Below are 72,089 nucleotides of genomic sequence, written 5' to 3'. Positions count from 1 at the left end.
TTTGAAACTTCTTCACATGGAGTATTTGTCCATAAAGAATGTTACAAAACGGCATCGTCTGTCTTCAAACCGCCAACTCGTATGACATGTTGTCATGTTTCCCCAAACAATCGTATCTTTAACACTAAAGAGTTAGCAAAGGGAGATAAAGTAATTGGGGTGTTAGTGACCCAGTAATCCCGTGAGTTACCCACAGACTTACCTATGCATTACGCTGAAAGTGCCTTTCTATATCTATGTATCGCTCTTCGTATATATACGTCTGTCTTCTTCAAGCTTTCGTATAAAGATACCTCTTGGCGGGAACTGTCATCCGGGTTCCGGAAGCTGTCTGCCAAACAGGTCGTACTGGGGACGACTCCCCAGATACTACACTCCCCCCCGTTTTCTCTGAAGGACGGAGAAATGGGTCTAACCAGTAATCAAGGTGGGCGCGCCACGCCCCCTCGGAGAGACTTATCCGAGGACGCCGGAAAACTCCGGCAAAGAGAGGACCCGGGCATACTCCCGGAAGAATTTAACTGAGACCTCTAAGGTCCCTACCCGGTGTGGAACAGGGATACCCTGTGACCCACACCCCCTAAACTTCTGACGGAGAAACCCCCCGAATTAGTCCCCAGTGCAAACCAGGACAGCCTGTCCTGGGCCATGCACCCCTGCCCGGTGGTAAAGGGAAACCCCCCATAAAATCCACCCCCCATGTGGACCAGGGTCACCCCTGGCTCTCACACTAAAACTGTGACCTTCCCCCAAAACCAGGGAAAAACATCCAGGAGCGACTTACCACTCCTGGATCACCGCCAGGGTCACCCTGCGGGCACCATGCCACCCCCGAGGCATCTCCGCAGTCATGTACTGGGAGGTAACGAACCCAGGGGGTGGCCTAGGGAACTCCTCCCCACCGACCGGAGGGCCCCCTATATCCCCGTCCAAAGGGCTCTCCCCAAACTCGAGCATGGGGGACGAATCCCCCCCACCCTGATGCTGGTCGGTGGCACCCCCTTCGATCATCTCTGGTCCAAGAGGGCACCACTCGACCGGCTCCTCCTCCTCAAAGTCCAACTCCCACCCCTCTGGCTGAATCGGTTCAAGGGGGGGAGGCCCATCGTCTGAGAAGGGGGAGGCATCTCTCGGCTCCTGGCGGATGAACGGGGCCTCCTCAGGAGCTACCGGCGGCGCCGTGGGAGCAGCGGTCCCCGGAGCCGGAGCCCCCGAGGAGGGCCTCGTTCTGGCGCGTGAGGGACCCCCCGACGAGTTGGGCTTCATAGAGAAGTCCCTCAAGCGCCTACGACCTATCCTCTCGCTGGCGGCCAACCTCTTGTAGGCCGCCCTCGAGCAGGGGTCTATCTTGATAAGCAAGACAGCCTGTGCCCTCCAATGGAGGAGGAGCGCGGGGTGGACGTCCCCGCGCAACTCGTAAACTGGGGGAGGGGCTTCCCCCACACTACGACACAGACTGTCCATGGCCTCCACCAGGTCTGGTGTGAGGCCACCGTGGGGGTCCGGGAACACCTCGGCCCGTAAGGAAGATGCCAACTCGGACAGAGTGGCACCTGGGCCGAGGAGGGTCCTGGCCAACCACTTCAGGACCCTCTCCCGGATGGACGAGACCTCCCGGGAGGGGGGGACGCCACGCCGGAAGACCGGCGGCAAATGGGTCAGCGTGACATGCTGCCGGAGCTTCCGGGTAGCTACCCCGCACAGCAGGGGGCACTCCGAGTCCCGACTGCTGTGGGGGCTAGGGCGATTGGGAGCCCCCGCATCCCTGGGGTCCCCAAAGTCCTCCCGGATCTTTACTGGGCTGGGCCTGCGGGGTGGCGGAGTGGCCCTCCGCCTCCTCCCGCTCTGGGACGAGGAGTCGTCCCTCTGGAAGCGTGCCCGCTCCCTCCTCCAGCTCCTGGGGGGGAACCCCCCTCTGACTCAGCGTCACGTTGTTTTCTGCAAAGAGAAAGAAGAAGGTGTGAGCCACCCGTACCCTTACAGGAGCAAGGGGAGCACACATAATTATCTAACCTCTCTGCATCTTCCAGAGTCACTCCCACACACTTCCCATGAAACCACTCCTCACACCTATCACACTGTATCATAAGTTTGCCATCGTCCGCCTGGCGGCAGAGGCAATAGCGCGTTTTCCCCGAGGGGGCCCTCGGGGGAGCCGGTGATGGCGCGCGATGTTTACGCGGTCTTCCCCGTCTGCGCTTCGGTGTAGGGGTTGGTTCCTCCGGGGGAACCTGTGCAACCTCTGGATCCTGGAGACTTGCCGGGTCCTGTGTCCTCGGGATGCCTTCCGGTTCTGACACAGCCCCGGTAGGGGTTCTGGCATGAACCCCTTCGTCTATGGCTTGACATGAGCCCTTCTCAGCTAAGTACCTCTCCCGGGCATTGGCAAGCCAGCGAGGTAAGTCACGGTCCTCGCACTTTTTCATGCGGTCATGGTTGACCAGCATAACCGTCGTCTTGGTCCTTACTCGGTAGAGGTGGGCACTGAGCTTCTGGACCACCAGCCCTGGACCCTTCCATGAGGGGCTGAGCTTACGGCATTTCCCCTTCACGGTGGCTGTGTCCAGGACATAGACTGTATCCCCCTCCTGATAGGCTCGAAACCTGATCCTAAGGTCGTAATCACGCTTCATGCGCTCCTCGGTAGTCCGAAGTCGGGCTCGGGCGATCTCGTGGGCGGCCTGGATGGACTTCTCCAGGTTCACCACATAGTCCTCTAAGTCTAGGTCCTCGCCTCGTATGGGGGGAGCATACATCAGGTCTGCTGGGGTGTTGGTCTCCCGACCTAACATCAACTTGTTAGCCGTAAACCCTGTGCTACGATTCACAGACGACCTCAGGGCGCCTGCTATCTGGGCCAAGTGTATGTCCCAGCTGTTCTGAGCCTTGTCGATGTAGCACCTGACAGCATCCATTAACGTCCGATTGTACCGCTCTACTTGGCCATTGGCCGAGGGCCGGTAAGGGGTTGTTCGTGCCTTATGGATTTTCAGTAGCTCACAGACTGCTGCAAAGAGCTTGCTCTCGAAGTTGCGCCCTTGGTCAGTAAATACCTGGAACGGGCAGCCAAACCTGGCAAAGAACTGGTTCACTGCTGCTGAGGCGGTCACTTCAGCTGTCTGGGAGGGAAGTGGTACACACTCGACCCACTTAGTGAATTGATCCACCATAACAAGCACGTACTCGTTGCCACTGTCAGTCCGGGGCAGTGGGCCCAGGAAGTCCAAGTGCACTCTCTCCATGGGAGCTCCTGCATGATACTTTATCATCTCTGCTCGCGCGTGTCGCTGGGGATGCTTGTTCCTGCTGCAGGGCCCACAAGTGCTTACAAAGCCCTCTACTTCCCTCATCATGCCATACCAGAAAAAGCGCTCCCTAAGGCGGGCTTTAGTCCTGCTGATTCCCTGATGGCCTGAGGCAGGGACGTCGTGGCACAGCCTGAGAACTTCCTCCCTCAATTCCCGGGGGACTACCAATAGCCGACTCCTCGACTCTCCCTCCCCCACCAACTTCCAAAGGACTTGGTCCTCATCCTTCATGAAAAATTCCCTGTCAATCCAGTAATTTTTCAAAGCCGGGCTTGCTAGGAACAGCTCTCCCTCCGCCGGCTCTCCATCAGTTGACAGCCATTGGCCAAAGAGCTTCAAGTCCGCATCCTGCTGTTGGCTCTGCATCATCTCGTCTGCGGTCATGCCTACGAGGGACAGGGAACCACTGCCGGTATCTGTAAGTGTCCTAACAACAGCTGGTATCTGAGGACTGGTGAGCAGCCGTACCTGGGTTCTGAACGGACCAGATGCCGTGTCGTCGCTCTCAAGGTCCACTATCTGGCTGGGTGGCCCGAGAATTTCTCGGGAGACATAGTTCCAAGCCGCCTCACTGATCTCAGGGCTGTGGCCCTCCGGAACGACTCCGGGCTTGCACTGGGCCAAGTTGATAGCCGAGTCCTCAGCCAAGTCAATTTCCTCGTCCGACGAAGGCTCTTCTAAGTAAGTCCAAGTACCCGGGCGGGCGAGTGGAGCCACGTCATCCACTTCCTCCACAAAGGTGTTCCATGACTGGTGAGCCTTCGTGCACTTCAGGCAACCTCCGCAGGGCAGGTCGCTGGGATGAATAGCAAAAGCGGCGCCAGAGGCACAAGATGAGTGTGGCAATCTGGATAGGGCATCAGCGTTGATGTGGCGCCGGCCTGGGCGGTGCTGTATCCCCATATTATACTGGCTAAGTTCCTCTAGCCAGCGGGCCAGCTGGTCCTGAGGGGATTTGAAGTTCAGCAGCCAAATGAGACTATGGTGGTCTGTCCGGACCCTGAATCTCCTTCCCAGGAGGTAATGGCGGTACATGCGAGTGAACCTCACAACCGCCAGTAGCTCCCGCCGAGTAGTGCAATACTTCCTCTGGTCTCTATTCAGGCCAAGGCTCCCATAAGCTATAGGTTTCTCAACCCCGTCCTGAATCTGGCTGAGCTCAGCCCCTATGGCCTCCCCTGACGCGTCCGTATCCAATACAAACATCCCCTCTGCTATAGGCATGGCCAGTGTAGGCGGACTAGTGAGTGCTGTCTTCAAAGCGTCGAATGCTGACCGCTGCTCGTGACCCCATTCAAAGGGTTTTTTCCCTGTCACCTGATAAAGCGGGCACGCTAACTGGGCATACCCAGCTATGAAGGTCCGATGGTAGTTCGCAAACCCCAGGAACCTTTCTACCTCCTTGACATTGGTTGGGGGAGCCCACTCCCTCACTGCTGCGATGTAAGTGTCCCCCATCTCAATACCTTTTCCGCTCACTTGGCGCCCCAAGAATTCAACCTTAGTCTGGAACAGCTCACACTTCTTGGGCTTGAATTTAAGGTCGAACTCCCGGAATCTCCGGAATACCGCTTTCAAGTTGTCCAAATGACCTTGAAAGTCTTTACCGAGGACTAAGGCGTCATCCAGGAAGGCCAGGACTATACTCCATGTGAGTCCCCTTAACACCAGGCTCATGGCACGGGAAAAAGTCGCCGGCGCATTGCACAATCCGAATCCCATACGAACAAACTCGAAGAGCCCGTACTTCGTGACAAAGGCGGTCTTCTTCCTGTCCTTAGGGCTGATCTTGATTTGGTGAAAAGCTGAGTTGGCATCGAGCTTCGAGAACCACACATTGCCAGTTAAAGTGTCTAGACACTCGTCAATGAGGGGCAATGGGAATACGTCCTTCCGGGTCACGTCGTTGAGTTTACGGTAGTCTAGGCACCACCGAACTTGCCCGTCCTTCTTCCTGATCAACACAGGGGCGGAGGCCCACTCTGACACCGAGGGCTGGATCACACCTGCATCCAACATCTTCTTAAGATGTGCTTCCTCTTCGTCCACGAAGAACAGCGGGGTGCGCCTCATCCTCTCCTTAACTGGACGAGCCTCGCCTGTGTCGATCTCATGCTCCAGAGCCGTGAAATTGCCAAAGTCGAATTCCCCCGTAGCAAATACGTCCTGAAATTCGTTGAGCAGGTCTGCGAGCATCCGTCGCTCCTCCGGGGTCAGTTCCTTGGACGAGCGATCAAGGAGGTCCTTCAAGTGTTCGGGGACCTCAGCCCCCGAATCAGTGTGGGGATTAGCCACACTGCAAACATTCCGGACTATGTCCGGAGTCTGCGTCCGAAATCCGGCCTCCGAGGCTGAACCTATCACACTGCCCTCTGGGATGGACACATCCTCGTCCGAGGCGTTGATAATGCAGGTCACTGCTGACCTCCCCCCAGTGTGATAAGTGTGCGGCACCAGTAGTAGGTTCGAGAGTCGTGTGATCTGAGGGCTGACTACGAAGTCTTCCAACTCCTTATCCAAATGACAAGGGCATAAGACGACTGAGGCAGCTGGGACCCTGATAGACTTTGTTACCGAAACCTGAGCCTCCTGTCCCCCTCCTGGGCGTCCGAACGTCATAGGGACCTTCTCCTTCCCCAAGGTCATGGTGCCATGCTCCAGGTCTAAGTGAGCCTTCTGCTGATGCAAAAACTCCATACCTAGCAGCATTTGGTCCTGCAGGGGAGCCACATACAGGTCGACGTTGTGTTCTGTGTCTCCCAGGCAAACTGCCACAGGGCCAATGACGAAGCCCCTCATCCGAGCGTTTTCCCCTGCCTGAACCAAGGTCACATGCTGCTTGATGGGAGGCTTGGGGTCGAGCTCCTCGTAGACCCGGGTGGACAGCACACTCACCTCCGCCCCAGTGTCTACCACTGCCTGTAGTCTGACTCCCTGGACTACCATTTCGACCATGAATCCGGTGGTTGGGCGTATCTGCCCTATAGGCACAGGCAACTCTTCATGGGCTTCTCCCGCATGCCGGCATGGCATATCCACGGTCCCGTCCTCCGCCTGACCACTGACCACCCCCAGCCCACATTCCTCCTTGGGCTGAACCTGCGCCTTAACTGGCTCCGGGCACTCACTAGGCCTGGGCGCGAGATACGCGCCGGCCTGCTCCTCCTGAATGAGCGAGGGCTCCTGATCCGGCAAGTCCTCCGAATCCTCCGGAAATTCCTCCCCATCCCCCTGGTTCTCTGCCCCAAACCTGGGCAGTTCCGGCACCACGATATCCTCAGGGAGCCTGAATCCCGACAACATATCCTTGGGAGAGGGCTCGTATTTGTCCTCCTCCCACCCTATGACCCAGTCATCGGATTCCTCCTCCTCCTCCTCGGATGCCTCCTTGAACCGCACTTGGAGTGTGCCCTTCCTGGAGCGGCGCATGCAGGAGGGCGCCTGCCTGTGTCCTCCTGCAAACCGACTTGTCCCCGTGCGAGCGTCGCACGGCCCTGGCCTAACTGGGGAGCGCTCTGGAGTCAGCACCCTGACTTCCCGCTGCGTAGGCCCTCCACTAAATTGTGACTGGCGGGTCTTGGCTCCCCGCCCTCGTGGTTCTGACGAACGTTGCTGCGTCTCGTGGCCGTCCTTAGGCTTGGCCTTGGCCCCTTGACCCTGGTTCGCCTCAGTTTTCCCCTTCAGCTCCGGGCATTCCCTCTTGAAGTGCCCCATGGCCCCGCATTTGTAGCAACCTACTGACTTCCGATTTCCGCTCAAAGGTGGCGATGAAGGTCTCCGAGGAGAGGGGGTCCGCCCTCGGAGTTCCTTCTCTATCTCCTGAAGGCGCTGGCGCATCTCCCTGAGTTCCTTGTCAGAATCGGGGGCCTCCTCCTGGGCTACCTGCCTCACATCCCGCCTAGGCTTTGACGACTTAGTCTGCCTCGAATGCTGGTAATACTGCATCCGATCAACAGCTTCCTCGACCGTCTTGGGCTGGCCATCCAGGGCATAGAGTCCTGCGTCCCGGTCCTCGGCGCCATAACACAGCCGCGGAATGGCGTGAGTATGAACATCTGGCACGGATGGGAAGGCTTGTGTGGCCAGGGTGAGCACCCTGTCTGCCCAATGTCTCAAAGACTCGCCTGCATTCTGGGACGCTGACTGGAAGTTCAGCTGGTGTGACAGGTCTGGCGCTGAGGATCCAAAACGTTTCTCAAATCTCCTCAGGATGTCGGTCAATGAGAGGTTGCGATCAGTGTCCAGCAACAGGGTGTAGTAATCACTGGCGGTCCCTTCCAGGGAGAAGCAGAATTGGTCATGCTGTTCAGGCTCGGTCCACTGTTGGCTACGGGCCAAGCGAGCGAATTTGTGCAGGAAGGACTTCCAGCTACTTTTCCCATCGTACCGCAAATCCTTGTACTTAGGCGCGTGTCTTCCAGTGCCCGTCGCGTATCCCCCAGACCTAGGGTACTGAGGGGCGGGCGTGGGGAGGTGGGGCACCGGAGCGGGCCCCTGGGCCAACGGTCCAAGGAAAGGGGTATGTGTGTCGGGAACACCTAACTGGGGCCTAACATGAGCTACTCTACCCCCCTCGTCCCCTAACCCACAGGCCGTGGTGCCAGGATAAGCGGAGGGTCCCTGTTGATAGGGTGGAGTCATCATGGTAGGGTAGGGCATAGGTGTGCTAGCGTAACCGCCAAGCCTAGGGGGTACCGAATGCTGGGGATGGGGGGTATTCCCCCCAGCCCAAGGGTCTTGCACATGTGAAGGATGGGCATGTGGGGGTGGGGACCCTGTGAGTAGGTCATAGCTTTGGCTGGCCTGTGGGGGTTGATAATTCCCATAGGAAATCCCTGGCTCCGAAAAAGGGGCGACTGGGGGATCCTGTCTGGGAGTGGGACGCTGTGAGCGTGAACCTAAGCCCCCCAGGGGTAAACTCTGACTAAGCTGGCCTACTGCCTGATCATCGGCCCCAGAGCGAGGGAGTGGGGCCGAAAACCTCCGTGACCCTGGAGCATAGGGATGCAGGGAGGGGGTATGATGTTCCGGGAAAGTCCCTGAACTAAATCCATAGTCGAAACCATCCCCCCTACCCGGTGTGGGCCTTGCCGAGACATTAGGAATAACTGACCCCCCCATGGGGGACAAGAAATCCTCCTCCCACCTATTCCTATCCCTAGACCACGAAGTGTCGAGTCCAGAACCTTTTCTGGGTGAATCTAAGCCAATTAGATTCTCTGCTGAATTCCACCTACGCCGTATACCCCATTCTGGGCTGTCCCCCTCCCTAGAACCAAGTAGAGTGTCCGAGAACCTCACTCCCCCTCCTGGGGCACCCCTCAACCTACCACCCCCCTCCCTCAAACAGGAAGGCAAGGACGGCGTGACAAAGGGATCGCCGCCAACCAAGGATCCACCTTGGGAATATGGCTCTAACCCGGGACCTGACATACTGTCATAAGCCCCCCCATAACCCCATGGGTTATCAACTCTACCTGAAGCTAGCTGCGACAGCGTAGGGCCACGACGCGTGAACGCGGGGGTGTCTGGGTGGGCTCGTAAGCCCAATCCAGACAGCGCTTCATCAAAAGATGTATCCATAATACACAACAATGCACAAATATACAAAAATGCAAATGTCAATAATCTAAATTGATTCTGTAATTAAATATTAAATCCTAAAATAATCACAAAAATCTTAATTTAATTCAAAGTGAAAAAAAAAATTTCCAAGTCAAACTGAGACTTCCCGCCAATATGGCGGCTGACCAGCGTGGTGTGAAAAAACAACAAACTGTCAAATCACCGATAAGCCTGTGGCCTCGAGTTGGGCGCCAATAAAGTAATTGGGGTGTTAGTGACCCAGTAATCCCGTGAGTTACCCACAGACTTACCTATGCATTACGCTGAAAGTGCCTTTCTATATCTATGTATCGCTCTTCGTATATATACGTCTGTCTTCTTCAAGCTTTCGTATAAAGATACCTCTTGGCGGGAACTGTCATCCGGGTTCCGGAAGCTGTCTGCCAAACAGGTCGTACTGGGGACGACTCCCCAGATACTACAGAGATAATAAAATCGTCAATCTGCTAGATCGTACGTAGTTTTTAAAAATCTGTAACTAATTTGTAAACATGTTTCCAAATGATGTTTGTTATTTCTTTTACTGTCCATACTATTGACTTTATGTATCTATTAATCTTTAATGACAGAGTGTCCGATAATTAATTTTTATGACCATTTTCATTAGTGCTCTTTATAAAGAAAACAACGGGAAAATATTTTTGAAACCGAATATCCTTTCAGCCGATTAAAAATCTTAAGAAGGATTCAAGGTGAATTTTTTTATTGGATCATGTTCAAAACATGATTTTTTTCAAAATTAGCCATTTTCCAAGAGATTTTAAATTTATAGCTGTGCCACTTTTTTTTCATTCTGCATGATTCTTACGTGGACTGCTACTTAACAGCAAAGACTTGAGATGTCTGAATGAATTTTGATATACCATTACACGACTTGAATAATTTCCTTTAAAAAAAGATAAGATGATGATTGTGATACACAAGACCCTGCTCAAAATTAAAAAGAAATTATAAGAATTCCTGGGTCTAGATAAGCAAGAGAATTCTAGTAATAGAACTGGAAACGGAAACATAGCTAAAATGTAAGAAAGGGAGGGGGGGCGTACTGTCATTTAGGGAGAAATTCTATACTGGGACGGTTTTTCCTAGGGGGAAAAATTGGGTCTGGGTTAATTCTTCCTAGGGGGAATTCTATGCCAGGCCCATCTTTCCGGGGGAAATGTCTATCCCGGGCCCGTTTTTCGTGGGGAAAGTCTAAGCGGGGTAAATTCTATGCTAGTACACCGGCACCGACCGAGGTTTTTCCCCGGGACATATGGGTAGCTAATCTCGGTTGAGATTCGGCTCGGCTGAATATTTGGACTGACGCCTTCACCGAATCTCAGAGCAGTCCTTCATCATTCATGTCTGGAAATTTACTTTCAGCTTCGGCCATTTCTAGCAATTAAAGTGTACTTAGGTGACACTGCTGTTCGCTTCAAATAAGTGATTTGACTGTTAAACTAACTCTCTATCACTATTAATGCTGTTTTACTTACCGTTTATGTATAAAAATCCCAAAATGAAAACAGGCATTACATTTTCCGTTCAAATGAAGATTTCCAAGGCTCAATATTTTATCTCCTGGAATTGAAGAGTTCCTATAGTCTGCTTCATCTAGTTGATACATTGTATCTCTGCATACCTACTTGCATTTCGTTATTTAAAAAAAAAAACTATAGGAACTCTTCAATTTTGGGAGATAAAATATTGCGCCATAGAAGTCTTCATTTGAACGGAAAAATTAGTGATGGTTTATTTTATGGAATTTACATATTTAGACGGTAAGTAATACAGCATTAAAAGTGATAGAGAGTTAGTTTAACTGTCAAATCACTTATTTGAAGCGAACAGTAGTGTCACCTAAGTGCACAGCTGAAAATAAATTTCCAGACATGAATTATGAAGGACTGCTCCGAGATTCGGTGAAGGCGTCAGTTCAAATATTCAGCCGAGCCGAATCTCAGCCGAGATTAAAGGGTAGCTACCGTGCTTATCCGTAGAGAAACCGGCGTGTTCCGTGTCTACATCGTGATAAAACCGTGCTGACACCGGCATTTTGCATCCGGGGTCGACCGGTGTAGAGGCAAATTTTGACTCCCATAGAATAATGACCGAGTTTCATTTTTCGACGTCGAAAAATTACCCCCTAGCCGTAGAAAAATTGGATAATTTTGTAGAAAGAAGACCCAGGGGTTATTATTTTGCGTGTCATACCTGAAAAATAATTACCCCTGTAGAAAAATGACCCCTCCCTTTCTTAGCAGATTGGTCTATTTTAAAGGAGTTGATAGGGTTTTCAGGTCATTATTTACCCAGAGTAATCGTTCCTGCTGCTCCTCTTATCAAATTTATTCCATGTGTAATTATTTTTTTCACGGTTAATAAAATAAAAGTAAGAACTAGCTTATTAAATTTGAGGAAAACCCACTGTAGGTTCCATGACCAATTACAACTGGAAAAAAACCCGCATATTTAAGGGACGGATCCAGGGAATTTTCAAAAAGGGGTTCTACCATAAATTTTAGTTTTCAAAAGGGGAGTTCCATTCTCAAAATGTGTTATTTTTACCTCATTAAGCAACATTTTATAACGATAGGCAAAGGTACAACCTATAAAACCTCCACACCTCCCTCTGAATCTACCAATGTATTTATGCTATCTATTTACATGTATAGATCTTGTGTAATTCAAAGACACACATAAAATGAGCTGCGTCTAAATACAATGCTTCTTGTGTCACAGAGAGGCATGAAATCTTCTTAAAACTGATGAATTGACATATATTTTTTGCAACGGAAGTCAATAGCTTATTTCATTTACTCATCATTATCGTTTTTCAAGAATTTTGAAAAATGAGTAAGTGTTGATACAGGTATTAGTGAGTATGCGAACGATAACTTTGGGTAGACTATAGCATTTCGCTGGATAATTTATGTCTATCAGGGGTGTAGGACAAGGGGACGGGGGCACGTGCCCCCTCACTTTTGGAAGAGGGGGGGGGCACAAGTGGGTTTGTGCTCCCTCACTTTTTTAACACAAAATTAACATAGATTGATCAAATGAGAATATACCACGATTAAAAAATACTTTATTCTAATATGCAGGTTCTCAGCACGCAAAGCATTATTTCTTGCATGTACATAACCTATTCTCTCCGTACTACATTTTTTGTTGACCGAGTTACGTTTTAAACCGTCATAAAATTGTTAGTTACAAGAAAAATGTTCTCACGGTGAAAATAGTTATATCTCATTTATGTTAGAAGGGGATCCCCCATTGCAATGTTCAAAAGTGCAGTATGTCGTACACAGTACAGGGGAGTAGGGGGAGGTACAGCCGGGGCATATGCCCCCCACACTTTTCAAAGGCGGAAGAAGTATGGTTGTGCCCCCCCCCCTTAATTAAGTAAGGCTTTTTTACAATCTGATTAGAATAAGATCCCCGATCCGTTCCTTTGTTTTCATATTGTCTCTATAACATAAAAACAAAGGAGCAGATGGAGGATCTCATTTTTATCAGATTGGGATTGTAAGTTAGTACCACAAATTAAAAAAAAAAGAGTCATTACAGTCGGAAGACCCTCCAGAGGTCATGAATCTTGAATTCTTCAAAATTTTCTTCGGGAAACATGAAAAAACATGAAACTTGATTAATGAAGTCAGTAGGAAATGGCATACAAGCAAAGTATGTAAAGTGTTTTAAAAAAAAATTAAAAATAAAAGTGACAAGGGAAGTGTAAAGCCCCCCCCCCCCCCCCTCTCCACGAAATAGGAATTTGGAGTGTCATAAGGATATCCTACGTGTTTTTTTAGTTTTTTTAAAAAATGATTTTGCTTGTCAAGTCAAGTCATAAAAATATACACAACAACCGATCTCTTGGCCAGGTAAATTCCAGGTAAATAACATTGACCATGGATAAGCTCCGCCCACATTCAGTCATCCGTGGAGCAACCGTACGGTGGTTTTTTTTTTTGGGGGGGGGGGTCTTTAAGGTGGATTTCTTTGTTGCCCCTCACTATTTTTAAACAAAATTGCATTTTCTAATATGTTTTAATCTGGTTACGTTTCATATGAATGATAGTTTTACTTATAATATGACAATGTTGGACTGTCTCCCTTAGGCATTACCAGAGAAATAATCCTTAATAAAATTTACAAGGGGGTCATTATTCTACGGGGTTCTAAACGTGAAATGGGCTGATTTTTTTAAAAAGACATTTTTTCTACGGGCAAAAGGGGTCATTATTCTACGTCGAATAATGACCGGGGGTCACTTTTCGACGTCGAAAAATGACCCCCGGTCATTACTCTATGGGAGTCAAAATTTGCCTCTACACCGGCTCCTGATCCGTGATTGTTTGGAAAGGGCTTAAGCGCCGAGCATAGGCTTAAATTTTGCAGCCCTTCACCGGCAATATGAGTGGAAAATTCTCGAAAGGGACGTTAAACAATATTCAACCAACCAATCAAAAATAACGGATATTGAGGTAACCCTTACTTCATTAGTTACTGTAACGGGAAAGTACGAAAGCCTATTAGTATCATGTAAAAAAAAAAAAAAAAAAATTATCTCGTAATTACTAGAAAAGATTTCGTTATTACGAGATAATTATCTCGTTATTACGAGAAAAGATCTCGTAATTACGATAAAAGATCTCGTTATTACGAGATAATTATTTCGTTATTACGAGAAAAGATCTTGTAATTACGAGATGATTATCTCGTAATTACGAGAAAAGATCTCGTAATTACGAGTTAATTATCTCGTAATTACGAGAAAAGATATGTATATAAAATTGCACAACTTATGAATACTCTTGGAAGCATTTGTTTTAGTATTAGGGAAAATGTGCGATTTGATTAGTTTAATCGAAACATGCTATCCTTTAGGATTTCAAAACAAGGAAATTCTGCATATTTTAGCTTATTCAGAGGGAATTATTATTAGTATTTCAACACTGAAGAGAAAAATGAAATCTTTGGGACTGTTTCGAAGGAAGAAGCATTGTGATTTATTGGACGTAGCTAGTTTTATAATGCAACAACAAGAAACATCAGGAGCCTTACATGGGTGCATTTAAAATGTGTACAGACTGGTCTCAATATTCCAAGGGACACAGTTTACGAATTATTGGAAATCTAGACTGCGTAAAAGATTAAAAAGACGACGTTACTCAAACCCTGGTCCTAATTTTGTGTGGCATGTTGACGGCTACGACAAGCTGAAACCGTATGATATAGCCATCAGCGGCTGTATTGATGAGTATTCAAGAAACACGCTATGGTTAGAAGCTGCTACAACCAACAACGATCCGAAAGTCATCGCAAACTACTTTATCAAGACTGTCAACACTAAAGGTGGGTGTCCAAAACGAGTAAGAACAGACCTTGGGACCGAAAATGTGCATATTGAAAGCATGCAACAGTTTCTTCGAAGAAACGGCGAAGATTCATTGGCAGGTGATCGAAGTTGCATATCAGGAACAAGTTCTCTTAACTAAAGGATAGAGTGGTTTTGGGGGTCTCTTGCGAAAGGAAATGGGTCAATTCTTCATGGATTTATTTGCAGACCTTGATAAAGACGACAATGACTTTTTCAACGGTAATATGATAGACAAATGCATAATTCAGTTCTGCTTCATGGATTTTATTCAGGTACGTTTCGTAAAAGCTTACACGTCCTATCATTCGTGGTTCTAATACTTTCTAATGGTTTAATTATTTTTTGTGTATACAGAAAAATCTGGATGAGATACGGGATACAGACTGCAGTCCAACGACAACGGCGTCGGTGGAGGCAAGCGTCCAGTATTACTGTACAATCTCCCCCATTTGTATCATGCGCATGACCATCTATGTCCAGTGGATGAATACGAAATCAATATCTGTGAAGAGGAAACAACATCAAAAATACTATGTGCTGATGAAAATATTTCAGAACTGTGCAAGATTTTAATGGAAGAAGGCCAAATGAATTAAAAGATTTTGCTTAATTCATATTTATCAGAGATTTATCAGGCAAACATGCTGTTCATTTTTATGGTGTTTTCTCTCCACGATTGATTTTGTTTACATGGAATTAGAATTACATTTACAGTTATTTGTACATAATATTGTCTTGCATATAATTATAGATAATAATCACCTTACGTGCATACTAAATGTAGCACGTTTATGCAAACTTTTAAAGAAAAGCAGACATGATTTTCCCCCCGAATTATTGTATATAAAGATATGTATTAAAGGTTCGCCCAAATGCATATAAATCGTAGTATGAGTTGTTTACAACGACGAGGTTTATATATGAATATATCCATTTTCAACTATTAGTACTTTGTCTGACTTTACATCACAACAACGAACTGTTATCGACGATGTCATCAATCCATTTAATTTCACGTAGAAGAAAAGGGGCGCTGGAGAGAGAGAGGGGGGGGAGGGGAAAGGAGATTATGAATTAAAGGATTAAAAGCACGTGTATATAAAATGACATACAATATACATGTAGGTAGGATGACTGGCTGGAGCTCACAGACGAGGATTTCTTATTATTGAAAACAAATATAAAAAATATCGCACATTTTCATAATTCAAAAGTTTTATATTAAATCGAGGATTGAATGATAATGTTCATAAATTGAAATGTTGCCTTTTTTCCATGATGTAAGCAATTGGTTTGTTTTCGTTATGATTTATGCATAAACGCCGAAAACGTTTATATAAATGTTAACAAAGAGAACAAACCAATTGATCACATCTTAAAACCAAAACACTGGACAATCGAATCATGCAGAGGGATTTTGATAGGGGTCAAAGAGATGAAATATTTCAGTTTAAGAAAAGGGCCGTCTTTGCTAGCCAGAAGTTTTCGGTCCATTCTGTTCCGAACCAGAGTGGACCGAAAACCTTTGACAGGCAATGGTTCGGGAGTGGCGTGCACCGATAAATCTTTGAAGGTTTTAGGTCCAATGTGTCCAGCCCTCGAAGCACCCAGAAGTCCTTTCGTTCTTTAAACAATAGGTGAAAGGTAATGATAACGAACAGTGATCAATTTCCTAACTCCTATAAGTAATACAAACAAAAGAGTTGGGCAAATACAGACGCCTGGGTATACCAGAGGTAGGGTCAGGTGCCTAAGAGGAGTAAGCATCCCCTGTCAATTCAATTGATGCGTGCAATAAATATTTTAGAGAGAATAACTACCTGATTAGAGATATCTTCAATTCTTGAATTTATGATCTCTTTAATTGAATTGTTGTTCTCTTTCAAAATAATTAATGCTTGCATTAATTCCTTACACAATATCGTTGTGAATGATTTAAGATATCGTCAATTGAATTAAATATAGATCATCAAATCATTTATAACGAACTCTAATTTAATTTTCGCGAGCAATATTTCCACCACAAGGATGCGCGCATCAATTAATCATTTAATATTATTGCGCATAATAATGGAGTTCATGCGCTCATCAAATTGATTATTGATCTCATTAACTGAATTGCTACACGCATTAATTCAATTATTGTGCGCAATATGATTGAATTGATGCTTGTATCATGTCAATTGATAAAAGAAATAATTGAATTGATGATATCTTCAAATAATTAAAAGTTATCCTCAATTATTTGAGTTTATTTAATTTGGCGCTCCACATACAAGTCAGATGTCCGAATAGAGCACTGCATTATCCCTTACTCACATTCATCTTACATTTCTCCATAGATTAATCAAAGTAGAAACCTGTTTTATCAAATCCTACACGTGGCCAAAGAAGGTGTTGCACGTCTCACGTTAATTTCCCTAAAGGTGTTGCATGAGAGATCGATAAAATCAAGTTATTCAAATATATGATAACACAATTGGAACTTTTATGTTGATTCAAACATTTTTGAAAATAAATTCAAAAGACATGTGTTGACAAAAATTAGCCAAAATAATTCGAGTTTAAATCAAGCAATAATCGATTTATATGATTTTTAGCGTTAAAATGGAGGGATATCCCCGAATTTCAGAAAAACTACCTCCGTGAGACAAAATAAATTTAGCATGAATATGTTCTTCGAGTTTTCCACTAAAAAAAACTGTCGCTTTGAAATTTTGTTTCACAGTGACATTTTTTGTTGTTGTAAAATTAAAAAAAAAATAGAAACAACTTCACTGATATTTATTTTCAACTTCACCTGTTCGTTAATTTTCCTTAGAAATGTATCGTCTACTGCGTGATTCAGTGGACAAGGTCGTCGAATTTAATATGTAAAGATATGTTCGTTTTTAAAACGACCGGGTTCGAATCCCTCACGAACACAATTTTTTTCCCCCATATTACGTTTTCCATCTAGATTTTTTTCTTAATTGAAACACGCTTCTAGTATTTATAAATGTTTCAGGTCAAACCTCTACTTATTACAATGTGCCGAGTTTGAAAGTCCAAGTGTGTGTAATGTATTGTTTACCTTTCTCCTCCCATACTGGACTTAGAATTACACCGTTCAACGTTGTACATCAAATGTCTACACTACAGCACTTCATTAGGAAAATTGAAAGGTGTAGATAAATCAAGTGTGCCCATAAATTGTGGACAAATTTTGCTCCTAAAAATTCACAAGCCCTCTTTTCTATCGCCAGTCCGTAGGATAAGGTTAAGTTCCATACAACTTGTATACGATTGCTTGATATAACTACAGACAAGATTTTATTAGATTCATTGTTTATCTAACATTTATATCAAAATTAGATTACAAAACAATCGCTTTTAAACCCTAAAAAGAAACAAATGACAGCACCTCCACCCCCCCTCCACACACACACACACCCCTAAAATTCAACCAACATATTGATATTCAATAAACAGTTCAAATAAAAGAAAATGTTATTTGCAACACATCTGAAAAATATTGATTTAAACAATTGTTTAGAAATGTCAAAATGAATTGTCGAGTTTGAAACTATCAACATTATTATTTCAAAGAAAAAAGGATGTGTACGTATCTCCTATGTCACTGACTATCAGAATGCTCTTTGACATATCAAAATGTCACATAAACAATCAACGGATCATCGTATGACAGAAACAATAGATCATTCCGCGTTTAGATAAAGTCCATTTCCCAATAATTCGAATCTAGAACAGAGTTAAACTCAGAGCGAAATTGGGGGAAACTGAAAAATGTCTTTGAAAGTTCCAAGAGGCAGCCGCAAGTGTGGGCCACTGGGCGCCTGGCTAAACCGGTCACATTCACGAAATTGACAGTAATCTTGTCAACCGCTACAAGATCCGATCCCGTACAAAATCTAAGAAACCTTTTCAATTTGTCGGAGGTGAGTTCTTTAACAAATCGTTTCAGGTGATTAGCTGTGCTTAATTCATCCGCAGACATGTTTTCAGGGGAGAACATGATACGTATCACGCCTCTTCCTGTCGGGGTCAGTTTATTATACGCTTTCTCCAGTTCATCTGAATTCATGAGATTTTTCACGACGGGATGGAAACAGTCGCAAACAAACATTGGGGCTTGGATGATTTCCTTATGTGCCATTTCCTCTATATAAGGGGATGCTTACTCCTCCTAGGCACCTGATCCCACCTCTGGTGTGTCCAGGGGTCCGTGTTTGCCCAACTATCTATTTTGTATTGCTTGTAGGAGTTATGAGATTGATCACTGTTCGTTATCTTCACCTTGCTCTATATAAGGTCTGCTTTGTCGGTATTTTCCGACAATCATGAAACATCATGACATCTAGCAGTTCATCAGCATCAACCTCTTCAAAGTTGCTCATGGCAGCCTTCAGCAAAGTAGTTTCTGACGATGGAATATAGCTGTAGAAAGCTTCCTGCAGTGACGATGACACCTTTCCATAAAGACACTGCTCAACAAAAGGCCGGGCTAAATTAACTGGAAAATATCGCTGTACTTGCCACCCAAAGGACAATATTTTCCCTATGGCTGCCCATTCATTTTCCCTAAAGTCATGTCGGAGGCAAGGTACTTTGGCTTCCGTCCCCAGAGTACACTGATAAAAAAAAAAGTGCTCCAAAATTCTGATAAAACGTTCCTAGTAACGCCTCCACCATCTTCTGTGATCTCCACATTACCATTTGGCAAAACCATTTCGAAAGAGATAATAACGTTTTTCAGTTCTATATCTTTAAAATGCCTCGATCAAATCTTTCATTACTTGTCCTCTGTGTACCCGTATTTGGATATCCTTCACATCTACATTTTCTGTAGGCTCTAGGCTCAGCTTGTACATTCCGTGTTTCTGTATCAGAGAAAAGCTCAGGTAGATCATCCCCACCAAGATCATCCATTTCCGCCACGGCCATCCTTTCAGGGAGGCCAGGAGCTTCAAAATGTTCAAATTCGTCCTTCTCAATATCAGGAAGTTCTTCGAGACCACTTATTGTCATAGCTCTTGTGAGGACATCATCTCTCTGGGGCAATGGGTCTGAGGGAACATTTGCTGTTGCAAGGACATCATCCTTCTTGGGTAGTGGATCTTCGGGAACATTTGGAGACGTCGCTTAGTAAAATCTCAGCATTGGCAATTTTGTAGTGTCATACATTTCTTGTATTGTCATGGATTCTTTCGCTACTCTTTCGGAAAAGTCCCATAGATCCGTTTTAAAATCGCTTAAGTTTCCTTTTTGGCTTTCGCCGTTTGGGAAGAAAAGTCGCAATGCCTCTCGAAAAATATCATTTTTCGCTGAATCTTTCCTCATACAAATTTTTTTTGTTCCGCCACCAGTTCTGGAACGCACCTGCCTTGTTCTTAGTGGGCTTTATGAATCCAACCAAGTTCTATGACGCAAGTGCCTTTAACAGCATTCCTGTTACCAAACTGGCGCCGCAGGTTTTCCTCTTCTTCAGACAACGATGGGTTTTCTTTTTTCTTTTTGCCCCTTTTCGCGTTATCGAGTTTTTCGTGAAGAATTTGCAAAAGCTGTCTCTTCGTTTTGCCCGGTTCCTGTTTAAGATATTTTCTCAAGCGTAATCTATCTCCGTGTACTGGTAAATAGCTACTTAGTTCGTCATCAGTCATCAAATGGACAAGATCTGGTGTTATCTGAAAAATCAAATTAAAAGATCAACGTGTATGCCTTTGTGTGATTGTTTTTGGGATTGATACAGAAACTTGCTAGTTTTGCTGTTTGTTATACAATATTTCTTTTTCTCTGCCAATATAATCATGCATGGGCAACGTTTAGTGAATATTTGAATATATACTATTAAGTTTTTTAAAAAAAATTCCTTGTAGCTTGAAGACGATTTCCAAAAACATACAAATGGCTGAAGCCATGCTTAATAGAATGATATCAAAATGCAAGTTGTATTTCTATATGCGGAGAAAGAAAAAACATGTCACAATTCAAACAAAATGTGCACTTTTAAAACTCGATTTCTTTTCTTTATTTTGATTATTACTTTAAAATTAATTCAAAATATAACTTTCGTTACATGGGAGTAAATTCTTCATGACAAGTTATCCAGGCAAAATTAATTAAGGGGGAAGGGAATTCCTTCAAAACCTGTATCTAACACAGCCCTGGGTAACTCTCCTTACACTGTTGAAGTAATGAAGTAGCCTAGCTCGATTAACTCGGATAACTAATGGAATGCTCCACAGAGTCATAAATGAAAAAAGTATTAAAAATTCCTTAAACTTATTTGTTCACGTTCAATTGTTAAAGATTAAAAAAAATACCCAACAAGTTAATATTTCTGTCTGTTTACTAGGTCGACACAAAAAAATCATCCCTACTATACTGTAGTTCCACACTCCTGTGACGTCATAAGATTTTGCAAAGTCAATAATTTAATGACTGGAACATAAATTTTGTTGGAGTCTTTTTCAATAGTTATTGTAAAAAAAATTGTTAGCCATAAAATATTTAAAAAGTCTTAGTTATATCTGAATAGTCAATTATGTGTTTCAAAATATTGAATCCAAGGACAATAACTCTGTTTTCATTAAATTATTTATCAAGTCCATTATGCAATAGATTTCCTATATTTTCACAAACATATTTCCAAGGTGATAAGGAATTATTATCTGTGTCTTTTCATGAAATTACATAAAATTTTAATCCATGAGCGGTTTTGAATAGCTCAGCTGTATGGTGCCAGACTTAGGTTTTTTTATGGGGGTATACATACTCTGGAAGCTATAGATTTGAAAATGTTAAGGAAAGGTATGGATTTTTTCCCATAAATAACTATAACAGATGTACATCTACTAATATAAACAGAAAAAATGATATGTAAACCATGCTATAAGGAAATTGTGTCTATATTTGTTTGTTTTTTAACATTTTGGAGAATAAGTTTAATTCAATAATTTTGCACTTATTATACTAAAACTTAATGAACATATTGAAAATGACATGTGTTTTAGTTATTGACATGTTTCCTGATAAATAAATGCAATTTAAATTATTTTTTTTGGTTTTTATTTTAAAATAACAACAGATAACTGTTTCCAATGAATTTCATAAAAATTTACATAGGGGTACACTACTTCAGTAGTGTCTGTAATGAAAATAAATATGGAAATCTTTAACTAATTTGCCTTTTCTCATTACTCTGAATGTTAATCTATTGATTCCAAACAAAAAAATGCTACCTAAACCCCAAAAATCCAGGACTAAGGACCCACCTTAAGCGGTACATCACACAGTAAATATTTTTAATAAGTCTTTTCTTAAAATTAATCCACTTTTATAAATGAAATACCTACATCTCTCTTTTTATTTAATTGAAATTTACCCACTCCATTTACAAACTATAATTACAGAAACATAAATGTAATATATCAAGTTAAGAATCTTTTTTATCTTTAAATTAGTTATGTATTTGCATAGAGAATAACTGATCAAAAATTGAAATCTAAATCAAATAAATTCACATTTATTAATACATTGTGTGACACTAATTAATTATTCATGTTTATACATTTAGGAGAAGAGATGATTTTGTATGTTCATGTATACAGGGGATTGTATAAGTTTTGGCCAAGTTAGGACTCATTGTGTGCACTGAGTACGAATATCATCAGTTTTCAACCTCAATTCAATTCAATTCAATTATTCTCATAAGTCAATCAACATGACATGGAGAAATACATAGACCATCACACTAATATATATATATATATATATATATATATATATATATATATATATATATGCGAATTGAGGTACATATATAATAATGAATATTACAGAATATAATTGGTAAAATGACTTCAACTTCGAGGGTTGACCACCTCATTTATAGTTTCAATAAATCTAGATAAATTCAACAACAATATCAAATTCGTAGAAAATAAATTGTGAAATTTTCAAATACATGTACATGTATTTGGTCTATGGTAAAAGTTTTGCGGTAAGTACATTTTTGGAAAGTATTTTAAATTTTCACATCAAAAAATGTAATGAAATTTGTCGCCTATTTCGGAATAACACAAATTACATTTTCTATCTGCTGTGGGAATACTAAACCATCTCCCAGTTTCTATTGGTAAGCGGTGATTTGTCATTCTGAATCTTACAAATTTACGTATTCTATAAATATCCAAATTTGACACGATAAAATTCAAAATTTGTAAACAAGTTGTAAATTTTACCTTTGCTGCAATTATTACATTCTGACGATTATTACTGCTGGAATTGATCATATAATTTTTGTTTTAATGAATTTACAAGTCACCTTTTGTTTTGAACATGTTGGAATATCCATATAATACTTAAGCCGCAATCATCGATAATGCTTTTAACAATTTTTTCTATCCATTTCATTTCGATACCATTTAAATGGCAATTTTCTTTCTTTCCCATTGACAACATTGGTCCAATTTATAATTCTGGTTTTGATAAAGATATCTAATGGGTATCTGCCCATTTCTCTATATATCATAATTCTTGGCGTACTTTGCTTCAGATTCAACATAATTTTACAAAATTTTAAAATCCCATATTTCGCATCCATATAACAACATATTGGCATGATAATTTTATCAAACAAATACAATTGGTCAGTAATCGATAGATTTAGATTTCGCGCCTTTTTAAAGATTCCGTACATACCTTTTGTTGCCTTCTTTTGCTAAAAAGTGTTTGGTTTCATTGAAGGATCCAGGTCTCGATAAGAAAACGCCCAGATACTTAAAATGTTTCACAATAAATCCTCGGATATAATGATACTGCATTCTTTAACCTCGACTATAGAATTGTGTAAGCTCTAATACGAAAAGCTGTGTGCAATGTTTGTTTTACAGATAAGATAAGTTTATTCCAATTTTGGGCCCAGAGGGCATAACAGTAAGACAGTTTATAAAGAAGGAAATTCAAAAAAGAAAGAAAGTTTACAACATTAACTACAGGTTACATAGACTACAAACTGCATGTGGATGCAGCATGTTGGGGAAACAAGTACATACATATATGAATTTCTAATCATGTATATATAAAAGTAGATGGACAGTATCAGTATTATTCAATGAGAGAGAGAGAGAGAGAGAGAGAGAGAGAGAGAGAATAGTAACCCGCGTATACATGTACATATACAGAGACCCGGTTCGGAATACACCAACATTGAATTTGAAAATTTTATCAATCGTGTGGTCAGGTGTTACATATATATTATTTCTCTTCTACATCCTTATCTTTTTATGAAAACGTAATATAACGCGTTCATTTGGGAGAAAAAAAATCACGTAGTTGAGTTCGATTTTGACATAAAAAGGAAAATTGGAATAAAACACAAACATACAATAAATCAGAAACATACATGTGCATACAAAGGAATGTCATTGAATATAACACTCTTATATTTTTTAATATAAAGGTAGATTAAAGCGGATATTTAGAAAAATAAAAAATATCGAGACCGGGACCGGCTTTTAGCACTGTTTTTACTTCTCGGTCCCACCGGTCCCGGAGTTTTCACATTTTATTTTACGAAAGACGACAATAATATTATCAATCAACTATCAGAATGCAGGCATGATATGTCATATCTAAATTAACGAGAAATTGGGGCTAAAATATTCTGATGTATTCTGTTTTCATCGAATAAAAAAATCTCTGACCAGGACCGAAGACCGGGTTTTAGTCACGGGACCGAGACCGAAGACCGGGACCGAGACCGGGTTTTAGTCAGTACCGATGTAATGCCTCGTTCTGGAAATTTGCATAAGGCGGATTCAAGACTAAAACCACGGAAACGAACAGGCATATTTCATTTATTAAAAAATCATCAAAATGTATTCCTTCTGTAAGATCAAAATCAAGCATCGATAAACAACTGATTTACTCCATATTATATCAAGTTGTCATTAAAAAGAAGAAAAAGAAAAAAAGAACTGGCTTAGATCCGCCACTGTACTCTCACTTTTGCTATTGCAGGGTAGTTTTATCGAACACGAAAGTAGGTTTTAAATTAAATTTACGGCATTTAAAGGGAAAGGCAACCTTAAACATTTTTACAGGATAAATGATAGGATTAATTATATGATAAAGATTTGTCATACTATTCTGTTGGAATACGGCCTGGATAAACTTCAGTACTAATTTGAAAACGTTAAAAATTGAAATTCCCGCCATTTATAGAGACTGCCATGATGTGGAACTCTTTTGTATTCAAGACCACAAAAATCAATAATTTTGACGTCACACCGTCTGTTCCGGTTTTGATGCATGTGGAAGATTTTACGAATAAATAGGTTGATGTTTTCCTGTCAAGCAGTTAATTACACTAATGCGAAAGGGAGATGTGAATAAGGTCCCCCCCCCCCCGAAATTCCTAACCCAAACTAGTCATCTGAAAAGAAAAGACTATGTACACTGTGGATCCATCATTTGCGTAATGACAAGTTGTGGTTCGAGACATTTGTATGAAAAAACATGTACTGTCTGCCTGGTCTGCGACTCGACCGTACGTCTTTTCTTGCATGAGAACGGGCTCTTTATACGTCTCCAAACTTAATTGTTCATGACTTGTCATGTTTACAGTGCTGCTGATGAAATAAACCGGAGCCGTCGGTGTGACGTCATAATCAAATGTCAATGGCTGCTCTCTTAGCGGCGGGTAATTCAAAATATATGATAGATTATCTATTGATTTAATAGTTAAGCAGGGCTTTTTGTTGTTTAAGACTGTCATTTACGATATCAGTAAGTAATACTTTATTCATAATATCAACAATGTGGTTAGGGTTGCCTTTCCCTTTGTGTATGAAAGTTCTAGACTCTTGTCAATCCGGCGTTAAGTGCACACTAATAAGGTCACCACAGCTATATGTCTTTTTCTATATACATATCATCAATGCACTACGTAAAAATGACATAACCGGCGATTATCTTGAAATAATGAGAAGTGCAGTCATACAAAAGTATTTAAATATCTCGATTGTACTACTAAAAAGCAGTTCAAACTGATATTTAGTCTTGCTGAGGTGTCAATACAAGGAAAAAGGGGGGGGGGGTCATTTTCGAATGCCCACCCCCCGTTTTTGTTTTTTTTTGTGGTATTTTTTTTTTTACAGTGAAAACAGATACATGCACAAATAGTATATATGTATTTATGTATTCTGATTTGTTTAGGCCAAAAAATATCAATTGTTTTGTTTCCGCTAACATCTAAGTCAAAATGATGTGGTGGGTCTGTAAGATAAAAATCTTTTTTCCCCTGTAACTGTACACGTAGTTTTAACATTCTGATCACACTCTCCATTTAAATTGTAGGTATAATGTACGTTTGCTATTTAAAATTTCTTATTGAACATGAGGGGCTCATTTTCACTTATCAATGCGAAATATACTTTGATTTCAATTACTTATGAAGTAAATTACAGATTTTTCAATAATCTCTTCAGCAATATGTTGTTGTTGTTTTTTTAAATACAGGGTAGTGTGTTTAATTTAGTGTCATAAACACAGAAATATTTGAGCCCTTATTCTTTTAATGTAATGTATGCGACCACGTAGTTACAATTAAGGAGTTACAAATGTATGATGGAAGTTCATGATTCTTTTTACAAGGCTATTCAGTGAAGTAAAGCACACACGGAGACATGTAAAAACTTTACTATGGAAAGTTCATAGTTTTTTGGAATCCCTAGAATTAAGAAAAACTCTATGTAGATTTCGAATTAGTGCACATGACCTTCGAATTGAAAGAGGAAGATATGAATTTACAAAAACCAATTCTGGCCAGAAGATTTCTTTAGAAAGAAACAAAAGAATATGTGAATTATGTAACCTTAATTGTGTTGAAGATGAATTTCATTTCCTTACTGATTGTCCATTCTATGTTGAAGAGAGAAATATGTTTTTTAATGGTATATACAAGCTCAACAAAAATTTTATCTATCTAACAAATAAGGACAAATTTACTTGGTTGATGATTAACGAAGACAGACCAGTAATTGTCAAATTGAGTGAAAATTTAGTGCAAACTTTCAGAAAAAGAAGTGATGCTTTAAAACTGCAAAAATCATTATAGTTTATTATTCATATGTTGGTATAATACTGATACTGTCCATTTACTTGTGTATACACATTATTAGCAATTCATATATGTATGTACTTGTTTCCCCAACATGCTGCTACCACATGCAGTTTGCAGTCTATGTAACCTGCAATTAATGTTGTAAACTTTCTTTTTTGAATTTTCTTCTTTATAAACTGTCTTACTGTTATGCCCTCTGGGCCCAAAATTGGAATAAATTTATCTGATCTTATAATCTATTCCACATGTAGTTAATTTTGTCAAATCAAGCTTAAGAATGAAAAGTTCAAAGTCTTTATCTGTAAAGATTAATTGTCTCATCCAAAAAAGTTTTGAAGATGCAATAAAGGCTTTTATATTAATCATTGGTAAACCACCATTTTTATATGTTTTTGTAATATCTTTCTAATGCGGTGGCTAGGACCATTCCATACAATGGAGTAAAAGAGATTTTCTATAATTCTTAACAAGATTAGGAATAGACATCAGAATATGATTTAGAAGAGATAGCACCAAAGTTTTAAGTACATTTATCCTTCCTATTGGTGTTAGGTATCTTTTGCTCCACTGGCTGATAACTGCCTTCATCTGTATCAACTTTCGTTCAAAATTTATTTTTGGAATCTTTTGCAAGTCTACATTAAAGTGAATTCCGAGTAATACCCCAAGAAAAATTAAGAGTTGAATATAGAATTCCTTGACTAAATCTCTTAGTACCTATCCAGACTGCACGAGTTTTGAAGCCGTTAAAACATAAACCTGATAGTTCAGAAAACTTGTTGTGTCCTTACAGTTTCTAGGAGAGATTCTCTACTACCGTAAAGTATAAATGATGCATCATCTGCCAACCGAGATATTTTTTTTCTTTCAGTATTTCTAATAGTGATTCCTTTAATATTACTGTTTTTTCTTATCATAATTATCCCGTGAGGGGTACTGAGAACCTATCCTAACCCGGATCCCCACGGGTTGTTCGAAGAGGAAATCAAGTTGAAAATGTGTCAACTTATTATACAGACAGAAATACTCTTCGATCGATATTTAAAGAGCATACCAGTCTATATTGACCAAGGATTCATCTCTCGGAGGCTGATTTGTAATATTTAAAAAAGTGTACACAACCTATTAATGTTCACAACAATATTATTTTATCTTGATGAATATATCATTCAGCATTACAATATTGACTATTATTTTATATATGTATAGATAATATTGGAATCAGGATAACGTTATGTTCCTCGGTGTTTACTTCGCGCACTTTGAAATAATTAGCTGCACTTTATTCAAATCATCGAGACTAATTAATCAATTTTATTAAATCTTCAACATAATAAATGTATTTTATAAATTACACCAAATCTTCATTAAAGAAAATGTCGTAAAGGTATGAATGTAAAATCAATGAAAATACAAATACATGTATGTAAATAAGGAAACGCAGATAATGATAATTGTATTTGCAGGCAACCATTCAAAGTTCATCAAGACGATCCCCACGCTTCTCTCTGCATGAGAAAAAAAACACCAAACAACCAATTATATGGCCACCGACACTAATGAATTATTTTTACCAAATGAACTCTAAACGAAATGTAAACGTTATGAAATATACACAAAATCCTCTTCAAGAAGTCTATATAGTTTCAAAATTTCTTGGAATTTGGTTTACTCAAGATGAATAAAACCTTTAGATATGTCCCATCACAAATTCGTGGATTGCCTGTGGCGCATTAGTATCGAATCCGACGACATCCATCATCATAGGGTCATTAGGATCGGCAATCGTGAATCTGTTGCTGGCCATGCCGCAGACGATCAGGCGGGCGTCAGAAATACCCGACATCTTACGGTAATTCACGAGGGCTTGCGAAGGATGCGTCTGTCCAAAGTAGGTCTCTGAATCTGTGTACACGACGAAGACATCAAATTTCTTCTTGCGTTCCATTGCATAGATCATTGGACGCGAACAGTCCGTACCGCAGAACGGGAGCGAGGCGCATTTGTCCAAAACGTTGTCCAATTTGTCCGTGGATTTGATATTTAGAGGAGTAAGTCCACCCGAAAAAGCCACCACTTCGAAGTTCTCTTCCGTACGAGCTGTCACCATCATCATGGCTGCTGCGGCGTCACGCGCTGAAATGGTTGGGGTGCCCATTACAGGAACATTCATGGACCCACTGACGTCAACTGCCAAACAGAATCGTTTTCCTGTCGGCTTAACATACTTAAACGACAGGTAAAAAGCATCTTCCAAGGATTTAGCCACCTTGTCATTCGGCTTCCATTTCATTTTGCCCAGTTCCCCGTGACCTTTTTTGTACTGGTTCAGCGCCACCAGCAGGGTGAATGGATGAATCTTCCCACGCCTGAGTAACTCCTGGTTCGTCAGTTTCTGAATGGTCAGTTCCTCCTCAAAACTCCCGGACTCCAGAAGTTCTAAGTGAGACATTTTCCCAAGATTCCTTATCATTGCCGTCATCGGCATGTGCTTCATCAAGGCTTTCCAAATCTCCTTCGACTTCAGCAAATCGGTTGGAACGTGCTCTCGTGTCAAATTATGCATCAAAATCAAACGTTTCATTTTTTCCGTGTCTGTACAACGTTCGGCTTCAGCTACTGCATCCATAAACTCCATGGTCTTCTTAAGTTCTGAATTATTAAATTCCGGCTTTTCTTTCTCTCGTTGCATGTCTATGCTTTCATCTGCTCTCTTCCTCCCTCTGGTGGTGGCCATGATTAGGTACTTGATCTCGGGATGTTCCTCTTCCGGTTTTATATGACAAAGCCGGAATATGTCCTTGTGGCTCCAACCGAAACGATTCTTATACTTTGTAATATGAAGTGCAAGAAACTTTCCCCCTCCCTCCTTTCTCCCGTAATTCAGGTACCAGGTAGATATCGCACGACGATGCGCTCGCCCCCATCCAGTACCCGCGCTTTCTTCCTCGCAGTACTTGATGAACTCGAACAGGTGCGTTGGGATTCTACAGACGTCAGAAAGGACTTTGTATCCGGCATCCTTCGTCTTAGGATCGTTTGACCGACAGCACAGAGCCAGTGTGTACAGGATGGGCCGCTGTTTACATGCCCGGTTCTCAACACTGAACTCTCGAACCAACTTCACCACGTCTGTTCCCCTTCCGCTGTTTATCAACCTAATAAAGCAAAATCATGTAATTGTATATTTTAAATTTTGGTTTCTCTCTCCATGTTTACCAGTCATTAATAAACGTTTGAACATGTTTTAGTTCTTGTTATTCTTACTTAAAACCACAGGCAATTGTATCGCTTGGGGTCGAATTTACTATATAAAGAGTAAAGGTATAGAACTCTAAATATAGGGTATCCAAGTTAGCCGATGTAAAAACAATAAATTAATTGATATAAAATTCTACTTTGTATTTTAATTTATTCATACATAATCAATCTACATTACTACCAAAGTTCATCCCGAAATTCCGTATACACATGTACTTCCCAAGATATGCAGAAATGAACTCGGAAAAATGCCTATTATTTTTTGGTTGACTTTTAGCTGGGCCCTGACACTATACGACTACACAGAGTGTTTGAGCATTGCAACAAGCTATCAAATAGAATGTGCAGCATAAAATATCATTTCTAAAATGAATTTCTTACCCCAATTCATAAAATGAAGTCCGCAATAGCTCCAAGTGACTGAACATTTTAACTCGTCTCTACTTTCATTTAACACAGTCATTTTCATCGGTGCCACTAACTACCCACATTCACATAATTATTATCAATCGTCAAACACCTGTGATAATGTGATTTAGATAAAAATAGACATAATAAGACATTTGTATATTTATAGACTTGTTATTAGCATAATTTATGTACTATAATGAATCAATATTGATAAATATTAATATTTGAGTCTCTAAATCGTTATGGGTCCTTCCATCTCTTTTGGGTAATTAGTTATAACTACCGTTCATGGTGGGGAATGTGATAGTACAGACGGTTTAAAAATGTTCAGTCACTTGGAGCTATTACGGACTTCATTTTTAATTTTTAACCGGTTCAATAAGGAAACAAGCTGCGCCCCACCCCACCCCCCTAAAATTTTCCAATTTAGGTAAAATTTGGTATCTTGTTTAGAAAAATGTACTAAACGATAAAAGAAGCAATAATTTCTTCCACTTCCAGAGAAATAAATGACAAAATCTTTTGATTTCTTGGAATTACTTTATTGGGAGAAATCAATTTTTTCCAAAAAAAAATTGCGTGCGTCATTTTACTAACTTCACCTGATTAAAAATGATTGAAAATAGTACAAATTACTTTAATAATAGGAGACATATTTCAAGCCCTATAAAATCTACGAGCTTCCGGGGGCTTCGCCCCCTGGCCCGGCCTCAAAGAGGCCCCCAGACCCCCTGCCTCATAAAGTGGCACCATAAAGTATACCATGACATTTCAAATTCATCACAATAAAAATCAGAACTCCAAATGATAAGAAACTAAAATAAGAAAATTTTTTTAAAGCAAAACTAGTTTTCCGTGGTATTCTGCTGAATATAAATATATCTTTATTTTCTAGGAATACAGAAGAAAAGCCGTAAAACAAAATGGCCACACGCACTAGTTATATACCTATCAATACACTTGGCGTTCTCCCTAGTCAATTCAGCCTCCCCCGTGTAGTAGGTTCCTCCCGTGGTCCCGATACACAGGAATCTCATCATCTGAGTCTCGTAGTCGGTTTGGTACACGTACCCGCCAGTGTTATTCATCAGTTGGTAGGGAGCTATTTTTTCGCTTTGAGTCTTATGCTCTTCTCCCTGTTCCCCGATTCCGCGCCATTCCTCGTCGTCCAGTTCCATTTCTTTTGTTTCATCGTCCGACATTTTTTCACAGTTTTGTGGATCTCCAAGGCGATTTTATCCGGACCTGGAACAGTTTTGTACAATACAAAACAGCACCTAGTCGTAAGACGCGCACTTCCACCTATGGCTGATCAAGTTGGAAATCCCCTGTACTAAATTTAGTAAATAGCTTTGCATACCACGTGATACGTTACAGAATATGGCGTGTCATACCACCTAGCCTATTTATTCTGATAAAATGTCTATTATTTTCATAAGATTGATCCATAGTGATGTTGTGTTTGTTTATTTCGACTATTACCATTGTAAATATTGGAATCGAATTTAAGGTAACTCCATACTCGCAGCTTTATCTGATACAAGTTTAAAAGTGTATATTTATTTCCATTCATTAGAGTTAAAACTAATAAAATATATAGGTCATCACACTTTTTAAGATGAGAGACGTACCTAAACAGAATCATATGTCAACGTCAGAAAATTGCAATTTTCCTTATCAAAATTTCATACAAACTGGTTATGACGATATAATAGCATACCTAACAATTTCATGAAACTGCTCTTTCACAAAAATATACAAAATTTCTGTAAAAAATAAAGGAAATCTATTGTATAATAGACTTGATAAAGAAATCAATAAAAACAATATTTTGAAACTTGTCGTTGATTATTCATCTATAATTTAGACTTTTGAAATAGTTTATTTTTAACAAGATTTTTATAATCACTATATCCAAAAAGACTCCAAGTAATATTTAGAAATGCACGAGTTCAAGCATTCTCTACCCTGAGTTCCGTGTATGAAATAGGGCCTATATAGCTATATAGCTATATTTTTATTTCCAATCAAGGGCCCTCAAGGGGCAGCATGAAAATACATACAAATAATGTACATATACATATACAAGTAAAGAAAGAAGTGATTACATAACACACAGTTATATACAAATACAGTGTCATATATTGTTCAAAATAAATTTTCCAGTTATATTTAGAATGGATGGCTCTTCAGAACATAGTATGTAAATGTATGTGAAGCTTGTGTAACGCTCCCTCTGGTGAGAGAATGCGAGTTCAATGTTACTCTAAGAGCGCGTTTGATTACAAGCAAACCGAAACCGGATTCGAAAACCGTGTCGTTTGTTTCTGCAAAACCGGAACCAGATTCGAGAAACCGCGAATCCTGCTCTGAGGCTGGATTTTTTGGTTTCAAGATGGCGGCCGATAAAGTTCCGTTAGTTTTGTCATTTCATTATTGAAGTTTTGTTATTTGTTAATCCTTATAGATTGTTAGATAGTTTGCGTACGTGCAAATGTCAACAACAGAATGCTATTTTGGGACAGTTTTACCTATATAATTACCAAACAGACGGAAAACCAAAACAAGACGCACATGGCCTAGACGTTCCCTGTAAATACATGTGTACTGGTTATGGAAACGCATTTACACGTTAGCTAGGGTTAACATTCAATAAAAAGAAGAAATAAATCACAGGTCGTTCCGTACCCAAATCAGTCCGGCTATCGAAAGAAATTTACAACAGGTTGGGAATAATACATATAAAGGTCAATTCCTTCATCCTCAAACAAAAACTCAAGCCATGGATAGCATTCTACATTACTGACAGCCATCTTGCTAAAATCCAGTTTCGGTTTGAGCGTTTGATTACAAGCAGTTGGTTTACGAAACCAGATTCAAAAACCGAATCCAGTTTTGTTGTAATCAAACACGCTCTAAATGTTTTGTATCATTGCGCTCAGAAATTATTGCATCATCCTTAATTATATAATTGTAGTCTAACAAGGAACTGCGTGACCAAAATTTAGACCAATCAAAACTCATTATCGAAATCACATGTTTATCCGATACGGTCGAATAAAACGATTGTCACTTTTTAAGCAATAATAAACCACCATGGACGATGACTGGGAATTTTTGCTCTCACAGTTTGCAGAATCCGTATATAGAAAATCAGATACATTATTTGTCGAAATGCGCATCTGGTGCATCAAAATTGGTACCGTATAAGTTTTACATACAATACATGTTGAAGATTCGTTGCAAATAAAAAGTATGACGCTCGATCTACCGGGACTAAAAACTGAACCTCATGGATTTCGATATAGGAGATATTTTGGACATGATGGAGACTGATTTGAGTGCGCCAAATTTCTCCAGTACTGAGGTCGAGATGAAAAATGAACGATTTGAACCGGTGTCCGATGATGAAGCGTTTGATAGACTCACAAAAAATCTTAACACTCGTAAAAATACTAAATGGGCAATTGAAACGTTCAACAAGTGGCGTGCCGCACGAGACAATGTCCCACTTTTGACCAAGATGAATTACTGGTAGTTTCTGTGGAAACGAGGGGGTTATTTATATTCGGTCTTTCCTATCGATAAGAAAGACCGAATATAAATGACCCCCTCGTTTCCACAGAAACTAAATTACTGGATGCAACGATTTGTGTTGAAGTAAGAAAACAAGAAGACAGCTCGGAATATCCAATACGTTTATTTGATTTTGTTTTATTGATAATAAAATTGACCAATGTTGTTTATATTGTTTCTCCTCCAATGTAAGGTCAAATGTCATTGAGATTGTCGATTCACCCTGACATGCTCTAGATCTTGATAGAGTATGGTTGTTAGAGCACAAGTCATGGTGTATCAAAAATAAAAATACAGTGATCATCAAAGGAAAAACACCACAGCAATGATACAACAAAATGTATGTTCCTATCATGCATAAATCACAGGGGCTTCTTATCCATTACGTTCCCAATCTATATATAAATATCTATATCTAATATCTATCTGTTAGATATTTATATAGATTGAAAACATAATGGATAAGAAGCCCCTGTACATAAATCTTAATAAATCATTGATTTTGCAAAATCTGATGACATCACAGGAGAGTGGAAAATTTACTGTAACAAGTTAATTTAAAAATATACTGATTTGATGATTAACGAATATAGGATAATACTAAAATAGCCAAAGTAATGCAATAAAGGTCAATCATGTCATTTACTGATATATCGGCGATTTGGCCGATTTTAGACCATTGCGATGGTAGATTACAGTGGCGGATTTTTTTTTTGAGGGGGGGGGGGGCTCATGTTAAAATGTAACTCTTGTTTAGAAAAATGTAAAAATGATAAAAGTTTTTGCGGTCTCATCCGAAGGGCCGCCGAATTTAGTCGCCTCTTACGACAAGCAAGGGGTACTGATGACCTATTCTAACCCGGATTAAATACGGACGTAATTACACAAAACTGAAAATAACCAGACACGAATTGGAAAACAGCCCACAGTAGTTACACCTGTACATAAAATGTAGGCTTATCTTTATGGAGCGCCAAATTAACATAAACTCAAATAATTGAAGATATCTTCAATTATTTGAAGATATCATCAATTTCAATTATTGCTCTCTTTAATTGAATTAATGCGCGCATTAAATCAATTATTGCTCTCATCAAATGAATTAATGTGCGCTTCAATTCAATTATTGCTCTCATCAATTGAGTTAATGCGCGCATCAATTGAATTAATGAGAGCAATAATTGATTTAATGCGCGCATTCATTCAATTATTGCTCTCTTCAATTCATTTGATGCGCGCAATAATTCAATTAATGAGAGCAATAATAGATTTGATGCGCGCATTAATTCAAATATTGCTCTCTTCAATTCATTTGATGAGAGTATCAATTTAGTAGAAATATTGCTCGCAATAATTAACTTAGAGCTCGTTATAAATAACTTGATGATCTCTTTAATTCAATTGAAGATATCTTTAAATCATTTACAATACTTTTGTATAAGAAATTAATGCGCGCATCAATTCTTTTAAAAGAGAGCAACAATTCAATTAAAGATATCATTAATTCAATTGTGGATATGTTGAATTGAAGATATCTTTAATTATATAGTTGCTCTCTCTAAAAGAATTATTGCTCTCTTTCAAATGAATTAATAAGATATCATTAATTCAATTGAAGAGAGCAATTAATTGAATTAATGCGCGCATTAAATCAATTATTGCTCTCATCAAATGAATTAATGCGCGCATCAATTCAATTATTGCTCTCATCAATTGATTTAATGCGCGCATTATATCAATTATTTGCTCTCTTCAATTGAATTGTAGCGCGCATCAATTCAATTGTTGATATCATTAATTCATTTGAAGAGATCATTAATTCAATTAAAGCGCGCATCAAATCAGCTGAAGAATTAATGCTCTCATCAATTCAATTAATGCGCGCAATAATTCAGAATTGAAGATATCATTAATTATTTGAAGAGATCTTTAATTCAATTGTTGCGCGGATCAAATGAATTGATGATATCTTCAAATAATTGAAGATATCTTCAATTATTTGAGTTTATGTTAATTTGGCGCTCCATATATCTTCAGATATATTTCCATATCATTAACTATATGTGTAAAATTACTACAGTAGTCTGGATCTCTCGAAATCGAAGGTTGATCGGAAACCCATTATGGAGAGAGGAACTTAGCGTAACCAACCGTGGTTTCTGACGATGCATGGGGGGGGGGGGGGGGGGGGGGGGGGGGGGGGGAGGGGGGGGGAGAGATAATTTGATAGCATTTAGAATTCGAGTGACTATTTCAGCCGTGTTTTGGTCTGAAACCTTATTTGAAGGTATAGAATGCTAAATGACAATTTATAATACCTGTAAAAAGAATTTGTGTTTCACGGGGGGGGGGGGGGTGTATTCAGTGGCGGATCCAGGAATATTGTGGTTACGGGGGCGCCACTTTATGAGGCAGGGGGTCTGGGCGAAGCCCTGTTGGGGGGGGGGTCAGGGGGAGAAGACCTTAGATTTCACAGATTTTATAGGGCTTGAAATATGTCTTCTATTTAGTCATTTGTACTATTTTCTATCATTTTTTATAAGGTGAATTTAATAAAATGACGCAAATTTTAAGGTTTTTGGAAAAAATGAAGTTCTCCCAATGAAGTAATTCAAGAAATCAAAAGATTTTGTCATTTATTTCTCCAGGAGTGAAAGAAAGTATTGCTTCTCTTATCATTTAGTACATTTTTCTAAATAAGGTACCACGATTTACCTTAAATTTGAAAATTTTAGGGGGGAGGGGGCGCCGCCAGCGCCCCCCTTAAATCCGCCACTGGTATATTCCGTTTTTCATTGATTTCTAATTTCTATAGCTAGTGAAATACGTGGTTTTAAAAAATATATACAGTTATCTCTCTTAATTTGTTTTGTCAAATAAATAAATTTTATGATTGATTGATTGTATATTGTTTAACGTCCCTCTCGAGAATTTTTCACTCATATGGAGACGTCACCATTACATTGCCGGTGATGAAAATTCATATGAATATCTATATTGTCATAAAAAATCATTAGTTTAAAAATGATGACTTTTAAAAATTGACCAGAAGGGAGGCGGCGAAACAATACTATCATTCGCAGTTCTATACAATACTATCATTCGCAGTTCTTTACAATACTATCATTCGCAGTTCTTTGCAACTGATACACGTCTCGTTTCAAGCTACCCACGCCTTTTCAGCAATATAATGTGGGAGGAGTTGCTAATTTTTGGACTATCCCCATCTTCACAAGTTAAGGGTTATTGAACGTTAGTGCGATGTAACGAATCAATAACCCTTGACTTGTGAAGATGTTTCACCCCCTTCTGAATATTTACCCCCAAACCGATTATTGCTACTTTATACAATGTAGTTACAGGTGTAACAGTCAATATGAACTTGCCCAATTTATAGATTTTGAATAAAAATACCCCTAAATGCAATATATTACAGCTATTGTAGGTTTATAACACACTATAAACTTTCCTCACTCGAGGAGAGTATACTCCCATTAAACTTGATACACAGGACAATTTCATTCAACACAAGCTGCTTCCCGACTCAGACACATATAACGGGAAGGTGCCCCACAGGCCAGAGTGCTTGGGACCCCTAGAAGCCTCGCAGCTTTATTGGAGGGAAATTCCAGCCAAGCAGTTTATAAAGAAAAAGTTTCTATTGTAAAGTTTGCTAAATTCTTAAAGGGACTGGTTCACGATTTTTGAAAAAAAAATAAATTCATTTTTGATGTCAAACATTAAAAATATAACTCATTTAATTTTGACAGCCAAAATCTTGACCTTCTGAATGCAAGAATAATAGCAATATTTTAGCCTTAAATCTGTGTTATGAAAACAAAGACTCCAGTCTTTTAATGTTTACAAACAAACCAGTGAAATAAAAAGCATCTTAATTTTGCATAGTCACAAATTTTTAACTTTTAGATGACACACTTTACCCAAAGAATGCTTGAAATGTGAAAGATATGATAAACCTAGATTAATATCCATTTCTTTTGAAAATTTCGTAAACAATAACATACCACAATCTTTGTTTACAAAACAAATAATAAACTCTCAAAAATGAGCTTCTGTGATAATGTATAACCTTATTTTTATGTGAAAATTTTTAAACACATTAGATAATAGATTTTGATCATTAAAAGTGAAAAACAAAATTTTGGGGGAAATCATGAATCAGTCCCTTTAAAGTTAGGCCACTCGCTTCACGACCAATAGGTTCATGTAGGTTCGAATCCCGATCAACACTGCTTTAAACTTGAGACCTTTAGCGTTGGGTAGTGACTGTTCCTTTGCCAAGTGACTGGCATTAGAAGTGAAAGTCGTGGATCTTTTCGGACTTGACCCTACATGACCTTTAGTGTTGGTACGATGAAGAAGCCTCACAGCCTTCAGCTTCATGCATCAAAATTTGTGGCACTTCACCTACACCTGGTGACCTAGTCCCTACAGGAGTGAAAAATTCTCTAGTGTGTGGGATACACAACACCAAACAAACAAAACGTTTGATAGAAAGGGGGACTAAAACACACTTGTGTCCCTACTTTTAAATGTGGTGGGGAGCATTGTGCCCTAGCACCTCCCTTTAGCTACAGTCTTGTCATCACTAAAATGATAAAACATGGCTACCAGTAAGCTGTAGTAAAGCATTTACAGCTGCAGCTTGTTTATTCTTTGTCTGTGCCTGAATCTGTTTTCTTTACCCACCTCTATATTGTTTATTCCTCGTCTCTGCCTGAATCTGTTTTCTTTACCCACCTCTATAATTGTTTATTCCTCGTCTCTGCCTGAATCTGTTTTCTTTACCCACCTCTATAATTGTTTATTCCTTGTCTCTGCCTGAATCTGTTTTCTTTACCCGCCTCTATAATTGTTTATTCCTTGTCTCTGCCTGAATCTGTTTTCTTTACCCACCTCTATAATTGTTTATTCCTTGTCTCTGCCTGAATCTGTTTTCTTTACCCGCCTCTATAATTGTTTATTCCTTGTCTATGCCTGAATCTGTTTTCTTTACCCACCTCTATAATTGTTTATTCCTTGTCTCTGCCTGAATCTGTTTTCTTTACCTGCCTCTATAATTGTTTATTCCTTGTCTATGCCTGAATCTGTTTTCTTTACCCACCTCTATAATTGTTTATTCCTTGTCTCTGCCTGAATCTGTTTTCTTTACCTGCCTCTGTAATTGTTTATTCCTTGTCTGTGCCTGAATCTGTTTTCTTTACCCGCCTCTATAATTGTTTATTCCTTGTCTCTGCCTGAATCTGTTTTCTTTACCCGCCTCAATAATTTGCACCAAACTAAGTAACCTTTAATCTGTATAACTTCCTTAACCACATTGATACTCAAAACACCTGTAAATCTGACAGCTCTTCTCACTCATTTTGCTCTTTTATAAAGTTTATATATAAACATATCTATTCAACAACCCTTTTATGTTCTGAATTCAAATTTAATTTAAGACAATCATTTGAAGAAGCTTGCATCTAAAAAAGAATTTTATAAAATGGACTAATAAAATAATTAAATTTTTGCATCCGAAACCTTGACCATTGCCAAATGACCTTGGTTCTAGCCCATGACTAATTGTCATGTCATAAGCAACCTTTGTGATTCATATCACCTTCAAATGTATTGACATTACCAAGTTAAGGTGGCAACAATGCAGAGTAGAGTTAGTAAAGACTGGCCCTGGTGATCCCAGTATACATATATAACACAAAATTCTGCCTACTGCCGATTTAATTTACACCCAATTTTTAGGCAAGATATTCAGAAGATTTTTGATAATTTAATGCATTTTCACCACATTATCCAGAGCCCATCCTTCAAGAGTTTCATCATTTTGACATCAGATTCCAAGATTCTTAAAAGTTTATTTATGTTGTCCAGGAGTAAAGAAAAAGAATTTTCAAAGATTGAGTGCATTTTCACTAGATGATCTATTCAACATACATCAAGGGTGCCTAGACATTCAGAGGCATGTGGTCCGGCGAATCAGTCGGGCACCTCCACCAAAACACAATCGTGTCACAATAAAACAACATGTAATAGAAGCCAAAAGTTTATTTTTACACATTCATCAACGAAATACAGACTTTTAAAAGAAATTCAAAAATTTTGCAAGTATATACTAAATAGATGTATACATCAACAGTGTCACATGACATCTGACCAATAGTAAGTGTCCCACACATTTAAATAGAGATGTCGCTGAACTTTACAATACACAGACAATACCATAACAACACGGTCTATCGGGTCTACACAACTCTAGACTACACAAGATTGGCAACCTTGTGCATTTCATATATTATCAAAATTTCTCAACAACTGAAATTGGTTGTTCTGTTCCTGAAAGAATTAACAGTTTGCATGCTTAAGACCACGGATGTTTTAAACTGAAAGATACATGATGTTTAGTAAACTGAGTTAACCCCCTTTGGAGGTTACATTTTTTTTTTTTTTTTTTTTTTTTTTGTATTTTACTTTTTTTTTCAGTTTATGTCTGGAAAGTTAATTTTGCAAGAGGGAACATTTAGAAATAAAAATAACTCTAAACAATTGGCAATATAGGGTGTCAATGGCATCTCCAAACCACTGTCACTAACATATGAAATTCAAACTTTATCGCTGACAATTAGGATCCAAGGAATTCAGAAATGTTTGCAGAAAGTTTTAAAAAATAAAGAAAAAAAATTCCAATATTTCAACAACTTTTCATAATAGAATACTATTTTTGTGCAGTTAGCAATTTCTCTTATTAAAAAAAACCCCAGAATTTTCTTGAATATAATTCTGAAAATCAGTTTAGATAAGGGATGATACTGATGCACAGTAAAGATGGTTCAAGGGATTTTTTTTTAAAATGAATTTTATATCTACATGTATGAAAAGTATGTTTCTATTGTTATATATGAATGATTGCATTAAAAGATGTACTTTACATGGGACAAATTCCTTCTATCTTTACAAAACACCTCCATAACAGATAGAGTTGAAAATCGGACATTTAATTTTCTGTCATTTTGAAAATCTGCTTTCTGTACAGAAATCAATGCCTACTGTGGTTTCATCATTATTCAATGAACACTAAATTTTCGTGGTTGAGTAAGATCATGAAATCAAATTATCGACATGGAGCAGTTTCTGTTTTGAAGACACTAAACGGTAGTACCGTTAAGTCGTTTATGAATTTACTTACTAAAAACATTTGTAGGCGAAATGATGAAATTTTAAGCTGGAGAAATTGACTGAAACCACAATAATACATTTATTTTCCTTCCCGCCTATTTCACTAATGTTATCGTAGCTATCTTGACTGCCATGACATCAGAGTTAAAAACTTTTGCATGTTTCTTTGGCATGCTTTGAAATATAATCAAACTAGTTAAGTTCCTTTCAGCCTGACCATATTTCACAGAATGTCTTAGAGACCCCAACACATAGATCTATATCCTTGGTGATGAGAAATTTGATAACATTTGCTCTTTCACGATTTATGGAATTTTTTTCTTTGTACTTTTTCAAGTGAAAATTCATTGTGAAAATCTCAACAAAAAACACAACAAAAACCAAGACTGGATTACATTTCTAAAATGATGCCCAAGACAATAAAACAACAAATAATTTTTAAAAAATAAATAAATAAAAAATATAAACGATCCCAGTTAACATATACAACCAGATTGTAATTTTACTTTCGCTTTATGTATATCTTTCAAAATGCAATCCAGATTTACTTCAGTCCCCATTCTTCAGTGAGATTTACACAATGTAAGCCGATATTCAGGAATTCTATCATGTATTAATCATCATTGCACTACACAGCTCCTACTCTACATACACATGTATACCTTCCATTAGAATTCCTGAACGTCAGGTGATTAATACGTTTATAATAACATGATACAACAAAACACGAAAAAATAAGTCGTTTTGTGGAAGTACCATCTTCACTAGCCAAGTGTCTGATTCACTCACAGGGGCTAAGCCCGTTTTGGGCCTGAACTCTTATGATACCATAAATACAGATATATTTATGGTATCACTGAGTTCTGGCCCAAAACGGGCTTACCCCTGTGGATTCACTTACTCGCAAATGGTACACTTGGCTAGCGAAGTTGTGGAAGTACCTATCCAAGCCAAATGCCTTCAGTTTTCATCAGTGCAGGAATAGTAATTAGGCAAAATGGAATTCAATTCACACAACTAACCCTCCAGTTAAGAATAGTACATGCTACAATGGACATTATAATATATGATTGTACGCATAAAAAATAAAGGTACGAAATTAAAAAGAGTATTGTACATAGGAGATTAATGCCATACAATGTCAATTAAAAAAAATCACTACATGTCTAACAGACACATACACTCACATACACCATTGGACAATCATGTGTGAATTCTGCAACATACATGTACAAGGAACCAAAGAAGTTTCCATGGGTACAAAATACACATTTATCCATCTTTTTTCTTTTGTTTTTTTTTAAGCCAGTTTTTCTTTTTTTTTTTTTTACAGAATGTTTTGTCCTATACAGATATGTATAACTATCTAATGCAAATTTAGAACTGATTGTACATGACATGGAAATTTGAAGCATTCAGAAAGTGAACTTTGGACAGTTTTGACAAAGGTTTGATTGTTTTAAAGCATTTTAAAGGTTATGTAAGTCCCAATGTTAAATAATGTAACATACATTTTTTTATTTCACAGATGCTTCATTTAGATAACTTCAAAGTTCCATTAGAATTAATATACATCATATAATAAAAAATAAAATAAAATTCTTCATACATAATGAAAAATTATTCGGACTGAAACTGAACCAATTCAATCTATCACATACCTCTGATGAACAAAACAAATGATGTGTCAAATCTCACACACAACATTACTATGTGTACAACAAATGTGATGAAAGGAATCTTCAGAAAAGGACACGAATGCATGATCATCATATCCAAATATAAATAGTGCATTACTATACCCCACCTACACACAGCCCAAATGTTTCTGGGGTTTCGTGGCAAGGTATGTAATATCAATTCACGTCTTTCTTTCATTCAAACAATATCATTGGATAACGGGATAAATATACTAGATGCGACATGAAATGAATAAATTTTTCATCAGTAGTTTTAAAAACAAAAAACATGATAAAACAATTTTTTTTTTGTTCCAACAGACAAAATTCTATGCTTTGGAAATAAATACATGGTGAAAATGTGGATAAATAATACTGTTCCAAACTCATTCATAACCAGCAGACAGACCTACAATGATGTCTGTCTCTTCATGTAAACAAATCAAGTTTCATCTATAAAAAAGCCACACAATCAGAAACAAAAATTACTTTCTTGGACATGTGTATTTAAAAAATGATCATATAACCAGGGAACCTTAAATTATTGTGCTTGTTACACCAAAGGTTTCAATTTAAAAATAAAGCTTGAGTCACAGTGGATTCTCGAGGCAAAGGACTTTTCCCCCCAATGGCATAATACCATATTCACCCCAGTAAGTGTTCCAGCATATCTACATTTCTTTGTAATGGCAAAACAGTATTATTGCTATTTCCTAATGATCCTTACTTCAAAGATGAAATCATATTTGAAGTCAAAAAATGTGAATGACTTTTGCTCATAGATTCTTTGTATAAAGTTTGAATGAAAAAAAAGCAGAGGATGTGAAGTGCATGACTGCATTAACTGACATAGTCAAACATTTATTGCATAGATATAAAATGGGCAATATCTATGCAGGTGGACAGACAAAAAATGGGCAATATCTAAGCAGGTGGACAAAAAATGGGCAATATCTATACAGGTGGACAAATAATGGGCAATATCTATACAGGTGGACAAACAGCAAAATAATAGGCAATATCAGCTTGAAAACTATGATACATATACACGAAACAAAACTAAAGGAATCTGGACTCCCATATATCTTGCATACACTTGAGCAAAGCATAAGACTTCAGACTGAAAATACACGCAGGTGTAAGTACATGTAGCATGCTTATGGGCTCGAGGGCTTACTGGGGCAAATACAGTGGGGGTTTTAATATAATGATGTCCCGGATATAATCATCAATTAAATCTCAAATACACATGTGAAGTAGAGTAATTCTTAAGTCAAATCGCAACAGATCGTAAAGGACCTCATGATTAACAACCTTAATTAGCTGGCCAAATTTTTATACTCACAAAGAAACAGACTATGATCTGTATTTAATGACGTACTCGGGGTACGCCTGATCAAACGTGAAAATGACAAAAATGTTGGGATCCCTCATGTCATCTACACAAGAATCGAACAGGTCAAACGGGTTACTCGGGGACTTGTGGGGCGGTCGCACCATGCTGCTGTGCCCTATGGTGAAATCCCCTGCTACTACTCGTACCAGAAACATCTCCTTGTCTCGGCTCCTGTCAGTGTAGCTGTCCGCAAACTTGGCGCTCTTTGTAAAGTAGCTACCCTTCCCATACTTGGTACCAGTTGACTGACCGCTGAATCTGAAGTCAAACCCCTGCCTACAGATGGCATCGATGTACTTGTTGGATGTGCCGTGGAACAACCTTCTCTCGTTCAGCTCACCTGACCGCTTCTTCATGCTCATTTTCTCACGCTTACTGCAATATATCAACATATACTTGACTTCATCCCTGTTCCTGGAAACAATTTTCCCTATAAAACCTATCATGTGTACAGATTCAACTATTTTACCACAATGATGTTGCAGTGTACAATATTTGTAGCTAATTGATGTAATAACTGTAAATCAACTTTAGCTACATGTAATTGCTGTAATCACTAAATCTATAGAAATTATTATAATGGTAATACACTTTTTATTGCTCATGTTACTCCCCCCCCCCCCCCCCCCCCTCCTGACCTGGCATATTCTATTTATAACTCTCACTTCCCCACACCCTCTATATAAGTGAGGTGCCTCCTACTGACCTGGCATAGTCTATTTATAACTCTCACTTCCCCACACCCTCTATATAAGTGAGATGCCTCCTACTCACCTAACATAGTCTATTTATAACTCTCACTTCCCCATCCCCTCTATATAAGTGAGGTGCCTCCTACTGACCTGGCATAGTCTATTTATAACTCTCACTTTCCCACCCCCTCTATATAAGTGAGGTGCCTCCTACTGACCTGGCATAGTCTATTTATAACTCTCACTTTCCCACCCCCTCTATATAAGTGAGGTGCCTCCTACTGACCTGGCATAGTCTATTTATAACTCTCACTTTCCCACCCCCTCTATATAAGTGAGGTGCCTCCTACTGACCTGGCATAGTCTATTTATAACTCTCACTTTCCCACCCCCTCTATATAAGTGAGGTGCCTCCTACTGACCTGGCATAGTCTATTTATAACTCTCACTTTCCCACCCCCTCTATATAAGTGAGGTGCCTCCTACTGACCTGGCATAGTCTATTTATAACTCTCACTTCCCCACACCCTCTATATAAGTGAGGTACCCCTCCTCACCTGACATAGTTCATCCATAACTCTCCATTCTCCACCCTCTCTATACAGGTGATGTACTGATTGGGGGACATGGTCTGGTAGAACAACTCCTTGATTTTCTTCACTTCCTCTGCTATTCTCGGTGTATTGTCCCCAGTTATCTGTTTTTGAGAGTTTAAAATTATTAACACTATAACATGCATGAATTCATGTACTTATCCATGATGGTAATTAAATCATTGAAATGAAATAATGAAATAAAAATTAGAAAACTAACAATTCAGAAAGGGTCATGCAATGAATATTTACATATGAAAAATTCTACGTCCTACATCTCCATAATGATAACAAGATGCCCATGGGCCACATTGCTCACCTGAGTAGCAGTTCCTAGCAATAAACAAGCTTGAGCAAAACTATCATTATACAAGCAGCTTGGTTAAAAAACTTTTCAAATGTAATGACTAAAAATAAATATCAAACTTAAGGTGGGTCATTAGTCCTGGATTTTTGGGGTAACATTTTTTGTTTGTTTGGAATTAACGTTCAGAGTAATGAAAAAATGCAAAACAGTTCAGGATTTCCATATCAATTTTCATTACAGACACTAGAAGTCAAGTAACCCTATGTAGATTTTTATGAAATTCATTGGTAACAGTTTTTTGTTATTTCAATATAAAAACAAAATATTTTTTTTAATTGCATTTATTTAGCATTCATGAAGCATGCCAATAACTAAGACACATGTCATTTTTAATATGTTCATCAAGTTTTAGAATAAGATGTGCAAAATTATTGACTTAGCGTTATTGTCCAAAATGTTAAAAAACAAACGAATGTTGACACATTTTCCTTATAGCATGGTTTACATATCATTTTTTCTGTTTATATTAGTAGAGGTACATCTGTTATAGTTATTTATGAAAAAAAATCCATACCTTTCCTTAATAATTTTAAATCTATAGCTTCCAGAGTATGTATACCCCCATTGAAGAAGAAAAAAACCAAAGCCTGGCACCATACAGTTGAGCGATTCAAAATCATCCATGGATTAAAATTTTATGTAATTTCATGAAAAGACACAGATAATGATTCCGTATCAACTTGGTAAAATGTTTGTGAAAAATGAAGGAAATCTACTGCATAATAGACATGATAAATAATTTAATGAAAACAGAGTTATTGTCCTTGGATTCAATATTTGAAACATATATAACTAAGACATTTGAAATACTTTATGGCTAACAAGATTTTTTACAATATCTACTGAAAAAGACTCCATCAAAATTTATGTTCTGGTCATTAAATCATTGACTTTGCAAAATCTAATGACATCATAGGAGGGTGGAACTACGTTAATCATTAAACCCGACTACAAATTAATCAATTATAATATGCCCTTGTAGACGGGTATGGCCTTTCATATTAACAAATTTCATCTATGGATGCTTTGTGCCAAGTTTGGTTCCCTATACATTCGCATGTAAAACTTTGATCCTCTATTGTGGCCTAACCCCAGGGGTCATGATTTTTACAAACTTGAATCTTCACTATTTCAGGAAGCTTTCATGTAAATTTCAGCTTTTCATGCCCAGTGGTTCTTGAGAAGATTTTTAATGACCCCACCCTATTTTAGCAATGGCCCTTCATTTGAATAAACTTAAATTCCCTTCACCTATACAATTTTTGCCACGTGGTTCTAGAGAAGTAGAAAATGGGAAAAAAGTTTACAGACAGACAGACGGATGGGATGGACAGAGGTGATCAGAAAAGCTCACTTGAACTTTCAACTCATGTGAGCAAAAAAAAAAACCTGAAGAAAATTTTCTGTTAGCCCAACCCTTAGGCCTAATTCCTAAACCTAGGGGTCACAATTTTCAGTTTTGGTGGAGGGCTCAATGCTCAATATAATGATGTAAATATCTTGCAACCTCGATGTTCAGAAGTAAAGAAGATTTTCTAAGATAATGCATTTTCAATATATGACCAACTAAGCTCCATCTTGGAACATGAACCCTGAACCCAAGGGTCGTGAATGTCATAGTTTTCATAAAGGGCTCATTGCTTATAATCATGCTAATAGTTTGACTGATGGATGTTCTGGAGTAAAGAATATTTTTGAAGATTACATTAATTTTGATGATTTTGGTCCCAGAGAAGCAGGGTCCATGATATTCATAAATTTTGTTCCCCATGACCTATAGATGTTATATACCAAAAGTGGTTGAAACTTTTCGAGAGAAGGAGCTGAAAATGTCTAAAAGCCTTATGAGGGACCGATGTCAAATGACGACAGACCACAACAGATAGCAATATATTGCAGGTCACATGAGTGCATTTATGTACCCACCACTGTCCTCTGGAAGTGCTCTATCACATGCTGCTGTCCTCCCATCCGAATCTGGTGAATCTCCCACTCTGCTGGGATATAATTCTGCATTGGGCGAATCAGTGCAGGACCCGTTACCATGGAGACCACTTTTCCTGTCTGCGAGCCTGCTTCTGGTGCCCTAGGATGATCATATATTCATTTTCAAAGCCATTATGTATGAAACTTATACACTAAACAATGTATAAAATCACTGTGCATTACAAAAACAATGACTCAAAGTGCACCATGATGACAGTACTTTTATGGTTCTAAATCAGCACTCACTTTTTCTTGTTTTTCTCCATTTCTTTCTCATCCACATACACTGGCCTTCTTCGGACTTTCCTCTCCGTGCCGTTCTCGCTGTTCTTTTGTAGCAACTGCTCAAAGTCCATCACATATTTGTAACCCATGGTACTGAATTGGAGCTGTCCAGTCGGGTTCTTCAAGAAGTTCTGCTCCATGCTAGAGCTGTCCACTGAAGACTGATATCTGTTCGCTGGGTAATTTGCCTAAACATAATAAAACAAATTTGTTGTACTCATCTACACACAGCTAAAGCATTTATTGGCAAGTTCCTGGACAGCAAAAACACTATATATCGTTATATCTATATCAAATTATGTGAACTTAATCAGAGAAATAAAAAAATTGATTCCAGTGTATCCCCCCCTTCCCTCTCATTTGCTGTAGGTGAATGAATGAGTAGGATGTACAGTAGTTGTAGGTTTGCTTCAAATGTTGCTGACAAATAAGTGGGACAGACATGATAAATTTTCAGATGATAACTAACCAGTTGTCTTTGTCCGACTCATAGAAGACCCATTACCCAGGGCAGAGATCAAAGTAATAGGTGGTGGTAGAAGTATTATGCTTCTTAAGCATCATGAACCCAGGTGAATAGAAAAACCACTTGTTACCAAAAGATAATTTTCATATCACAGAGGTGTTTGCTTGACCTTTGAACTTGATAGAGGTTTTCCTTATCTCATAGTGAGTCTGCATGTGAAGTATGGTGACTCCGGGTGAAAAAATGAGTTAGATTTGGAAACCAATACTTTTATGGATAGATGGATAGACACCCCAATTACAGTGTGGCTCCCTCCCCCTACACTTTGTTATGGGAATATAATAGTAAAGTTGTATTTTGATACATGTAAATGTAATAAGTTGCTACAATCTTAATATGTGGCAAGAAAAATCAAATCTACCACCCTTTTCTTTATTAGCTGCTATTTACAATCCAAACTTCAGCTTTTAAGAGTGATGCATGCTTTGATAGTCAACAGGAAGTGATGCATGCTTTGAAAATCAAAAGGAGTGGAGCATAGTTTGATAGTCAAGAGGAAGTGATGCATGGTTTGATAGTCAACAGGAAGTGATGCATCCTTTGATAGTAAATAGGAAGTGATGCATGGTTTGATGGTCAACAGGAAGTGGTGCATGGTTTGATAGTCAACAGGAAATGATGCATGGTTTGATATTCAAGAGGAGTGGAGCATGGTTTGAGAGTCAACAGAAGTAGTAAATGGATTGATAGTCAGGAAGTGGTGCATTTGATAGTCAACAGGAAGTGATGCATGGTTTGATATTCAACAGGAGTGGAGCATGGTTTGAGAGTCAACAGGAAGTAGTACATGGTTTGATAGTCAACAAGAAGTGGTGCATGGTTTGATAGTCAACAGGAAGTGATGCATGATTTGATAGTCAACAGGAAGTGATGCATGGTTTGATAGTCAACAGGAAGTGGTGCATGGTTTGATAGTCAACAGGAAGTGGTGCATGGTTGGTTTGATAGTCAATAGGAAGTGATCCATAGTTTCTTACTTGTCCATACTCCTCCCAGATTTCGTCGTTATTCTGCCAGAACCACTTCCACACAGTGGCCAATGGTTGGAACTTTTCCACTTCAGATGATGGGGTGGACAGCCGGCGTATAAACATCTGGGCCACGATCTGGTTCTTCTCCAGTAGGACGGCATCCATTGTGTCAAAGTCCAACTTCAGTATTCCAGAGCTGCAATATGGCAAAATGTTTAAAGAATGACAATTATTCCTACTCAATATTTCATATGATATAAAGTAAGGGTCAGCTTGAGTGCAGACAAACTGAATCATGCACATTATGAAAATTCATCTGCACTCTCCGTGTTTTTCCTTTATATAACTGGTACCAATAAACGATACAATTCCCAATGCCTAAATACTATCGATTTCTCCCTATTTTTAAGGCAAAAAATATGTCTGCTTTTAATATACGGCGTGACCGTTGGACTGAGCGAAGCATGGATACGGTCATTGGCATGTCCCAAGTGATAGTCATAATTCTGTTCAATACGGTAATTTACCATCCATTTAAAAATATGTATTATTTATGAAATTCCCCTTGCATTAAACGCCCAGTATCAAAGGGGGATATCTATGAGGATAATATAGCACCAGCTGACGTAAACCGTGCATAGTGACGTCAGATGTAGCCTCGACTTTTTTCTTCAACTTTCAAACCAAACAATTATAAACAATAATTCATTTCAAAATATATATTATTTATGAATTTTTCCTTGCACTAAATGTCCAATAACATCTAAATATTAAAGGGGGGTATACGAGGATAACAGTTCTACAGGATCCGCCTATTCATTTGAAGCGGGGAATATAACGCCAGCCAACGCAAATCATGCATTGTGACGTCACATTTAGCCTCGACATTTTTCTCTTTCAAATCAAACAATTATAAACAACAATACACCCCGTTTGCAATTTAAAAGACAGTTAAAACAAAACAAAATTAACCAATAAATTCAAATTGGTAAAAGGTAAGCGTAAATGTATTGTATATTTTTATTTAAAGAAACTCATGAACTCGTTCATCTATTTAGTCGTATTTCGAGTTTTTCTATTTGATGATTGGCTAAAGACTGTAACAATAATAATTATACCATTCATTTTTAACAAACTGGGTGTTTGAATTACAAATTGCACGTTAGTCTTGTATTTTTGGCATTCAAAATCAAAACACGAATAACTGTAGAAGCAACTAATGATCAAAGCATAATCACAAAATTTTCAGTGAACGTATATAGAGATTATCTGTATTCATTTGCAGATTTTCTCATTTTTTATTTTACGTATACGTGTTACCTTAAGAGCCTTGCTTTGCGGACGGGCCCGAGCTTCACTCAGTATTAACACTCAGTAACTAATCAATCTGAGATTCCTCGGACTCTAAAAACACTCACTCACTTTGACTTGTGTCATAATATAAAAGCGGGGTTGATAATCAGAGGAATCTCATATTAGTAACCAATGTGGGCCAAGTACAAAATAAGACGAAAATATTCTTGTCAATTTGAGTATTTAATATTTTAAGTGATTAATTAGGTATTTGAACCAAATGTATCTAATCGTGAATGTGTGAATGGGACGATTTTCATCTTATGTACTGACCTTGTACATGTATTCAGTTACTGCAAAAAATGTAATAGTGTCTAAATATTACATACTCAGTTACTGTCAACCCTGTAATAGTGTCTAAATATTACATACTCAGTTACTGTCAACCCTGTAGTAGTGTCTAAATATTACATACTCAGTTACTGTCAACCCTGTAGTAGTGTCTAAATATTACATACTCAGTTACTGTCAACCCTGTAATAGTGTCTAAATATTACATACTCAGTTACTGTCAACCATGCAATAGTGTCTAAATATTACATACTTTTAAAATTACTGTTAACCCCATAGTAGTGTCTAAATATTACGTACTCAGTTTTGATGTAACACTCGCTCCTAATAACATCGCTGAAGTTGCACTCTACTTCGAAATTGTGATCACGTTGAAAGTCATCCCACTGGTTCAGGCCCTTCTTGCGGTACTGCCACTGGTATGTCATACTTTTGTGAGATTTACGACAGCTTTTGCCAAATGCACAGCGTCCTCTCAGGTGAAATATACAAATGTCGGCAGGTGGGTCATCAGGGGAAGAACTCGACGAAGATTCGTCCAGTTCAGACGGGTCCTCGTTATCCGAATCTACTCCTGTTCTATAAAAGTAAATGTTATCATAGTCTGAAATAGTTCACAAAATTCTTGTAAGTATTTATTAGAATTGTTCTTTTATCACTGTGTCTTGAAAATGAATTGTTTAAATCTCTATGCATCTAGATCTGCTACCTGTACGGATCTTTACTCTGTGCAGAGGTCTGGCTGCTAGCATCATCAAACACATCAAACTCCACGTTACGAATCTCCTGCAGAAGCTCCTTGGGAGTTCTGTTAGTATTAATGCCGTACTTTGTCAGGATTTCTGCAAAATTTTGTTAATAACTACCTTCATTCTTAAAGATCCATATGTTGTTTGTTTCCAAACTTTTAAAGACGGTTATTCTATCAATAATTATAGCAATATATAATTATATATACACATAATAACTTACTCAAAATAAACCGTTTAATTTCACCCTTAATGAGAGGAATAGGTCGAAAAAGTTCACTCTCAGACATCTTTGGTTGGTCTTATTTGTATAAATGTAAATGCCCCTCCTTCACACATGGTCGGAAAGAAAACAGTGTAACCGTGTTTGTAAGTTTTGAAATTGAATTCATTGACTGCAGATATTGGAATAAGAACCTATCATACTAAATACACTATGCTAGATCATGTGTAAAACACTTAAAGTGCACTGTAGATAATGATGCACATTAAAGTTGAATAATAGAAAAAAATTCATAATCGATAATTGGTCAAAATCGGAAGAACTGTATCGATCAATGATCGATATAATCAGTATAACTTACATGTACATGTAGTTAATAAATGACCATTATTTTTGGGGTTATTTCTTTTTAGTTTTAGATATGTGCAACATACACACATCTATTAGCCTATTAACAAGGAATGAAATGGGAATCAGAGGAATTTCAGATTAGTTATCAACTTCACAATTGTTGAGTTGATTTCAATATCCATGATGATGATGATGAAATGGGAAGCCTTCTCCCTTTTCAAATGTACACGTAGTTGATTTGTTTATTGTGGCTTTGTGTTCGAGTGATTATCAATTATGAAAAATGGAATCGATGATCAAAATCGAAGAGCCAAAAACGATCGACAATCGTTTCATCACTAATGTACATCTCCAAGAATTGCTGGAAAATTGCATGTGGTATGAGTGCGCTCTAAACATACAAGTTCCTGGGAGACGTAGAGTTGATCGGCCAATGCTATCTTGGAGAGAGCTGATGGAGAAAGATCGTAGAAAATGGAAGCTCTCTACTGCCGACCCTCAAGATCGGAAAGAATGGAGATCTGAGGTGAGATCTGCCATGCGTGCAGTTAGCCAGATACCTGAAAGGAGGCCCACTAGTGTGGACACTACCCGTAATTCTGCACGGATATAAAAAGGAACCGACAACAACAATATATGCTAATAAGGCAGTTACATGGCCAGGACTCATTTACGAAAGAAAGGTGTTTAAATAGACAGGCTGCATACTTAACAGTTTTTTGTTTCATTTTATTCATAGAATACCGTAATATTGATATCTTTATTACTCTAACATAAACAAAAGGCCCACAGGCCTTAATTGGTCACCCAAGTATCAAAAGAATCACTAGTCCCAAGGGCTATGAAATCTAGAAAACATTTCCTGCTCTAAACATCTAAACCAAATTCTAATATTCAGCAACAGTATAAAACAAGATGTGTTATCTAAATTACTTTAATATCTTTGATTGATTTTATATTGTTTAACATCCCACTCGTGAATTTTTCACTCATATGGAGACATCTAAATGCCTTTGAAAGTGCCTACTGATGAAGGACTTTATATTAATAAAATATATATGTAACATTAACACGATATGACTAATTTGGACCCATCCTAGTGTCAAAATAATTTTGGTACATCCTTTTCTACTTTTCCTAAATATGCATTTAGTTTAAAAAAACTTAAAGAAGTCTTTCAAATAATAATGACAACAATTATTATAATAATTTTGGCTCTCGCCATCCAACCTGGAACCAAACCTTTACTCATGTGTTAAAACCATGAAATTTTGGTAAAGGACTACCTCCTTCTAAATATCTATTGCGGACCCGGGTTAGAATAGGTCCTCAGTATCCCTTGCTTGCCGTAAGAGGCGACTAAATGGGATGAGACAACAAAATCTGAGGTCCTGTGTCACAGCAGGTGTGGCATGATAAAGATCCCTTCCTGCTCCAAAGCTGTAAACACATCACCGATCAAAGGCCCAAATTTTACAGCCCTTCACCAGCAATGGTGACGACTCTGTATGAGTGAAAGATTCTCGAGAGGAACGATAAACAATACACAATCCGAATCGATCAATTAGCATCAATAGCACTGAAGAATATATTATTTGGATGTTTTACACACCTATATAATATATATACACTTATAATATATATACACTATGTATCCTTAAGTATGACCCTGCCCTGCAGTCATAACCTTTTACCCTGGGGATCATAAATTTACAATTTGATGAAGGCCTACATCACTATGCATTTAGTTTTCTTACACGTGCAGTTGTAGGGAAAAAGATTTTTTTAAAGTTTTGTAAATTTTTTAGTTTTGTCCCACCCCTCCCTAAGGCACCAGAGGTTGCAAGAGTCCTGAAATTTACAATTTAAGTCACCCTTGTTTCAAATATGCTTTGTACTGAATCTGAAAAAAATTTGAACTTTAGGTAGCTATTAAGAAGTTAAAAATCTTCAATTGTTAACACATTTGATCACTAACCATTTTGAACTCACTCTGATACCAAATCATGAAATTTACCATTTGGTGAAGGGTTACCTGTTCATTCTGAATATCCATTTAGATTCAATTTAGTATCAATAGCACTAAAGAAGATGTTATTTAAGTGTTTTATACATACACACTATATAGTTAGTTTGGTCCCGCCCTGGAGTCAGAACCCCAAACCATGGGAATCATGAAATTTACACTTTTGGTAGAGGCTTTCCTGCACTACATCACTATTCATTTAGGTTTTGTTACACATGTGAGGTAGTAGAGAAGAAGATTTTCGAAACTTGTTTTAAAAAATTGCACTTTTCGCCCCACCTCTGGGGTGCAGAAATCATGAAATTTACATTTCATGATTGAAAAGATGCTTCATACCAGATTTGAAAAAAATTAGACGGTTAGTTATCAATTATTAATGCACAATGATTTTTTTTTCTCCCTCTTCTATCCATTTTACTCTAGATCTTATCTGTGCCCCCCTTGATTTTTTGTCATACAGATGAGTTAGTTGATTTTCAAGGGTCCTTTTTTCTTTCATATTAATTTCATTTGCAGGTTTATCTTCTATATCCTGTATTTGTTTTTCTAGATCCATGACAGACTTTTTGTAACTTTTTGACAGTGATTTTGAATATGAAATACTTAAGCTACGAATTTCTTGTTTAAGTTGTTCCCAAAGATCATGTACATTTATAGTATTCAAATTTGCTATTTTAACATTATATTTATGAATTAAATCATTAATAATCATTTTATATTTCTTATCGTTCAAAAGACTCGTATTAAGTTTCCAATAACCTTTACCTCTTTCATTTTCATTTACAGTAACAGAGAGTTTAATAGCTTTGTGATCACTTAACCTGATTCCATCAGAATGAGTTCCTGGCACTTGTTGTACACGTATTTTGTGAACTTTAGCTAACATGATTTGACTTAAAAAGATATAATCAATACGACTTATGGGTTTGTTGCTTGAATTACACCACGTAAATCCAGGTTTTAACCCCTGAATTTTTTTCCAAGTATCATTAAGATTGAATTTATTTAAAATTTCTATCAAAATGTTTGTGCTTTTATCTGCAGCCGTAGTTTTATTTTTCCTATCCGTTTTATCAAACACACAATTAAAATCGCCTCCTAGAATTATATTTTCTTCATGTAAGGCATATTTTGAAATATAAGCTTTTAGCTTTTTGAAAAAAGACACTCTTTCCGTTTCTGAATTTGGACTATAAATATTGACAATTGTGTATGCATTATTTTGAAAATTTATATTAAGTAGTAAAATTCTACCATCTTGAGTTTTGTGTACATTTTCTACATCAATATCTACATTGTTAAATAAAACTGAAACACCCCGTGCATGGGGTGAATTCGAAAAAGCATGAAAACATTTGCCGAACCAACGGCTGTTATACTTCGATTGATTCTTCTCAACAAAATGCGTTTCTTGAATTAAAGCTATATGAACATTAGTGTCTCTTAACCAATCGAAAATTTTTTGTCTTTTTTCATAGCTATTCATCCCTCTAGCATTGAGGGAAATAATGGATAAATCATTCATTACACTAAAGTTCTAATCTGATTCTCCAGAATTGAGGATTTCATTTTGTGACCGATTTCTACGACTGTGTCGCATTTTGCTGGCATCGGGTGCATTTTTTGTTTTCTTGACCTTTTTGGAAAGCTTGGTAATGATATCACCTAGCGTGTTTTCACCAGGCCAATCAGATTTGTCAGTGTGCGTCGTACCAGTTTTGTTAAGCCCCGATCCCCAGAAATCGTCGTAGGTGGATTCCACGAACAAGGCTTTTGGGGGTGCACTTTTCAAAGCATCGTAAAATTCTTGAACTTGAGCTAGCTTAGCTTCCACGATTTCCTTCATGATGTTGTATTGAGAATCAATGAAATGTTGAGAAGCCAAAATGTTGTTACCGATTTGTTTGGCATCTAAGGCAGTGGGTGCAGCTTGGATAGCCGTCGCGCGTGGAATGTCACCTGAACGCACTGCCTTTACGTACTGATATGCATGCTCCGATGATTTGTGTTCAACACCGAATACTTTGATATCGTTAAGGTGAAAATTTGAAAGGATGTCATCTTTTCCACTAAATGGAATAATATTAGGATCCGCCTCTGTATAGAGCTCACACTTTTCATCTCCTGGATTATGCCCTGGTTTTTTACAGGCTTTGCAACACTGAACGCTATCACACTGATTTGTAAAGTGTTCATTGCTCCAACATTTCGTACATCTAGGAGAACGCTTGAGAGAGGGTTGGCCCTTATGAAATAACAAACACTGAATCCCGGCGCACACGCAGGATCGGGGTAGAAACTCCCCCTCTTTAAAGGGTTTAACATACACGAATCTATTTCCATTCAAGATCTCTGTCATTCTGAGGGTACTGGGATTTCTAATTTTTTCGTATTTTATTTCACTGCATAGAGAAACTTTGAACTGATCAAGCATGTTTCTTACGGCAGAGTCGTCGACGGACAAAGGAACGCCTTTGATTGTAATTTTAAGTATCTGTTCATTTGGATTGCCGGTACCTGTTGAAAACGGATTGTTTGCATATACCTGTACGTTCCTACTTCTAAGATCAAATCCTTCGGTGACCAGTTTAGATCTACTGCTCAAAGAATCCACATAGATCCGCCACAGGTCTCTGTCTAATTGAATGCATTTTACATCATCGATCTTTTTTGACAATTGTACTGCAATCTCAAAGTCAGAGATTTTATTATTTCTATCATTTTGTATTTCACTATTCTTCAAGAACACTGGTTTCAACATCTGAGCTGGCACTGCCATCGCCATAGTTTGTAATAACACAAATGTGAGTATCTACTCACTTGAGTCACTAGGTAGAAATCTGCTTCAAAAAGTTTTCTGCTACTAGAAAAATTGCAAAAAGCAAAAAGTATAGTTACCTTTTACCTTTAGGAACACTCTAAGTCAAAATAATCCAGGTAAATATCTGATTTTGACAAAGAAAATGATCAAAAACACGGACAGGTAAATTTTCCGTCCATTCACTGCCCGTATCACGTGATCTCTCTCAGATTAGAAAATTACCATCAATCAGACAATGTGATTAGAAAAGTAACAGAACAAACAAAAAGTGTTTATAATGATAATGATATTTTAAATGAAATATGTTCATTTTATGACAAACTATATGAATCAAAGCACATTGATGATAATGAAATACAAAATTATTTAAATGAAGTAAATATTGAAAAAAAATTAGATGAAAATGGAAGATTATTTTGCGATGAAATGTTTACTCTTCAAGAATGTAAAGAAGCGGTAATGAATCTTAAAGATAATAAATCACCCGGAATGGATGGAATTCCTAATGAATTCTATAAAACCTTTTGGAATGAAATTAAAGACATTTTTTATGCAACTCTTGAATACACTTTTGAAACTGGTAATATGCCCTTTACACAAAGGCTCTCACTTTTATCATTACTGCATAAAAAGGGAGAAAGAGATAAGATAAAAAATTATCGACCGATTAGCTTAACAAATTCAGATTACAAAATTTTAGCATTCGTGTTAGCTAGAAGGCTACAAAAAGTAGTTGATAATCTAATCAATGAAGACCAAACTGCTTATATTAAAGGCAGATTTATTGGATTTAGTGCAAGGACTATCCTTGATATATATGAATATTGTGAAAACTCAAATGACCCACAAATTTTGTTATTCTGTGATTTTGAGAAAGCTTTTGACTCGGTGGAGTGGAATTTTTTGTTTAAAACACTGGAGAAGTTTAATTTTGGTGCAAGTTTTATGCAATGGATAAAAATAATGTACAAAGACCCTATTTTTAGAGTGAAAAATAATGGATGGATTTCTAAAACGTGTAAAATGAATAGAGGAATCAGACAAGGTTGTCCATTGTCTGCCCTGCTTTTTATTTTTGTAGCAGAAGTCCTTGCCTGTAATATTAGATCAAATAAAGATATAAATGGGTTTAAGATCAAAGAAATGAAACAAGAAATAAAAATAGTTCAGCATGCTGACGACTGTACGATTCCTATTAAGAATGAAAAATCATTACAAATAGCGTTAAACACAATTGATATTTTTTGTAAACATTCAGGATTAAAACTAAATAAAGATAAAACAGAATGTTTATTATTAGGAAAGCTTAAAGGAACAAAAAAAGAAATTCTTAATCTGAAAGTAAATGAAAATTCAATTAAAGCATTAGGTATCCACATTGGTCATAGTAAAGAAGAGTGTTTTGAAAAAAACTGGATACGGTATCAAAGAGATATAGAAAAATTATTAGATTCATGGAGAACCAGAAAACTTACAATATTTGGAAAATGCTGCATAATAAACTCTTTGGCAATATCAAAATTAGTATATGCAGCAACTTTATTACCAATTCCTGGTGATGAATTTATCAAAGAAATAAATAAAATAATATTTAATTTCATTTGGAATAAGAAAGACAGGATTAAAGGAAACACCCTGATAGGAGATAAACTAAAAGGAGGAATACACATAGTTGACTTAAAATCCAAATTCAAAGCGCTTAAAGCATCATGGATCCCAAAAATAATATCGTGTAACCATAAATTAAAAGACTTTTTCCAGAGCTTCTGTCAAAGGAATCAATATGATATTTACTATCTATTAAAGACAAACGACTCATTTTTGAGTGAAAGTGGAATGTTACATAAATACATACCCTATTTTTATAGAGAAATTATTACATATTTCAATGAAGCTAAGGGCAATTCGACAACATTACAATTTTCCCAAAATATTTGGAAAAATAAAAGATTTACTTATAAAAATGAGACACTTTGTTTTACAAATTGGATGAAAAGTGGTGTTTTAAAAGTAGATGATCTGTTTAATGAAATTGGATTCAAGGATATTACTGATTTTTCAAATCTTACAAACAAACATAACTGGTTGTGTGAATATAAAATACTAAGAAATGTTTTTAATAAAATAAGTCATAAGACAGAATACCATATAGAAAAAGAAAACGTGTTTTTATTTAAAAATGGAAAAATTGAATCTATAATTGGCAAATCTTGTAAATTCTTTTACGACATTTTTGTTGATGACAAGTTTCAAAGATCATATATGGAAAGTATGTGGGAAAAGACTTTTATGTTGGAAAAGTCAGACTGGACTAATATTTATAGAAATAATGTATGTAAAGTTGTTGATAAAAATGTTGCTGAATTTAACTACAAACTTTTGCACAATCTTTTATGCAACAATTATCTACTTAGCAAATGGAAAAAAGATGTTCATAGAAACTGTACATTTTGTGCTGATGTCATTGAAAACAATGCACATTTAATTTTTGAATGTCAAAATGTAAGACAGATATGGAATACTGTTGAAATGGTGCTTGAAATTGACATTCGATGGAAACATATTGTTCTCGGCTTTTTTCATGAAGATAATCCTAAAGTGCATACATTTAACTTTGTGATTTCATATATTGCTTTCAGAATTTACAAAAGTAAAATGATGTTAAGACTTGAAAACAAAACTGAAAGTGTGAATAATCTCTTGATACAGGTTAAATTAGACTGTTATAGAACATACTTAACATTAAGAAAATCAAAGTACGATTTCCTAGATCACAAATTATTTGAGAGACTTTCTTTGTTACTTTAATGCTTTATATTATAACACATGTATTGCAATAATCTGTATGTACTATGTATCTGATATTCAGTTTCCAACAATAGCATTCTAACAGTACTTGAGGGTGACCTGTTCCTCAGTACTTGTTGTTAGGGGAGTGGTGAACTGTTTGTGATTGTGTCTCCCCTGCAACAATATGGATCAATCATTGCTTTATATGTATTAAGTAGATTAGATTTTGCATACTGATATAATTTTGACATCTAAATATACTTTGCTTTTTTTTAGTTGAAAAATATTGCTATCTAGCATGTAAATCTTTTAATTGTAAAAGAAAAACAATATTATCAACTATACTGTTTGATATCATGTAGATATGTTTCTTAAATATGCATACATGTATAGTTAACACATATATATACATATATCCAATCCATGGAGCCCCTGGCACCCTAGGTGAGGATTATTCGGGGGTCTCTGCGGAGACATTACCCCCAAATATCAAATGTATGTTAGCTAGAAATAAAAGATATTGAAAGGGGAAAAAAAAAAAAAAAAAAAAAAAAAAATTAATGCACAATGATGGATGCAAACTTAAACATTGGAGCAATATTCAACAGGTCCAACACAATCTCTAGTATATTTAGCTATACATCTTTATTAAACTATATATATACATATATATATAATCTTTTTAAAACTATTTGAAATAGCTTGATTTAGCTACTAAATATGGAAGAATTTAGATACAAAATTGTCCAATGTTTACAAGTAAACAGTTGAGACCTTTAAACTGTTAAATATTTCATAATTTTTAATTATACATGTATATATTGCATTTGCAATTAGTAAAGTTTTGTGGGTGATCACATTTGGTGACACATTCAACTCAAGTACAATTAAAGTGATCAGATTTTTCATCAATTATTCCAACATAACATTTGAAAAATAGAATTTCAAAAACGTTTTCAAAGTCACAAAAGATGTCATCTGGGAAATTTATTTTTTTATGCTCATAATTACAATGTTAGTAAGCCTCCAGTGACAAAATATCACAAAGACTGCTATTATTTTATTTGCCTTTAGGCATTAATTTCTTTGAAATAAAATGGAATTGAATAGATGTCAATTAGCAATGCCTAGTATAGCTTGGGGTATCTTCTTTAAAAAAACATGTTTGACCTGGTCATAATCCACTCAGGGTGGAGTTCTTTTGTCTGAGATCTGCCAAGCATATCAAATCCAGAAGTAGAAAAGGGACATGTTATGCAATCAAAACAATGGACTTTAATTGGAGTAAAATCAGCTTGAATTCCTGACTAAACCTGAAAATCTGTACAATTTTATATCAGACATGACAGCATGAATGGGATAGGAAAAGCTGGACCTGATTAAAAACATATCTTGAATAAAAATTTAAACTAGATTTGTATGCATGAAAGTAATTTTAAATCCAACTAAAAAACAAACCTTTAACTTGTGGATCAAAAACATCATGACCTCTCTTGCATCTCTTTCCAAATCTACACTGTCCTATGACATAAAATTTGCAGATGTGTAAATAAGGGCATGACTTTCCATCTTCCTGTGCACGGCATCCAACATTGATGTTATAAAACTTGCATATGCTTGGCATTGTTGTCCTTCCTCGACTCTCAGTAGTACGAAACAGATTTTTGATGCTGTGTACACTTAAATGCTCTAACATGTTCTGTCTTAACAATGACATGTTGTGAGGAGATGTTAAGTCATGGCCAAACAGACAGTTTTTCCCCTGTTTTTCAACCCTGCAGCTATTGGACAATAGGTAGAACTTACAAATATGTAAACCATCACAAACTGGTATCCCAGGACATTGGCCCTGCTTGGAGCAGTGTTCTTTACACAGACCCAACTTTGTGCAAACAGTCAAAATGTAGTCTTCAGTTCCTTCCTTTGCATAAATAGTAAAATTGTTGGGGTAATTACTCAGAACTTCAATCAGCTGTTTTTCACTCAGTCGCACAATTTGTGAACCCAGTTGTTGGGAGAGTTCAGTCGCTGACATTGGTTTCTTGCACTGACAGAGAATTTCAATGGATTTCCTGACAATGGATTGGTTAAAATCCTGTACCGAAGATGAGGATTGCGAAGGTGGGGGTTGCGCCATTGGTTGTTGTTGCACGGTTGGCAATGGTTGCGGTGGTTCGTAAACTTCTGCATGAGCAACAGGTGGCTGAATCTGTTGCATCGGTTGCTGGTACTGCATAAATGGGTATTGTTGCACTGGGTGCTGGTACTGAAGCTGATGGGGAATCTGTGTCTGGTGTTGGATTTGGAACTGAGGGACAGGATTAAAATCTCCAACCGGCCGCACCTGCTGGGGAAATTGTGTGACCTGCATTGGCATCCCGGGGACCATCTGTCTCATAAAATTTGCTTGGGGGCCTGTACCACCAGGCAAAACATAGTGGTTGAAAGACATGTTTCCTCGTTCACTGCCCTCACTATAATAACGACGCGTTCAGGCCATCACTTCCTTTTTAAGAAAAAGAAAGTACAAGCGGAATTTCCGGTCTCGTGATATTGCGTCATTTGGGTAATTCGTACATCAAATAGGTTAGTTATTTTCATGTTATTAAAATTTCTATCCTGTATAAATAGTTATTGTGTGTATTTTATACAATTCGTGATGTGCATATAATATTCCGCTATACACTCAAAAGTTTTACATATTTGTGTTTGTTTTTAAATGGGGGGGGGGGGGGGGGGGGGGGGGGGGGGGGGTATATGTTTGTGTAGCAATGCAATATAAGAATAAAGGGAGCGGATCAAAGGTATGATTTGAATCAGATTGAACATGTTCCGTGCATGCTAGAATGTTTCGTGAATCAATACATATTACTTAGACCTAATATTGTTATTTTTCTGATAAACCTTTGAATACTGTGTTATTGTTTTCAACTCTTGATATTTTAAGCAATTTCATACCGAGTTGTTCGTGATATTAAGGTAGGTCCCTAGTCCTAGACCTACTTGTGATTTCTCAAAAAATTGAGTTTAAATACTTAGATTGTTCATTTGAGGGTATGATAAAAACAAAAAAAAAACAAAAATGGGAGGTTGTCAGTATATTGAGTAAATTATGGTATTTTTATTACGTGTACCCCGATTTGTCAAACGGCAATATCAGAATTCATTGAAGAAGTCCTAGAATATGTCCATAAAATTTTGTTTGAGGTATGATGCTGCAATTTTTTTCCTCAAATATGACATAAATATGTCTAACTAAATAATTAAAAGTGAAATTTTAACACAGTTTCATGTTTTTTAATAATGGTGGTACAAAATTGAACTCAATACAGGCCCTCGGCAGTCAAAAATACGGCACTGCAACACCACTAATATGAATATTTTAAAAATTTGACTTGTGATTTTTCATTCAAACTCACATATTATGTTCACATATGAATGCTTGTTAAAATACACTTAAAAAATCTGCCCTTTCTCAGCATAATATTTTCACAGCATCTCAATTAATATTTACATTTTTTGGCCAAAATAGCCATTTTGAAGATGATTTTCACATAATAGAAGATAACAAATATATACCAACATAACAAATATATAGCAAGTGCAAAATTGTTTTATTTAATTCCACAAGTGCATTATTGCATATCATGATTTTTTTTTATTTACAGATAATTTTAACATGTAATACCCCTGTATATCAATTAATCAAATATGTACCTCTGGTTTTATGTGTGAATTAGATGACAAAAAATGGAAAGAAGATTGGGGCCATAGTCTACTCAAATATAAGTGATTGAGTGTTATTGTATTCATTTTACTAAATTTAAAAAAACATCCAGGTAAATGTAAAAATACGTTTGATAATAATAGTACGTGAACCAATACCGGAGTTCGATCTGGACATGACGTCACGCTACTAGACCCCTACTTTAAATGAATAATTTTGGGCCGTAAATTTTAAAAAAAACCAAAAAAAACTTCAATACTTAAACAGATTAAAAAAGGTGTCAATACTGATATATATTGTGACAGCTTCAATAAGTGGAAGCAAGTGCATGCCTCCCTAATTACGAATATATGTTTGCGCCCACCCCACGCTTTGTCGAATTTATTTCAAATGCTAGTCTTGAAATATGTAAAAATGAATTGGAAAATGATTGATCTCGGCTGAGATAGGGCAAAATTATGTGGTATAGGGTTATTGCCACCGTTCTAGATCCGCCACTGTTAAAATACACTATTTCAGTCCCTGTCCCCTGGTGTTTGAGACTTCATCACATGATGCACACTCAGTGAAACTTTCTCACCAACCTGTAGATTCTGAAACAGCGGGAGAAAATGGCCATTGCACCTGGACCACCTGGTGATAACCAAAGCATCAACGATATAATTGCAGAAGTGACCGCCATGAAGGAAATTGGTCAGAGCTCGCAATCAGAAGTTCGCTAATTGGATAGTAAATTGATTAAAATTCATGTAAAGCAAACTACGTGGTATTGTAAACCCAGCTGCATATCAGCCAGCGGTCACTGTACTGTCCTGGTCTTTTTATGACCTTTCTCCTTTAAATTGACCAAAGTTTTGCTTTATTCCATCCCTGATTTTTGTTTTGGTACTAAAGATATACTTTGATATCATATCCAGATAAGAAAGAAGAAAAACTGAAGGTATGTGGGATTTGAGAGAGATCAAAAGAGGGAAGGATAAAACGTGTATAGTGAGAACAATTTTTAACCATATTTGACAGAAGTTGTGAGGACAGAAAGTACACTATGGGGACAAAATTCTCTCCTCACAATTTAATACGTCCCCATAAACGTGATCCACGGCATGTGAAAGATATGGATACAAAATATTAGATTAGTGAGGACAAGTGGTGTGGGGACATATTCTCACTAATTTAATATTCTCTCTCAAAACCAATTCTTTCATGAGAGTATTAGATAAACTTTTATAGGTGTCCCTATAGCTATACCTAACACAGTACATTTTTGCCTTTACATTAACATATCCGTGTATTCTCTACTAGACATTGTCCAGAGACAGAGAGAGAGAGAGAGAGAGAGAGAATAGCCGGTTCATCTATTCCATTGGGTAACAAACTTTTCCTTTTCACCATTTTATACGAAATAAATTCTTGCGTTTTATTTCGATATTAGAATTAAGTGGTTGGATACCCACTGTCAATTAATGTTAAAATAAGAATGTTATGTACTGGTTAAAAATTATAACAACCCACGAGAATAAAATTGAAATATACTGAGCGTTATTTTTACAGGCGTTTTAGGGAGAATGTATAGGGAAACAAGTCAGAAGGGGAAAAAACTCACGGAAAAAAAAATCACGAAAAAAGTCACAGGAAAGAAACAAGAAAAAAAAGCCAGTCTATATGCATATAATGATATATGTGAATTTAGATTTTAAATACATGGTGTAATTTCATATTTTATTTAGTTTTATATCATTAAAAAAAAACTTCTTGTTATTTCAACAATTAATAAGCACCCAGGTCACATCTTTACAAATCAAGGGTTGTTGATTCGAGGTAACGAATCAATTGTAAAGATGCCAGATCTTGACATGAGTAAAAGGAGAAGCCATATCTACCACAAATACCCACATCACGTGGGGTATTGTCAAATTATTTACCACAAATACCCACATCACGTGGGGTATTGTCAAAATATTTCCGGAAGATGTGACTTCTCCTTTTAAGTCTAGTGAAATTGTTTGCTTTACATTTAATTGATGATATCATTGCACACTGCAATGAAAACAACTACCAGACAAAATGGCAACAATTGACACTTTGATGAAGCCCTAACTAGAATGGTTTCCATCAGTTTGGGATATCACATCCCAAATGGAACTCATCGCAAGCAACAAAGGCGGTATGATTATCATTGTGAAGCCTATGTACGAGTACACGAAACATGCATGTCACAAGAAAGACGACTAGCCAGGTGTTACTAGTGTGTAAAGAGGCCCAGTACGGGTCTATAAGCACGACACTACTATTAAATAAAATAAACAATAGAATCAAGGTAACCCAAGCCTGAGTAAAAGGAACAGTTACTCCCGAAATACACCATAAAATGTCATCCAAACCAAGCATAATAACAGGCGCACACACAATACACTCTAAGATGACTTTAATCTGTAGTTGCATTTAGATATTTTTACTAATAGCAATGAACTCTTATAAATAGTGTCAATGGCGAATCTTTTAGTACTAATTCAAAAATATTTGATACAGTTCATTCTTTCATTGAAAAAATTCAGTATTTAATATTCGTGTGCAAAATGTATGTAAATATGTACTCACTCAATACTTCACTGTAAAGCTAAACATACATGTACTTCTGAATCCCAAATATTGTATGTATTAATTGTTATATTCTCAACTTAACCGGCACATATAGTCATGTCCTCCCTTTTTATAATTGTTTATTTTTTCATTTATTTGTCTTCTTCCTCAATCTTTTGCTATATTTTCATGTACTATATTAATTTTATTTTGTCATAACTACCTTTGACCTATGGAAAGGGCTTATAGGCATTGTGCCTGCTGCCTAATCCCATTTATGTATGTATTTTCTCTCTCTCTCTCTCTCTCTCTCTCTCTCTCTCTCTCTCTCTCTCTCTCTCTCTCTCTCTATATATATATATATATATATATATATATATTTATACATGAATAAAATACTGTTGAAATTAATTAATTAACTCTTATAATTGAAGAGAGAGAGAGAGAGAGAGAGAGAGAGAGAGAGAGAGAGAGAGAGAGAGAGAATTATATCTGTTGGATTTGCCTCGAGATATAAGGATCACTTTAATTAAATTGCGAACTTGTAATCATCGTTTTCCTGAAGAACCTTGTAGATGGAATAATATCGAAAGAATGTACAATGTGTGATTGCAAGAGTGTTAATTGGTGATGAATTTCATGCCATGGAATTTACTTTCAGACGCGGGTCCAGCTTTTTAATTTAAACAGTATTTCATCATGTATAATACATAAAAGTCGTTGCCTATATAAGCCCTCTCCATACAAATACAAGGTCATACAGATATAGTTATTATATGATGATAATGAAGCAATATATGATATTATATACATTGATATGTTTAAAACTTTCCATTTCAATGAAAATTTACAGCTTGATGTATGACTGACAAATATAATTTAGGTATGGATATTGAAATTTACTACACAGGAAAAAGATATAAACAAGTTGGTTCTGTGGTATGAGAATGAAAGATTTTAAGAAATTAAACAAATCTATTTGTAGATAAAATTCATGTACAATTCTGAAAATTGCAAAATATTTTGGTTAAAACTGAGGTTAGTGTCACCATACAAAATAAGTTCTAAAGATAAAGGTAATTGTAATTGTAGATCATTAAAACTTTGTATCAGTATTTGTCTACAATATTTTGGACACTTCAGAAAAAAGTGAAGTGTGGTTTCAGGACTATATTTGTATATTCTGACACAAGTCACAATCAGGATTTTCCCTAAGAAAGTGCTTAAATAAATCAGCACTAAGATTATTAGCTTTATTTCGCAATTGACAATGCAGTATATTTGCATTTCGATTGCCATGGTTAAAATAATTTTTAGGTTTGATGGAATATATACTTTTGATGGCACTTTTTTCGCCAGGGGTTGTCCCAAAGGCCTGGGAGGTTGGAAACTCCTGAATGTCTACGTGTCTACTGCAGACAATACGAAATCATCACCCAAATTGATGCAAATGCATATATATGTAGAACACTTACGACCAAAAAATAATGGATGATAGCCATTCATATTTTAAAAAAATTATTTTATTCTTACGCAATTCATTTTTGGCATTTTGTCACTCAGGGCATTTCTGTTTGTTTATTTGGCATATTTGGAATTAAACATACGTATTACTCGAGAAAAATTTTCATTCATGAATACGGAGACTGCACCGATGCCGATGTAGGGCTTCAACTAAATAAACTTTTACTCGGCACTCAAGGCCATTGAGCAGTGAGGGTCCTTTAAAGTGCCGACTCCTACCGTGGTATCGGTTTATACGTAGTGACGGTCCTTTAAAGTGCCGACTCCTACCGTGGTATCGGTTTATACGTAGTGTTAAAGTGTCGACTCCTACCGTGGTATCGGTTTATACGTACACCTCACCACGTCCACTGATTAAGTTTGAGGATTCTTTTTCATTTTACATGTAACTATAATTCACTAAAGCTGAGGAATAATTAGTAGATCAAAGTAGGAACTCAGTGTTTGGTCTCAGAAAAAATGTACGAGGGAAAGTCACAGGACAAAAAGTCACAAAATCGGTAGGACAAAAAGTCGCAGGACAGAAAGTCGCATCGATGATTTTTGATCAGATAGGATAAAAAGTCACAGGACAAAAAGGTCACAAAAATGACTTTTGATTAGAAAAGAAAAAAAGACAAATTCATTCTGTTATAAAATATAGAATGCTAATATTCATACCAATCTTAATATTTTGTGCATGAATAAAATGATGGTTTTCTTGTTCCTTGACTTCACCATTTATGTAATGTCCACAGATTACCAAAAGTTGTTTTACACCATATCTTTGAATCACCTTTATTACTCTGCATGAGTTCCATTTTTGGAATAATGATTGGCTTAGCAAATGAGACTCCATATATACTTTAATTTTTTAAGTTTAAAGCTAGCAATTACAGATACATGGTACCCAAAATGCATAATTATATATAGTTTCTTAAACTTTACAAAAGGAACAAATATGTTTTCAAATATATATCAAAATCAATATTTTCTTATAGAACGTGACTTTTGTCCTACTTTCATAACATTTCTCACTATGACTTTTTGTCTTGTTTTCTTATAAAACTGTGACACTTTGTCCTGTAACATTTTGTCCTACTTTCATCAAATATCTTATTGTGACTTTTTGTCCATGGTCCTTTTGTCCGTGACTTTTTGTTCTGTGACTTTCTGTCCTACATTCGTCACTAAATACAGAAACTTTCTTATCGCTTTTTGAATGTTATATTGGAGGAATAGTCAATTATGCCTCTGAAATTTGGAGTACTCATAACAGTTATAATATTGAAAAAGTACATACTGATTTCTGTAAGCAAATACTTGGTGTGAAAAAGAGTGCAAGCAATGTATAGTTGTATATATACTGAATTGGGCAGAGTTCCTCTTATGTACATGTATAATATATAGGTTATATACCATTGCTAAGTTTTGGAGTAACGCGCTAGTTAAAGAAAATTGTATAATAAGAAAATGTTATGAAGAAATGTATATAACAGATGCAGAAATTGGGCTTTTGATGTTAAGAAAAATTTGATAGATCTTGGAATCAATAACATTTGGATTAATTAAAAAGAAAAACCTGATAAGCATGTTACAAACTGTATAACAAAGAATTTGTGATCAAGCTAAGCAAGATATTTTTTCAAAGATCGAAAATTCAAGAAAATGTTCAATTTAGAAATATTTAATCGATGGATTATATCTTCAATGTTATCTTAGAAAATCAATTCCTGTAAAGTTGTATAAGTGTATATCCAAAATGCGATTATTCTCTCACCATTTAGCCATAGAAACAGGGAGGTGTTCCAATACAATCAGAGCACATAGATGTTGTGAATAATATTGATGAATACCATTTTATATTAGTTTGTCCTGAATTACGGGAAAATATATTAAGAAATATTAATATAAAAGACCACCATTGTTTAATTAATAATTTACTATTGTTTAACGCAGGAATTTTCAAATATCTTTGTAACCTTGAAAAATATATATCCAATAGCATAATATAAAGAGAAAGTTTTAATCCATGATTTTAATATTTGTGATTACGTACATACATATGTTCTCAAGTAACAATCGTAACTACTCGGCTATTTCCGTAACCGCAAATGAACGAAAAAAGACGAGCGCGTGATCCGATTGCTCCAGTAAATGCATCTTCGCAAGCCAAGTGTTTTCGGTCCGCTTCGTGGGGAGCGAAGCGGACCGAAAACACTTGGCTTGCGAAGATGCAGTAAATGTACCACCGCCATGTTTAGAATAGTGTACTGATAAGATGTAAAGCTTAAAGTAATAAAGAACTCGTGTTACGTTTTGTTAGACAGTAAATATGATAAACAAACGGGTCGATTGAAACTCCTATTTAAAATTGGGTACAGTGTACCTGTAAAGTGCGAAACGAAATCGAAACGAAACCTACCGAAACGAAACGAAACAGATTGTATAACCGAACTCGTTTAATTATGATAATCAAAAATGGTATATCATGCTCCTGTGAAATTTACCACATATAAATAAAATTCGCCTCCCCTTTGATGTAGGCTTTTGGGTTGACTGATACAAAGTTGGAAAGGGGAGGGGTGAGTAAGCACAAATGGTGCAACCAAAACCCATCCGAAGTTGATTAAATTATAAATACCACGTGCAATTAGTTTCGGATCCATTAATTTCAGAACGGAGGGTTACAGTCTCAGAGGTCTGGGGCAACACACTAAACGAGAGGTGGGGTCGCCGACGTTGGATCTGCCTTTGGGCATAAATACATGTTTCAGTATTTTTTGCTCTAAATACATATTCTGTATACATATGGATATTGTGTATTTGTATGTAGTATATCAAACGGTGGATTCTGAGTATGTCTTCCCGTTCTCTTTGTAATTTCTGTTTCCCTTGTTCATACTCGTAAGCCTTTTGATTTTATAAAATGCTTACCCCTATGGAGCGCCAAATTAACATAAACTCAAATAATTGAAGATATCTTCAATTATTTGAAGATATCATCAATTCATTTGATGCGCGCAACAATTTAATTAAATATCTCTTCAAATAATCAATGATATTTTCAATTCTGAATTATTGCGCGCTTTAATTGATCGAATTAATGATCTCTTCAAATGCGCGCATCAAATCAATTGATGAGAGCAATACTTGAATTGATGCGCGCATTAATTCATTTAATGAGAGCAATAATTGATTTAATGTGCGCATTAATTCAATTATTGCTCTCTTCAATTTGATTAATGATATCTTTAATTCATTTGAAGAGAGCAATAATTCTTCTAGAGAGAGCAACTATATAATTAAAGATATCTTCAATTCAACATATCCACAATTGAATTAATGATCTCTTTAATTGAATTGTTGCTCTCTTAAAAGAATTGATGCGCGCATTAATTCCTTATACAAAAGCATTGTAAATGATTAAAGATACCTTCAATTGAATTAAAGAGATTATCAAATTATTTATACCGAGCTCTAAATTGATTATTGCGAGCAATATTTCTACGAAATTGATGCTCTCATCAATTGAATTGAAGAGAGCAATAATTGAATTAATGCGCGCATCAAATCTATTATTGATCTCATTAATTCAATTGATGCTCTCATCAATTAAATTGAAGAGAGCAATAATTGAATTAATGCGCGCATTAATTCAATACGGAAGTTCCGAGTTCCCCAAGAGTTATTTCCCTTTGTCGAACTCTTCCGTAAATTATGACGTAAAATATGATGACAGTAGGTACTTTTGCTAATTACTATCGTTGTATTATTTCTTTAAAAAATGATATCCAGAGTTTCTGAGACCATCCTATCTCAGGGAAAAGGCAACTTTAGTGAGTTTATGAGTATTGGATAACAAAATGGCTCAAACAAATATTGTTCATTGCCATCTTTCTTCGATAAAAACGTCACTCATGTAGAAGAGGAAACGAATAATGATTCAATAACCAATTTGGTGATCTTATTCAAACAAATTATGCTTGATATGGCCAGAATATGCATACCAGTGATTGATATAAACAAAAGTTACACTTTTATTACATTAATCGTACGTGAACGTTATGTACAATACCAGTCTACGATATAATGTATACATTGTGTACCCACCATACGTCATAAAATGCGAAAGAGTTCGACAAAGGGAAATAACTTTTGGGTAACTCGGAACTTGCGTATTATTGCTCTCATTAATTCAATTGATGCGTGCATTAATTCAATTGATGAGCAATAATTGAATTGAAGCGCGTATTAATTCATTTGATGAGAGCAATAATTGAATTGATGATATCTTCAAATAATTGAAGATA

General features: G+C 37.4%; 3 protein-coding genes and 1 long non-coding RNA gene across 4 annotated transcripts in view; all 4 read right to left on the bottom strand.

Moving 5' to 3' along the window:
- Positions 1-97, bottom strand: part of LOC125679275 (uncharacterized) — a 5,900-nt gene extending 5,803 nt beyond the window's left edge. Inside the window, exon 1 of the long non-coding RNA XR_008802342.1 lies at positions 1-97. This exon is cut by the window's left edge and continues 311 nt beyond it. This is a non-coding gene — a long non-coding RNA (uncharacterized LOC125679275).
- A 17,812-nt stretch (positions 98-17,909) lies between these two features.
- On the bottom strand, positions 17,910-19,736 carry LOC130053787 (uncharacterized). Its single transcript, XM_056161358.1, has 3 exons — positions 19,481-19,736; positions 19,095-19,330; positions 17,910-18,459 (listed from the first exon to the last, which is right to left on the bottom strand). Exons 1-3 carry the CDS (start codon positions 19,636-19,638, stop codon positions 18,008-18,010), a joined length of 846 nt encoding a protein of 281 aa, XP_056017333.1. The 5' UTR covers positions 19,639-19,736; the 3' UTR covers positions 17,910-18,007.
- Positions 19,737-27,725: 7,989 nt separating this feature from the next.
- LOC125669639 (RNA-binding protein RO60-like) lies at positions 27,726-33,027 on the bottom strand. The gene is made up of 2 exons (XM_048904318.2): positions 31,046-33,027; positions 27,726-29,583 (listed from the first exon to the last, which is right to left on the bottom strand). Exons 1-2 carry the CDS (start codon positions 31,297-31,299, stop codon positions 28,116-28,118), a joined length of 1,722 nt encoding a protein of 573 aa, XP_048760275.2. The 5' UTR covers positions 31,300-33,027; the 3' UTR covers positions 27,726-28,115.
- A 6,697-nt stretch (positions 33,028-39,724) lies between these two features.
- Positions 39,725-62,521, bottom strand: LOC125669636 (protein mono-ADP-ribosyltransferase PARP12-like). The gene is made up of 8 exons (XM_048904312.2): positions 61,425-62,521; positions 51,716-51,848; positions 51,307-51,585; positions 49,369-49,558; positions 47,827-48,053; positions 47,521-47,680; positions 45,192-45,331; positions 39,725-44,317 (listed from the first exon to the last, which is right to left on the bottom strand). The coding sequence occupies exons 1-8, from the start codon at positions 62,416-62,418 to the stop codon at positions 43,903-43,905; spliced, it is 2,538 nt and encodes an 845-aa protein (XP_048760269.1). The 5' UTR covers positions 62,419-62,521; the 3' UTR covers positions 39,725-43,902.
- Between the last annotated feature and the right edge of the window lie 9,568 nt (positions 62,522-72,089).

Source organism: Ostrea edulis, chromosome 4 (genome assembly GCF_947568905.1).
Source record: "Ostrea edulis chromosome 4, xbOstEdul1.1, whole genome shotgun sequence".
NCBI lineage: Eukaryota > Metazoa > Mollusca > Bivalvia > Ostreida > Ostreidae > Ostrea > Ostrea edulis.
The sequence above is the reverse complement of the archived record's forward strand: the minus strand, read 5'-3'. Positions and strand labels throughout refer to the sequence as shown.

What these genes read in the sequence shown, in the direction of transcription:
- LOC130053787 (XM_056161358.1), bottom strand. Translation starts at nt 19,638, where the DNA reads ATGAGGAAAGATTCAGCGAAAAATGATATTTTTCGAGAGGCATTGCGA. An exon ending in TCCATGACAATACAAGAAAT is followed by an intron (nt 19,331 to 19,480) that starts GTATGACACTAC and finishes TGTCCTCACAAG; the next exon opens with AGCTATGACAATAAGTGGTC. An exon ending in TACGGGTACACAGAGGACAA is followed by an intron (nt 18,460 to 19,094) that starts GTAATGAAAGAT and finishes CCCCTTATATAG; the next exon opens with AGGAAATGGCACATAAGGAA.
- LOC125669639 (XM_048904318.2), bottom strand. Translation starts at nt 31,299, where the DNA reads ATGTCGGACGATGAAACAAAAGAAATGGAACTGGACGACGAGGAATGG. An exon ending in AACGCCAAGTGTATTGATAG is followed by an intron (nt 29,584 to 31,045) that starts GTATATAACTAG and finishes TTGCTTTATTAG; the next exon opens with GTTGATAAACAGCGGAAGGG.
- LOC125669636 (XM_048904312.2), bottom strand. Translation starts at nt 62,418, where the DNA reads ATGTCTTTCAACCACTATGTTTTGCCTGGTGGTACAGGCCCCCAAGCA. An exon ending in TCTGGGAGGAGTATGGACAA is followed by an intron (nt 48,054 to 49,368) that starts GTAAGAAACTAT and finishes TATTATGTTTAG; the next exon opens with GCAAATTACCCAGCGAACAG. An exon ending in ATGGAGAAAAACAAGAAAAA is followed by an intron (nt 47,681 to 47,826) that starts GTGAGTGCTGAT and finishes TGATCATCCTAG; the next exon opens with GGCACCAGAAGCAGGCTCGC.